At 37.0% G+C, this 72,089-nt stretch overlaps 1 protein-coding gene across 1 annotated transcript; it reads right to left on the minus strand.

The window, feature by feature from the left end:
• Window positions 1-290: 290 nt before the first annotated feature.
• SFK1 (src-family protein tyrosine kinase) lies at window positions 291-59,233 on the minus strand (the record flags this gene model as incomplete). Its single annotated transcript, NM_214618.1, is given in 19 exon segments — window positions 291-1,244; window positions 1,731-1,759; window positions 12,015-12,038; window positions 15,059-15,069; window positions 28,616-28,629; window positions 33,218-33,257; window positions 33,670-34,461; window positions 34,659-34,751; window positions 34,783-35,064; window positions 36,309-36,440; window positions 37,581-37,734; window positions 38,275-38,388; window positions 39,122-39,267; window positions 39,844-39,999; window positions 41,823-41,975; window positions 43,514-43,617; window positions 56,289-56,387; window positions 57,127-57,220; window positions 59,021-59,233. Coding segments are annotated over 11 exon segments (1,536 nt in total).
• Between the last annotated feature and the right edge of the window lie 12,856 nt (window positions 59,234-72,089).

The following is a 72,089-nucleotide window of genomic DNA, read 5'->3' on the forward strand; positions in this document are numbered from 1 at the left end:
GAAGCTTAAATAAATGAAGTCGAACAAATAGACATGCATGAGAATCTGAGTCAAAATTTCTACCTGATATAATACAAAAATATACAAAATAAATGTATGCCTATAATCATTTGTTCCTGCTCATCAATCTAACTTTTATTCAAAAGAAAATTGACTGTAAGTGCTCCTTCCTTGCAATAAACTCAGCTAATCATAAAGTTTAAGCACTGCGTAGACTTGAAAATGTCAAAGCACCTCGTTCATACATGATGGGACAAACCATCTCAAAAGTAAAAAGCAGTAGCAAGATGAAACATTTGACATGAAAATGAGAGGGAAAGTGATGCTGAAAAATCACCTGCAGGCAACAGATCCCTAAGCAAAGTTATATATCTGTGCGGTATAAAATACAGAAATATAAAAGGCACTGTTCTCATGTCATTCTATGTCGCTGCAGCCCTTTTTTTAAACGGTTTAAAATATCATGTATGAACGAGGCTTTATAAAACAAGTGACAACTCAAACTCAAAGTGCACAGGAGGAGCAAGTACACCCAATCTCTTTTTTTGTTTTTACAGAACAACCTCCACATCCTAATAATCTTGTCAGAGATCTGCCCAACCTAGCAATACATATTACAGGCATATTACTCTATAACATCCAAACGAGTAAATGCAAATGTACCAAAAGTCATTGAAAATCGAGGTAAATTCTGTGATTCGTTTTCTCTCATCCAAAAGACATGAAAGAGCTGTAGATATTTTCAACATGAACATTTCATCGCAAACATATACGTTTTTACTCTTCATCAACTACCAATATGCCTGATATTCAAAATAAGCTACACTTAAAAAGCATGTAGCTACATGTACAGAGCCCTTAAAATGTTCATTACAAAGTCCTAAAAAATTACTCACATGATTGTGTTTAAAAAGTACCATAATACAGTGACTGTTTATCGTCTTTAGACTATAGTACTATCTGAAAAGATGAGGAAACAAAGAGAGGGAATGTATATAAATCATCGGTTATGAAATTATTCAGATCAGACGAGTATAAAAATAACTTTCTTCCATCAAACGAAGTATAAAAGGAGTACCGTTGATTACATGTTGTCTATTAGGAGCAAGAAGGACGCTAACTCATTTGATTTTAAAAACAGTTAATGCCCTTTTGGTTCCAAACAGACGGTTAAAACTCTAATGGCCCACACATACAGGTGAGCTGCTGATGACAAGTTTTCAATGTTACTACATACATGATAACCAGGGGTCAGTGACAGAAAGGTGTAACTCCATTTTGGCCATTTTAAGAAAAAGTGGCTTATGTATCACTGAGCACTTGGGCCGTAAGGAGTTAAGTCTATGAGGCTGTTCACACCGGCAGAGATAGCGCGCGCTAGACCGCGCTATCTCTGCGGTGTGGAAGGTACAACGTCGTTTCGGTCCGCCCAACAGCGAGCCACGGCGAGCCAAAACGGCATGCCACAGGAGCACCTCTTGGGGTGGTCCACGAGAGAGAGCGCGGTCTAGCGCGCGCTAGAAAAAAGGGGGTGCTACGATAGACCGCGTTATCTCATTGCGGTGTGAACAGCCTCTATGTCTCACTAGCCATTGACTTCAATGGGGCGTTGAGTGGAGTTAAGTCTTTGTGTTTCTTGGAAAGCCCACATTTTTCTGAACATTTTGAATTCAAATACTAATTTTGGCAAAATATTGAGTTATGTCTTTGTGTCACTGAACCCTTGATAAGAAGGATGGGTTACTGTAAAGCCTTATACATATGAATCGGATTCAATCATTGAACATAACTTAGCAATGATTGGAAACACTACCACAGGGAAGCAAGTTAAATATCTCAATGCTTGCATAATCTATAGATGGAATACATCAATAACTCGTACCTTAACTAGCACCCTTGACCTATTGCCAAACATAGATTGCTTAGACTTTTCTATAGCTGTATGGCACGACCGGTTCTTGTGTTTTAAATCGTTGTGATTGATTCAAATTGAACATAACTTGATACCAATCATAATCTGCACTACAGAGATATGAATTTGTTATAATTTGCGATTGATTAGACTTTTCTATAGCTGTATGGCACAACTGGTTCTTGTGTTTTCACAAGGATATAAGTGAGATGAACTTCATTTCTTATCTCTTGGCATATTGGTCTATTTGTAGCATATCAATCTCAGTCTTGTCAGAGAGAGACTACAATCATTTTACTGTAACATTAAGCGCCCCTTCTTACATCAGCTATTAGCAGTTAAGACGTCTTTCTCTCCAAACCAGTTTATCTTTTAGAATGGATATGAGAGACAATAGGATCATGTCAAGATTGAGGTCTTGATCCTTAGGAGACAATGTCCGTTTAAAAGACACTCTTTGGAAACATCATCCATTAATTAAGAAGGAATGTTGTCTTTCAGTTAACAGGATGTTGATTCAAAGGAAAAGGGACTACAGGTACATCACAGAGGGTCAGGTTTCCTACACTTTCTGGAAGTCATCCAGAAAGTGAAACTGTACGTGTATTCATGATTCTTTCCACAGATTGTCAAATTAAGAGACAAACTATTGGAGCATTTTCTCCAACAGAAATCTTTCACGACACTGTCCATTCAAGAGACAATTTTCAAGACACTGTCCATTCAAGAGACAATCTTTCAAGACACTGTCCATTCATGAGACAATCTTTCAAGACACTGTCCATTAATTCAAGAGACAATCTCTGCCAGCTAATCGGCCTCCTTGTAGTTGGGTTTGGTCGAGACGAAGTAGTCGTGAAGGTACTTGAAGGTGGGCCTCTGCTGGGGATCTTTGTGCCAGCATTTCAACATGATCATATAGAGAGAGTCTGTACAGTGATCCATCTTAGGCATACGATATCCGTTAGCTACCTTTTTCGTTACCTCCCGAGTCCTCATTTCTGCAAAAGAAAAAAATCAACAAGTAATCAAATATATGCTATAGACTTCTCTGATATTCACATGCTTTTTACTGTTTCTGTCAGTATAGGGTATAACTTTTTGCATAGCTCTCTACATAGAAGTCTTCAGTTTTGCTGCTTGTAAATGTTTAATACAGCATGAATATGTTGATTAATTGAATGAGGTTATAAGTATAGCTTTCAGTAACATTATCATCGTCATTATTATCATCTCAAAGTCAATATTATCTCCATTTGTAAAATGACACCACTGCAAAACGTTAACTTTTGCAAATTATTAACGACAGCGATTTTTGCCGCTGAAATTTCCTGTTATGATACATCGATTTGCAGCATGAAATTTTCAAAAATCTGGATGACACTGGAAAAATCAAGTTTCTTAAGCAAGAAAATTTTGATTTGACAAAATATCAATTCTATTACACGTAAGTAATATTGACTGCCTTCAGGGCAATACAATATATTGCCTGAACCGAAGGTGAGGGCGATATATGACAAGTCGTATTGCCCTGAATTAGGCAGTCAATATTACTATAATCAACCACATCAGACATCTAGAGTAAACAAGAAATTTCAGTATCTATACTATTAAATTCTGTAAACTACAGTAGCCTAGCTACACTGCACACTGATTCCTAGCATAAAAAGTTGCAAAAACATTGTCAAACCAGCGCTGTACATCCAGCTGTGCTTGACAAAATTGTTGATACACTGCAAACAGTGTGCCTTGGGTGTAATTATTACGTCACACTAGAGTGTGGCAAAGTGCGCAGGTTCTCATACGCGTAGTAGATGCGCGATGAAATTTACAAAGGCTTTACATTATTGCCTACTAGTTTAACACGCATTTTGCCATTGACTTTTCAGATTGGGCAATAATATTTGTTCATTAGTTTACTGTATAATATTATTGACTGGCAAATTACCGGTACACACAAAATCTCATTGACTTTTCAGATCGGGCAATAATATTTGTTCATTGGTTTACTGTACAATATTATTGACCGGCAAATTACACACACAATTCCATTGACTTTTCTGAGCGGTTGTTTCCGCCTGTACTATTGTTGGCTTATCCATTAAACCTTGAGGGCAAAACAAATTAAAAATTGCCCTGATCGGATGTCTGATACGGTTAATAATAACCTATGTGATGACTCACTTTTATATGGGTAACCACCAAAGGTAACCATCTCTGTCATCAGGATTCCAAACGACCAGACGTCTGATTTGATGGTGAACCTTCCGTGAAGGACAGCCTCCGGAGCAGTCCACTTCAATGGTAACTTGGCACCTAGGAAGAAATCAGGTGGGACAATAAAGATGACATTTTCAACACATATTGTAGATCGTCTGTGTCTGGTTTTAATCGTCGAATAGTTCTTCCAAGAGGTGTCGCTATACCTCTTGTATGTAAAGTAAAAACTGCTTTACATGTAGCTGTACAGAAAAGACCACTAGTCTATACAGGCCATGTGCTCCAGGAGAATCAAGTCTGACAGACATGAGCACTACACAAGAACCCACTATTATTAGTAGTGGTATGTTTCCCTTAAGAAGTATTTCATATGGAAACTGGTACATCGATCAGTAACTAGATGGAACTTCAACTGCGTGCAGTCGAAAATGATGCCTCTGTCATAGAGCAATATTTTACAAGCGAAAACAGAAGCAATTTTACAAATTCCAGCTCGATTGTAATCCATTGACAGGTTCTCAGAATATTGTGATTACAAGCTATTTCTCATATACATGTATGACCCTTTGTTCTTTGACCTCATGACCCCAACATCTACTCAGTTCATTGGCTCTGCAAGAAACATACATATCTTAAGTTTGATGGTAATCCGCGCATCCATCGGTTTTAAAGTTAAAGACCAGTTATGGTCATGCGATTGCATTGTGAAAGAAACGTTGTGGAATCGATCATAAAAGGTTGATCATCTAGCATCTAGCATCTGCAAGGTTCTGGAATCATCAAAATGATAAGAAATTTGATCCATTCTTCGTAAAATTACAAGCACTATACACAGAAAGATGTATATGGGACTACCCTATATCTCTCACAGACCATGAGAGAAACAAATTTACCAAATATATGAATTAGTAGGCGGTTTCCCGGCAAATTTTTTATCATCATGTATTAGTCAAAACATAATTCTTTCACATGATTGGTAATGAGAGCTTCCATTTCATTTTTTGAAATTGGGGCGTTTCCAATACTGGTCTTTACCTTTAATGATAATGTGATCACAAGCTATTTTTGCATACATAATGAGCACTGGGACCTTTGACCTTTGACCTCATGACCCCAAAATCTATTTGGTTCATTGCCTCAACAAGATACATACATGTCCTGAGTTTCATGGTAATCTGTCTATCTGTCCTAATGTGATCACAAGCTATTTTTGCATACATAATGAGCACTGTGACCTTTGACCTTTGACCTCGTGACCCCCAAATCTAATCAATTCATTGGCTCTGCAAGATACACACATGACCTAAGTAGGGCAGGAATCCATCAATTAATTCTTGAGATAACGTGATCACGAGCTATTTTTGCATACATAATGAGCCATGTGACCTTTGACCTTTGACCTCGTGACCCCAAAATCTAATCAATCCATTGGCTCTGCAAGATACACACATGACCTGAGTAGGGCAGGAATCCATCAATCAATTCTTGAGATAACGTGATCACGAGCTATTTTTGCATACATAATGAGCCATGTGACCTTTGACCTTTGACCTCGTGACCCTAAAATCTACTCAATTCATTGGCTCCGCAAGTTACATACATGACCAAAGTTTGGCAGGAATCCATCAGCCGGTTCTTGAGATAACGCGATCACGAGAACGGGACGTACGGACGGACAACCCGAAAACATAATGCCTCCGGATACTTCGTAATGGAGGCATAAAAAGTACAATAAGACCACCTACTTATGATGTGTCTGAAGATGAAGACTCTCTGTCATTATCAGTATTTTCCCTCTTTAATACAATACAAGGGGTTACTGAGTTTCGCGCTATGACACTCTCTTCAGTCTTCCTTTCCCTCTTATGCCTTCAACCTTCAGATCCTACACTTTTTCACATAACTATTTATTTAGGGTTTCAGATGTTATCATAATCCCTCTTGTTACTTACCTTCCTCCCCGACGTATACATCTTTTTCCATCAGCTGAGCCCGACCAAAGTCAGCGATCTTGACCACGTTACCCTTGCCAACCAACACATTCCTAGCAGCCAGGTCACGATGAACAACGTTCTTCGATCCTAGATAGTCCATACCGCTTGCAATCTACGAATGAGGAAAGACAAGAGAGTAATATCTTTCTACACCAACTAAATAGTTGCAAGTTTCAGGTTCTTTGGCAAAGGTATAGAAACTTTTACGACAGGTTTTAGGCCATTTATATCAATTCTAATTAAACAATTTTCAATTATAAATTTAAATGCTATTTATTATCACTTACTTATCCATCCTTCAGCCTTTATATGGTGTATAATGTTTTCAGCTTAAGAAATTGCTTTCTTCTTGAAATTCATATTAAGGTTCATAAATTGATATTATGGACTGTCTGAATACAAAATGTTGTATTTGGAGCATTTATTTGTAAATTTAATGGCACTGTACGGACTTTAACGAGATAACCATTTCCTAATTTGTTAAGAAAAGACACCAGCTCCAGTAGCTTTCTGGTAGGTCATTGAATTGCGCTAGTGTCATTAGAAGTTAGTGGTACAGGGTATTGTGAATTAACTTGAGATACAATTCATTTGGGAACTGTTGACAGTATGTCTTTAAGAAGATCTGCTATAGATTCTTGTAACTCACATGTGCACCCATATCAATGAGTGTTGTCATCTTGGTGTTCTTGCATTTGTCACTCTTGAGATAGGTTCGTAAGTCTCCATTTGACATCAACTCGGTCACAATGTAGATGGGCTCCTGCAAAACAAAATGCAATAGTACACATTATGACAAAGTTAGTAATGAATAATTTCTAGACGAGCTGAAGTGCAAAGCAAAATGATACGCGAGATGTGATTAGGCAGTTGAAGTTCATGGGTCACATTACATGTAAAGAAGGCCTAGAGAATCTTACTTTGACAGGGAAAATTGTGGGAAGAAGGAGTAGGGGAGAAGGGGGATAGTTTGGGTGGACAGTCTGCAGAAATTGTTGGAAGAGAAAGGAGTGAAGGAACTGGGAGTGGTGCTAAAAGAGAAGGACTACAAGAAATGCCTATAATCATCTCTGATGGATTATTGTCCAAAAGGAAGAGGATTGTGGTCATCTGGGATAGGAAATAATAACCTAGGACAGGGGGGGGGGGGTAATTCTCTTGGAGAGGAGGTGGTAATTTTGGAAGTGGTTGGCAACCTTCTATAAGGGGGTAATTATGGTCATCTATGAGAGCCGTATGGTTATGTAAAGTAGTAATAATTTTTTAATGGATTGTTGTCTCAAATGTCTTTTGGAAATCACTTACTTTGTCTGAGCACACTGCATAGAGCTGTACAATGCCTTCATGTCTGAGTTTCTTCATGACATTGGCCTCAGCCAGGAAGGCTGCAGGTGACATGGTCCTTTCCTTCAGAGTCTTGACAGCGACAGGTGTGTTACCATTCCATACTCCTAAGTTGCAAGAGAGGGACAAAAAGGGCCAAAGGGTTCAAACAATTGGTAACAGGATGATGATTGTTAATGGACTAAGGTTAGGGTTATGAATATATGATGCAGTGATGAAGATTTAAAAATCTGGGAACTGTCACTGGAGCAAATGTTTAGGAAACCAAATGTAGCAGGAATAAATGTTTAATTATCAATTCTTGCAGGAATAAATGTTTAACAACCAAAATACATACAGTACCTAAGCTAGATATGAGCTCAGCTTTCGATACAGTAGATTACTCTATCCTGACTTGAAGGCTGAAATCATATCGTATCATCTGAACGATCTCAGTGTGTTAAAATTGGTAATTCTACCTCTGGTAAAACTACTATGAAGTATGGTGTACCCCAGGGTTCGGTAGGAGGACCACTGCTCTTTTCTCTTTATATGCAACCAATCAGCAAGATATTTCACAAACATTGTATTAGCCACCATTGATTAATACGCAGATGACATCCAAATTTATCTTTCTTTTAAACCTACAATGTCTTCACTGTCGTCAGCTGTTTCAAAACTTGAAACATGTCTAGAAGAACTAAAATCCTGGCTAATATCTAATGGCCTTAAGCTGAATGATGATAAATCTGAGTTTTTATTATTAGGTTCAAAGCACATGTTATGAAAGGTTGACTATCAATCATGTCATCTCCATATTGGTAGCACATGTATCACTCCATCAAAAACAGCTCGTAATTTGGGTGTAATATTTGATCAAGAAATGTCCTTTTGTAGTCATACACATGTTCAACAGAGTGTAAGGTATGAATTACGCAATCTAGGTTTCATAAGAAAGTGTTTTTCTGAACCTGGGGCTGAGATCTTGATTCATGGTTTATTTGCTTTTTGTTTAGATTTTGCAAATTTGTTGTTCTGTAATCTTCCAAAAATGATGTCACAAAACTTCAACGACTTAAAAATTCACCAATTCTGTGTTTTGATTTGATTTGGTTTTGATTATATTTTATTTTCTTCTGCATTCATGTAAACATACAATTTTCGATAACAATAATAATGTAAAGTACAATAAGTATTTTTCTGACAAAGAATCATAAATAAGCAAATATATTTATATATCATTACGAAAAGCTCTCGTTAAAACTTTACCACACCACTATAACACAGGAACTAATGTAAATCAGGTGGGGTATCACGACCCCACTTTCATTTCTCTCATTAAAACTTTGACAGAACCACTATACCCCATCACTATGACACAGGCACCAATGTAAATCAGGTGGGGTATCAGGACCCCACTTTTGTTTCTCTCGTTAAAACTTGGAGAGATCGAGCCTTGCAGCTCTGCGTGAGAGATGACAGCTGTACTCTTCATCATCAAACAAACTCTTACTGGGGCTCTGCCTGAAAGGAAATAAGAAGTAGGAAATATATATTTTACTTACCCCGTAAATCTCTGTGTATAAGGCGCACTTTTTTGCCGCCGGATAAAATTGAAAGTCGGGGTGCGCCTTATACACGGGTACAGAATTTTTTTTTTCCCCCGATTTATGGCGCTATGCCTGGCAATGTCTCCCAGCTCAGTAATCAGTGTGTTGACTCACCACTCGCAAACTACAACAACACTAAAATTTGTCTGTCATCTTGGTTTGAAAGTAATCTTTCTAATAGATCTCAATATGAATAATAATTCCTAAATCTTTTTTATTTAACAAATGGTGTACCACAAGGTTCTATCCTAGGACCTAGGTACTCTATTGTTTTTAATTTAAATTAATGATCTTACAGTCTTCTAAAAACGACATTGTTACTATTATTTGTGACAAGTTTACGAGCACAAATCAGCGCCTTTAACTGCACCTCGATGTTAAATGAAGGTCCTTCCCCGCGTGGGTTTTCGGCAACAAAACACAAAAAAAAATATTTAATTTATTTATTTATATATATTTTTAATTTTTAATTTTTTTTTTTCCTTATAAACAGGTGCGCCTTGTACACGGAAATTTACGGTAAGTTGTTTTAAGATATTTTCATGTCAAAAAGTCACTTATAATTTAGATGAAGACCATAATGAAAGTTCGAACAAAGCAAAATGTCCCAGAATTTTGGGTTTACTCTATGAAAATTTGAGGAATTACGGGTAGGGTAAGAATGAGTAGCTTTATTCATAGTGTAAAAGTTTTGAAATGAAAGAGGGAGCATATCATTTAAATACTTAAACATGATCAGTAAACTTTGTAGCGAATTTATGTCGAATACTGTTAGGGTTTTCAGTTTGTAAAATATTGGACTTGTGTGAGACAAATATGGTGAACCAGTACATACGAAGGGCTTTCTTTTGCAATATGTTATATACGGTAATATCAATGAATTATAAAGCATAACAAGTGTATAACATGGGATTAATTTCTTCAGTTTATATAATAAACCAATATTCCTAGAAATAGAAGTATATACCGGTAGTGATATGACGTATATGTTCATTCCAGTTTAGATTTTCATCGATAATGACACCCAGTAGATATATTTAAAATTCTGTTACAAGTACATCATTCAGTTTACTCTCTTGTTTCCCCTACCTACCTGAGCAACTCTGTTTCCAAATAAAATCCCACACGTTTTCGATCGTCATCAGACACGCTATTGCAATCTGGCTTTCTCACTCATGGGTCCAACACTCTGGAATGATCTCCCTCTGCAAATATGTCAACTGTCGTCAACAGAAACATTCAAATCACAACTGAAAACTTATTTGTGTTTTTCCTTAAATTGTCTAGGAGAATTTCAAAATTTGTTTTTTGTTTTTTCTTTCTTATGTTTGTTACAGGTATTTTTCTCTAAGCACCATGAGCACTGAAAGGCGGACCTGTGCGCTATACAAGTAGCCACTATTTTGCATACGTTTTAGGCCATTTTAAGCATTTCATAAAAAATCACGCACACACGCATGCGCGGGCGTTTTCGCGCGTAACACCATTATTACACAACATAGAATCGCCATTTTTTTTCTTTCATGATATTTCCCATATTTTTTTGAACAATATGATACCATGTTTATCTCTTTATGACCATTGAGAACAAGATGAGCGTCCGTGCGCGCGAGCTCTTGTAATACATAGCATATATGGGCAAAAACATGCCAATACGAAATCTATTATAGCTCTTTGGGATGGAACTGGACCCCCAATTTTGTTTCATATTTTGATAGAGAATGAGTCGGAAATAAGACTTAATGTCTCATTTGGCTATTAAAAATATTCTGACATCATCATAATGGCTTTCGATCTAAAAATACGAATTTGCATATTATGAAGTCAGCATATTTATGGAAAATTGATTGTATCTCTGTAAATATTGATCGATTTTCTTCAAAATGTTGATATGTTGTAGCTAAGATAATTCTCTTCAAGCTCATATGTCACCATTTTTCATTTTGATGATGTCATCATAGTGAAAATTTCTATTAAAGGCCTCATGTCAGAAATTTCATAATTTGTGTGTTATGCCTATAGAAGGTGAATTTCGTTCATGTCATGAATCTACATGATATTGTTTTTTAAGAATTTGTAAGCAGTATCTCGCTTATTTTTGCTCTATTTTGTCTCAAATTTTAGTTGACCAGCCCACCTATACTTGTTTCAAACAAGTATTACATGTCTAGTTATTATTATTATAACCAATTGTTGCAGGAATAAATGTTAACAACCAAAATACATACCTACTAAGCTATAACCAATTGTCGCAGGAATAAATCTTTTACAACTAAAATACATACCTACTAAGCTTTTCAATTCAATTCAATTCAATTCATTTATTTTTCCTCTTTCAATCGTTCATATTTACAATGATGGTACATTTTTAACATATTCACATATTTATATACTTATAGATCAATTTGCACAATAAAATACATTAAAAAAATAAACACGAAATTGAAAGGGAAGGAGGGCCGACTAAAAGCAGAGCTTGTAGGGTGTAAGCCCCCCCCCCCCCCCCCTGTAAAAGTAATATTATGAATTATTATTTTATGAGAAAAAAACTAAAACAATAACAGATTCAGTAATACAAAAATCACTTTTAAACGCTAAACATTGATATATACATACATGTTTATAAAAAGAAACAATCAAAGTTGCATAAAGTCACACTACAAATTATATTTGATTGGGGAATGCAATAGCCTAGTAACTATTCAGAAGAAAGCTTTTAAGTCTCCTTTTGAAAATTTGAATCAAATTACACTGTATAATATCATTTGAAAGAGAATTCCACGGTTTGGAACTGTAAAAACAAATGTCTTTTGTGCAAAAGATGTTCTATTTAATGGTAGATGAAAAGAGCTCACCTGGCGAGTGAGGTAACTATGAATCGAATCATCACTTACGAACAAATCTTTAAAAGGCAAAGGTAATTGTTTAGCTGAAAAATATACAAGTCTTTAATTTTCAAAATGTTATTATTCAGAAAAAGATTATTCTTTTGTGCCCGGAAATCTCCATTATTAATAATACAAATCGCTCTTTTTTGTAATATAAAGAGTCTATTAATTTGGGAAGTTGCTGCACTGCCCCAGGCAATAAGTCCGTAATTCAAGTACCGGTAAGGAAGAATAAGCGTAGAATACAAGGATAACGTAATATAATGGGGTAGGTCTTAATTTGCCAAGGATACCAGTGTTGCGAGCAATGATTTTGCAGATATTGTCAGTGTGCGCTTTTCAAGATAGTTTTTCATCAATGACTAGCCCCCAAATTTAGTTGATCGGGCACTTCGAATGACAGTACTATCAATAATTATACAATTAGGCAAAGTTGCAACCTTATTACTAAATAGCATGTAACTAGTTTTGTCTAAGTTAAGTGACAGTTTGTTTGCTTTTATCCAATTTGCCACACTTTTAAGTTTGTTATTTAATATTTGCGTCAATTGCTCTGGATCGCGATGTGACAAAAAAATATTTGAGTCGTTAGCAAAAAGTATAAATTGAAGCAGACAAGATGACTTCTCATCTAATGTTGTTTATATAAATAATAAAAAAGTGGGCCAAGAATACTGCCTTGCGGAACTCCGCAAAGGACAGGTTTACTTTCAGAGAAACAAACTGGGAGCGCCCTTTAAGATAATTCCACGTCAACGGTTTACCCCTAATTCCGTAGTGAGAAACTTTGTAAAGAAGGACATCATGATCAATGGTATCAAATGCTTTAGAAAAATCTATGAACAAACCAACCGTATTAGAAGACTGATCAATAGCTTTGGCAACTGTTTGAACTAAAGAAAGTATTGCATGGATAGTGCTACTCTTTTCTCGGAAGCCAAATTGAGTATCAGAGAGGATGTTGTGCTTTTTAAAGAAACTCATGGTCCGTATGTGGAACAACTGTTCAAGGATTTTAGACCAGATTATAGCAATAAGCTATAACCAATTGTTGCGAGAATATATCTTTAATAACCAAAATACATACTTAAGCTATAACCAACTAGATGGAACTTCGACTGCGCAGTCGAAAATGATGCCTCCGCCATAGAGCGATTTCACAAACCAAAACAGAAGCAATTTTTCAAATTCAGGTATAATTGTAATCCATAACAGGTTTTCAGAATATCGTGATTACAAGCTATTTTTTATATACATGTATGACCCTTTTATCTTTGACCTCATGACCCTAACATATCTAATCAGTTTTATTGGCTTTGCAAGATACATACGTGTCTTGAGTTTGATGGTAATTCGTCCATCGGTTCTAATAATAATGCGATCACAAGCTATTTTTGCATATATGGACCCATGACCTTTGACCTCATGACCCCTCCCCCCCCCCCCCAAAAAAAAAACTAATCAGTTCATTGGCTCAGCAAGATACATACATGTCCTGCGTTTGATGGCAATCTGTCCATCGGTTTTATGTGATCACCAGCTATTTATGCATAGATGATGAGCCCTTTGACCTTAGACCTCGTGACCCCAAAATCTAATCAATTCATTTGCTCTGCAAGATACATACATGGCCTAAGTTTGGCAGGAATCCATGAATCGGTTTCTGGATAACGTGATCACCAGCTATTTTTGCATACATAATGAGCATTGTGACCTTTGACCTCGTGACCCCAAAATCTAATCAATTCATCGGCTCTGCAAGATACATACATGACCTAAGTTTGGCAGGAATCGATCACGAGAACGGGACATCCCTACATACGTATATGTACGGACGGACAGACAACCCGAAAACATAATGCCTCCGGCTACTTCGTACTGAGGCATAATTGTAACAAAATAACCTGAATACCTACCTTGCCAGACCTCACCAAACTTTCCTTCTCCAAGTCGTCTGTTCATCTGACCAAGAGACTTCCGAGGGGTCTCCCATTTGTCCTTACCGAGACCGATGGTGTTGGGATTCTCCTTCGGACAAGCTTCAGTCAATTTGCAGCATAGACCATCACTGTTCACTGAGAGACAAAAAATGAAACAGAGAGAGAGCAGAGCTAGAGAAAATTAAAGTAACGTACTGCAAACCAGACATTTTCAACCTTTCACAAATTCTGCTAGTAGTAAAGAATTCACAAATGTTTCATGCCCCAAAATCCATGAGCCTGAAGTACATGTACATCGAGCCTTTCACAAAAGTTAAAATTTCTCTGACTGGACTAATTACTTTGCAGGCTGGTCCAGACTTTCCAATAATTCATTACACCCCCAATGAACCCCATCCAAACAGATGAGATCATCAACTCCACCAGTTTGATAGTAGATGTAGCATTAACCTGTGTAGTGTTTTTGAAGCTTCGAGTGAATAAGCCCAATTCTAATTCACTACAGGATCCCTTCAATTGCTTGCAAATATTGCTTGCAAATTAACATCTGGGCGATCCAACTTCACAGGTTTTCGCAACCTTCATGGAAAGCCCCGCATATAACCTTTGTAAACATAGTTAAAATTTACTGTTACTTTGTATATTTTGATTTTTATATTAATTGCGAAATAAAATTGAATTGAATTGAATTGAATATTAGTTTTTTCTAGAAATTTTCAAAAAACCTCAAAGCCTAAGGTGAAACTACTGGTACATATTGATCAATACATCTAGGCCTACATGTATGATAGCACAGGGATATCAACTAGAGAGAGTTAACTCTATAGCTTCTGCATTCTCTTCCCCCAATAGGTTTTAATACAGGGATCACCCGGTTCCTGTAGGGAATGGGTAGACCATAGTATAGGACCTTGCTTTACTTACTCTGGTAGTGACGAACCAGCTCTGAGACCGTTGGGAAGACACTTCCTTGAAAGATGAAGAAGCTGTTGCCTCCATCCATCTTCCATATTCTGTAATGCTTGACATGATCTCCCTTCTGAGGGTTGTTATCTCTCACAGACAGCTCGAAGGTACCTGAAACAATCGGTGTTTCAATTTATTTCTTATTTTATTCATAATAGAAACAGACAAAAACTTGGCAAAAGCCTGAAGACTAAAGTTCAGATACCACAAAGATTTTCAGCTAGTATATTACTAACATACTGATGTATGTACTTAATTTAAACAATTCTTCAAATGGTCCATTTAGGAAATAAATGGGTGAGTTTACATTTGCCACCGATCACGTATAAACTGGAAACTCTGTGCAATTTGCGCCCAACTCTCCATTTTATTCTATACCACCAAAAATTTAATAAATGTCAGAATTTTCTGAATATTGGATTACACATGCACCCTGCCCTAAATATACATGTACATTTACTATTTTACACATATTTGTACACATCCCCTCTTAAATACACCCTCAAAAATATGTTGTTCTTCATTAAAAACCATGACAATGAAATTTACAAAATATACAAGAATAAGCAAGTGGGAGGGTTGCTCATTGAAAGACTGTGACATCCATGTACATGTATGTCACAGTCTTTCAAATTTGCGTTTGATTGATTACAACTTTTAAAAAATCCATTGGTTTCTTACTTTTAATTTGTTTTTCATAAAACTTCACCAAGCTCAATTATAGTTTAAAGTTTTCAGGTTTACACCATGCAAAACTTAATTCTTCCAACAATCTGTTTTTACTTCTTTTTCTCTTTTTTTTATTTTTATATTAAAACCAATTTTTATATCAAGTACTTAATGACTTAACTTTTGATGATTGATTTTTGTTTTCTTACCAGGGTCTCTATCCCTTACAATGAATTGGCCTTTATTTATACCAATGGCCATCAACTTCTTCTCGGCGTCCTGCCTGGAACACATTCCAAAATCCCAACTGAAAAGAAACAAAAACGTAGAGGGAAAAATTTGATAAAACGATCCTTCATTGAATTTTGATGGTATGAAATTATTCTATAATTCTTAGGCAGTTATTTGACATATATACGAGGTTGACTTGTGCGAGGTTACTTCATCAAATCTATGTTCTTTGGCAAAGTGGGTTCATGAAAATACATGTCTTTATATTTCTACCTGACATGTTGTAGTATACTAGTCTATGAACCACAGATGCATAAAGTATATATTTGCCTTTTATACCAGAAGTCTGAAGACATGTTGATGCAAAGGGGATATTACGTTTGAAAGTTTGTGTGAAAAAATTGGGAATTTTCAATATGTTTCCAATTCATAGATGTTAGTGTTTTTATTTTTTTTATTTTTATTTTGTTTATTGATTTATTATTATTAATATTTAATACTTCAGTTCAGATTTTCATTCTATACTGGTAAGTACTGAGGGGAGGGGGGGGGGGGGGGGGGGGGGGAGAGTGACTGGTAACATTTGTTTCAAAGTGTCAAACCAGCAAATGAGTTAATATGTAATGCAAATACTTTGTGTTTCTCAAAATTTGTCGAGTCTAAGTGCAAAAATCCTTCATCATTTGATGCATTTTCAAGTTATTATACTATCAACTTATGTACCGTTCTGCTGGAAGTAATATGGAACTGGCCTCTTCTTCCTCATTTGCAATCCCTTGAATTTAGAATAAAAAAAGAAAACAGGTTTTTATTAGGACAGGCATGCATATACAAAATACATATATGTATATGTCAATATTTCGCAACCAGAGTTACAAAAACTCAACTTTCTCAAAGTTTAGTAAATGACCCCCACCCATTTCCATTTACAATGTAGGTTATGAGATTGTTATAATTATGGCCTAAATCTCAATGGTCAATAAATAAAGTATCTCTCATGTCATTAACATTTCAATGGAACTTCATTTGCAAGAGATACAAGCAACAAAAAACAAAAAAAATCATTTTGCAGTGCTCTGAAGAGCAAATTATAGAAATACTAACATACCAGTAAAAAATACCAAGAACAGTTTAAAGGTAATGGGGTCATGAATTTAGTTCAAATGAACATATTAGAAGCATATGCGGTCTTACAATATTCAGTGATCGTTGTCGTGGTTGAAATCGAGTCTAAAGTTATGAATTATAAATAATAAACTCTTTATGTTGTATAGCTCCCTCTCAAGGTCAAGATATTAATTAGGCCCTGAAGCAATTGTTTTTGACTAAAATCAACCGATTGGCTATATTCCCATTTTGGAAATTATATATCACAACTACATATTCTGAGATTTTTATGGTCGCAGCTACAATTGTATGGCCGTGAGCGCTATTTGAAATTCATCAAAATTTACCAGGAGCACTGGTAAATTTTTAATGCAGAAGTGTGTTCTTGCGGGGGTTATTTTTTTTAATGCTTATAATTAATACATCCCCAGGAGCATCCAAATATATCAAAATTGTTAAGACTCACTATCCAGCTAATTTTCAAATTTCCCAAAACTTTGTATTATACCAACCTAATTCGTTGGACAGAATTTTTTTTGTTCATTACTCAGCTATAGTAGATTTTTGGGGGGCGACCGCCCCCACCCCCCCCCCCCCCCCTGGCTCTGCGCCTGCCAAGAAGAAGCTATAGACCATCACATGCGATCCTGTTTGAATTGTTTGAGGGAGAGAAGGTGTGAGATAAGTTGTAATACTGTCATTAGTCTTTGTATTGTTTATTATATCCCTCATGTATAGTTGTTGCATTAGGATTGTATACAACAAGAAAATGAATAGTTTTACTATAAAAGACGTTTCCTGCCGCCTACATCGGAATAGTACATTTTTTATTGCTGACGTCACGCATAGTACCTTTTTTCCCTAGGGAAAAAAGGTACTATGCGTGACGTCAGCGAGCATACAGGATTTCAATGCCTCAGCTCACAGCGCTCAAGCATGTGCACATGCAATTTGCGCTGTGCGCGCGATAATTGCACTACACTATACGCAGCGCCAGCTAAGCTCTGTTTTTGAGGCGTGCAATTTTCTTTGATTTCTTTTAGATCTGAATGTAAGATGTGAAAGTGAGTATAAGGTTCATGTTATTACAGAAGTGTAGGAATAATACAGATGGAAGGGATATAAAACAAATATAAAATGATTCATTCTCGGAACAAGCTAAAACTATTCGCACTCAGGAACATCATTAGTACTTTAGTGCTAGTTGAAGTTCCTTCGATGCGAATAGTTTCAGCTAGATCCTCGAGTGTCATTGTATGTTTGTTTTGTATCACTTGATCGAAGAATATATGTTGAATTGAAAGATATAGGTGTGGTATCATCTCCAGCCTTAGGCTTATATTGCCAAATTACCTCTGTGTGCATCTCAATGCAGTATATATTGCTGTTGTACCTTGTAAGGTTTTGATTTTACTGATCTAAATGGTTATACTTGTTTATTCTACATTTAGCTTTCCACTCTGTCATGCTTCAAGACACTCCTGACCTACATTCATCATCTGATGTCAAAAGCAGGGCTCCCACTTAGCTGAAGTGGAGCCTCAAGTTGTGGCGAGCTGGCGCGATCATATGGCAAGCAGTTTTATCATTAAAACATATTTTTTGATATCAAGAATTCAATTCTTGATATCACAAAATTGAATTCCTGATATCACGAAATCAAATTCTTGATATCAAGAATTACCATTGCTTTACAACATAAAATTATTTCTTGATAACAGGAATTTATTTATTGATACCAATTAATAAAATGGCCATAAGATCGCGCCAGCTTGCCACAACTTGAAGTTATTTATTAAAAAACTGACATTTTATTCCATCTTCGCAGAAAAATGTCCTATAAACATGCATTTGGCAAAACAATAACAACCAATCAAGAAGTAAGAGGGTATGGACAACTATTAATGGTGTTTGTCAAATATTTATGGGATATTTACTGCTAAAGGGATCAACTTACGGCGACTCGGAAGCCCCGGTCTGAACATGGCTTTGTACTATAGTGCTATATGTCATATGTTAATGTAATACTGACATGACGTTGCAAAATATCGACAGTAAAAAAAAATGGTGGAGTGCTCATTCACTCACTCACTCACTCAACATACGATCAACTGAGTCACTGTTCTTGCATGCGACAACAGTTTCAAATCGACCCATCGTAGCCATATCATACAAAATTAGTAAGTTTTTTAAAGATGTACAAATACTCACAGAATTCCCACCTTGTGAACTATTAATTATTATAAACTTGATTTTATTGTCGTGATAATCCGTCAACACAACCGGGGTATATAGCCTCTAGGATCATAGGATGAATGAAAAAGAAGCATGCACGCTTGTACAGATAAGTCCGCTTCAACCACTGCATGATACGTTTAAAGAATTGGTATCAGTCTTTATTCTGCTGTATTAGTCTTAGTACAAAAGCAAACTTTAGAATAACAAATCAAAATCAAGAGATATCTATTACATATAACCTTTAAAGTTGAATTACTTGAAATGAAGAACAAAGAATACTTTAAAAATATATAAATATTATATTTTAGAACCAGTTAAATTTTGATAGCTTTAACTTTTCAGATTATTCTTTTTCGTTAAAATTTTGTTTAACATTAGATGAGACTAATGGCCCCAGCCTTCCTTAGTGAACTACCAATGAACATGACGGTAGTCCTAATGTCGTGTTGGGACCGGTTTTTGAGCTATTGGCGGTAGGAGAGGTACATGTAAATGGGCAGGTCCAAGCTATTGTCCCCTCTGGGGTCAAATTTCATCTTTATATATATTTAACAAACTATACCTCCTTTTAAAGCTGAAACTATGAATTTTATCAATCTGATAAAAAATATAAAAAATAATCAAAATACGAAGAGTGCCAAGGTCACGAACTTCAATTTTTTTATTTTTTATTAATTAGCGTGACGTACGGGACATTACATTTTTATTTATGTATCTCATTTGAATTATTTGTTTAAAATTAAATATCTCAGGACATGTAGACCATCATGCTAGAAAATAAGAAAAAAATATAAAAACTTTCAAAATTATTTAATTATGCAAATGAGGTAGGTTCCAAAGTGTGATGTCCCGTACGTCACAATTTGATCATAATTTGTTTAATTTTAATTATGAAAATAATTTTTTTTTTAAAGATATTCTAGGAAGTTCTAATTTAGATGAATACCTAACAAAAAATAGGTTTAACAAAAATTACAAAAATTCTGTGTTGATTACATAATCAAATTAAGAAATGTGACGTACGGGACAAGTGTGTGACGTACGTTACAACCCCATACAAAACCAATGCAAGGTGTGAAAAAGGAAATAACCAAAAGGAGAAAACATACTGTGTAAGGAAACTTGTTGTAAACAGGGATATATGAACATTCTAACTGGGTCCCTTCTAGGAATTTACTTGTCTGTACTGAATTTGATGTAATTAGTCTTCAAGCCAGACCCCTGGTATTATCAACTTTGGTATTTTTGCCAGTTGATGTCCCCAACATTGGCAGGATGCTACATATGTAAATCATAATAGTGTACTAGTTCCTGGGATGAGTCTAATGAAATTATATGGTAGTAGATGCACCAGAAGCTGGCTTTTACAACTTATAGATGCTGCAGGTAAGAATAGCACATGTATGGTATCAAGCTCTCGATCCATGTGAGGTTTTTTTGATATTCTATGTCATATATGATGGTAAAGGATTACAGCATACACTGTACATGTTATGGAGCCAGCTCGGGAATTCTGATCTCCTAAAAACTACATGTAACTTTTAAGGAAGGATAGCCTTTTTGAGTACCTTGTATTTCACACTCTCACCCACTTCAGATTTTTATCACTTTTACACCCATGCATTTTTGTTGATTTCGCTTTAAACTTTTGAATTGTGGAAAAGGTCACACAAATCTTTAGGGTTTTAATTTCTTATATCTGGTGGTGTTAATAAGAGGTCTTTAATCAATACGAAATACATTCAAGATTTATATTTTTGTATCCATCTTTCACAAACATGTAGGCTACATTAATGTACATCAAAATTCTTGAATATATGACAGCAACATACATGTTCTAATCTGGGATAAAAAGATTTTAAAAAGACAATATGTTCAGCATTATCTTTGAATTCCTTCCAAATCCTATGATATTACTATCAAGTAATTCAAACAAGCTATGAAGAAAAGACTTCATATTTGTAATGTATCTTTGTTCACAAACTAGCTTAGAGCATAAGAAATGTTCTTTGACAAAATATGATGTGCGAGTGTGCCCCTGTGTTTCAAACAAGTTTAAATAAAAGTTTTCAAGTTCAAGTTCATCTTCTTCATTAATTATTATTTAAAAACATTTTGCAATGTTGAATGGAATGGATAAAAGAAATGAGAAAAGAAGCATGACTGCACATGAATAGATGGGTAAATGGAATAAAAATGGTAATATAGTGCGTATGAATGTAATTCAATTTGTTTTCTTTGTTAAAGTAATATTTGTATTGATTTACCTCATAAATTATCACAGAGGATATTAAGTGATGGTCAGAGGATCTAATTGGGTTCTGAAACACTCTAATTGTCACTGATTTAAGTTTAAATTGTTCACATTTAACAAATTTTGACGAAAATTCTTCATTTCAGTGCATTTTCCCATAGGGAAAAGTTGTCCCGTACGTCACGTGTCCCGTACGTCACATACACACATTTATGTTTTGGTATATTACATAACAACGAAAGGTCAGAAAAATATGGTAATAGTTGTGATTAATGCTTGATTCCATAATGAATTAAGATATTATTACCATAAATCTCATAACTTCATAAATTCAGAGAACTTTTATGATGAACTTATTTTTGAAAAAGTCAGAAATTCTCTGGTCCCGTACATCACGCAGCACATTAATTACATTAAAAATTAATTTATGAATTGGTGAGAACTAAAACTTGTCACAAATGAACTAGCCCATAATAGCCACAGACTCATACCAGAAGATAGCCCTATAAATAATGTCATCCATTGTTATTTCTTGTTTAAAGTCTCTGAATGTCCCGTACGTCGCAAAGCAAATAGCTTGGACCTGCCCAAATACAATGAAGCAGCATGCAAGAGACAATTACGGAGTAAAATGAGAATATTTATTATCTCCAAACTTTGCATGGAGAGACATAATTATGAACTTCCACATAATTATGTGAAACACTAGATAAAGAGAGAGAGGGAGCCAGTTAGAAAGAGGGTCTTGATCTAATAGTGATATCATTCATTGTATAACTATCCCAAAACGTATAAGAAAAGGACTGGGCCGAGGCTACTGCCTTGGGGGGGGGGGGGGGGGGGCTCCACATATCACATTAGAGAATTTAGAGTATAGTAGTAATAGGATCGATATGAACCCAATGTAATCTACCTTCAAGGTAACTGCAAATGCCTGGAATATCTTGGCAAGAAGTATGGCTGGCAATTTGTTATTGAGTTTGTCATAATCCTCACTCTAACGGGCACCACGTTATAACAGTTGGATTTTATTTTCTTCTTCAGTTGCAGTACAGGCCACCATCAGGTGGTGCAGTGCTGATGCGTGTACAATCAGGGGCGGCCGAGCGACTTCCAAAGTGGGGGGGGGCACCAACAAAAAAGGGCACTTTCTGGAAAGAAAAGGGCACCTACAGTGGGAAATCTCAAAGCGAAAATATACAATTTTTTAGACATTGGTATATACCCCTACATTGTGATTACATTATCAGGGATGATTTCAATATTTGTTTCTCTTCATACATCATACAAGATATCGCTTAAGCATCATACTTTACAGTTGGGTGTGATGTCTGAATATGCATTTACGAGCGAGCGAGAAATATTTTAAAGATCTGTGAGGTCGCAGTGCGAAAAATTACATCTTATAAAGAGGAACAAAGCCAATCGTGATGGGGTTATAAGCACATTCTCATAACGGAAGACTGGAAAGACCTTTGATAAGTAACATAATTATATCATCTTTAAATGTGAGCGAGCGCAGCGAGCGAACTTTGGGGGAAATTGCTCTTAGGAAATGGGAACATGTCGAAGAAAAAGGGGCACGTGTCAAAAATAAAAAGGGCACTCGTCAGAGGTGAAAAAGGGGAAGGGGCACATTTACTAAGTAATATGGGCACTTGTCAAAGTAAAAGGGGCACCTTTCCTATGTAAAAGGGGCACTTCTTACAAAATAAAAGGGGCACTTTTCCTATGTAAAAAGGGGCACTTTTGGGGTATCTGAAAAAGTGGGGGGGGGGGGGGCACTGTGCCATCCATGGTCACTCTATTCATCCAAGATATCGAAATAGGTTCATGAATTGCTGGTGGTATATTATCGTAACAATGCAACCTTTTCAATAAAAATGCCAGCCTTCTTAGCTAAGTACATGCACTGCACTAAGACAGTGTATCAAATATACAGTGCATCCCAGAAAAAACGAAACCGAGAATTAATCACACTTACATGTAATCACAATTATAATTGATAACTGACACATATTTGTAAGGCTTAGATCCTCCTCTTTTAACGCACGAGTGGTTAAAATGACTTTGAAGAGAGGAAACCAAAAAGTCATTTAGCGTACGGTATCTGAATTTCAAAGAGAAAATCACATTTCTAGAAAGTTGTGTTTCTGCTCTTTCATATGACACCTCAGTCAGGAAAAATGAGCTAGGAACGACAAAGTTCTGTTCGTTTAAAGTAGGCCTAGTGCTAGACAGAAATATGGGTCATTTCTTTAACAAAACTGACATTTGTTGACTTGTATAGAGGCGGTCAGAGGAACCAGATGCAATCTCAGCGAAACAACCGTCGATATCAGAGACTGAAGCTTTCGGTCTAGCCTAGTGCTAGACCAAAAGCTTCAGTCTCTACATGTATATTGTCGGATGTTCCACTGAGACTAGTCTGGCTTCACTAGACCTCCGATTATATGGGGAATGTCAACAAATGTCAGTTTTATTAAAGAAATGACCCATATCAGACGGTTATTTCTGTCTAGCCTAGTGCTTGCATTTCCATGGCATAATTTTATCAAACGAATTCGTTTTCACTGGCTAACAAACGGAATTAACAAAATTCTCTTTACCTTTACCTTTACCCGAGATTCTGGAAGAATGCTGTGTTCTCAGCAGTCGGGCTTCCAGTTCAATTTCATTTTCTTCCTTCTCGTAGTTGGGTGTCTTCTTGTTAAGTTTGTCTGGCTCAGTTCTGCGTCGGTATTCTACTCATATATGGATTATGGGGAGCAGAAACGCTTGTCCTTCCATACTCGATCCAGTCTGGCTTTAAAGGCATTCACCGTGGTAGCAGTGACTACCTCTTCAGGAAGTGTGTTCCAGTCATTGATGTGACGTTGGCTGAATGCATCTTGGCTGAATGCATCTTGGCTGAATGCATCTTGCCTAATCTTCGTTGAGCATCTCTGTTTTACTATCTTTAGACTGTGGCCTCTTGTGTTGCTAGTCGAGTGCTCAAAGAAGGTATCAACTGGGATGCGTTCAAGTCCATGGATGATTTTGAAAACCTGAATCATGTCGCCTCGCCGTCTGCGATATTCGAGGGAGGTTAAGGTTAAGCGCCCGAAGTCTCTCTATGTAAGGACGGTTGCAGATGTCATAAATCATGTTGGTAGCTCTCTTCTGCACCCTCTCTATGGTCTTGAAATCCTTCTAATTGATGATTTTGGTGCGAATAACAAACTCTTCCAACTTCATCCGTGAAGAGTCAAGGCAAAAGAGGGTGAAACTCATCACTCTCCCAACCAATACTAATACTCGCACGTGCGTAGAAATGGAAGTTTTCACCCTACGTCGTGTTTACATGAGGCTGCCAGTAGTATCTTCGTACGCTACAACGTGTGAGCGAATGGGGAAATTCCCTTTCTCTCCCTCCGGAGAAAATTGGGAGAAATCTGAATCCGCCCTCCTGATTGGTCTAACCCCTACCGAGCCACGGCCTGGTAGCGATATACCAGGGCATACGCAGGGGTTAATCCAAGAATGAAAATATAGACTTTTTGTTGTTATTTTTTGTCTTTGTTTTTAATTTGGTTGTTTTTGTATTTTTTTCTTTTTCTCACCCAGTATCTGTTGGCTTTCTTGATCAATCAAAGTGGATATGCCGTCTATTACCTACTCTTCACTCTCGCTTCTATGGGTCTGTATGACTGATAATAATAATAATAATATAATACAAATAGATCTAATAATAATAATATTAATTGTGATGGTGGCTTCTTTTATAGCACTCATGTTCCATTTATTTTGCCGGTCAGAGAAGTTTAAGACTCAATATATGCTTCTATAAATGTTAACAATTTTGCTTATACTTCGTTTATTTAGCAGACCTGTCTTTGGTAGCTGCCCCAATAGTAACAAACTCATTAATGTTCATTATCACAACACTGACATGAAAGATGGAGAGAGAATAGGTTGAACACAGGCGGGGATCAAGGGCGGCCGAGCGGGCCTTGCCCCCCCCCCCCCCCCGCGAAAAAAAGAGAAGAAGGAAAGAAGGGAAAGGGAAAGGGAAAGAGGAGAGAAAGGGAAAGTAAGAAGAGGAAGGGGAAAAGGAGATAGGGTGGATTACAAATAATGCTGAAATGACATAATTTCCGAGATTTTTCCTCACTTTGAGTAAATTATACTTTTTTATGCGTTTGATGGAAAATAACAAATTCCTGAATTTACAGCCAGGCAAGAAATATGGTTCTTGAGATTCCTACATGTCAGGGCCTGATGAACGGCAGGGATCGGAAGCCTCGAGCTCCCCCCCCCCCCCCCCCCCCCCCCCCCCCCCCCACTTTAAAAAAATATATTAAAGAGAGAAAAAAGAAAGAAAAAAAAGAAAGAGAGCCAGAAAGAAAAATTAAGAATAGTTAACTGCCAGTGTCAACAAAATGTGATTAAATGAATAAATGCCTAAAACCGTGATTAAATGCTTAAAACCCCTAAGCTTCTGGGGCTCTGCCCCATGGATTCCACCTAGGCCCCTAAGGCGGGCCCCTGAATGCTTATCTTACGGTAATTTAATGCCTTAAACCTCTGATTTTGTGGTGTCCTGCCAGTGTCACAAAATAATAAGGTATACAAAAAAAAATGCTCATCTGACCTTCATTATACGCCTAAAACCCCTGAGCTTTCGGGGGCTCCACCGCCTCGACCCCAACAGGAGCCCTAAGGCGGGCCCCTGAATGCTTATCTGACCGTAATTTATTGCTTTAAACCCCTGAGCTTCCGGGGTCGGACAAGGTATCAAAATGTGTTTATCTGACCGCAGGCGCGTAGCTAGAGGGCGGTGGGGGCGGTGCGCCCAAAATCACCGCCCCCCCCCCAAAAAAAAAAGAGAGGAAAGAAAAGAAGAGGACGTAGGAAGAAAAAGGAGCAGACAAAGAATATGTTTGAAATTCAGACAAGGATTAAGAGTAGAGAACGGAACAACGCATCGTCTTCTTTCTCTAATGATTTAATAAAACGTCAAAGCTTTAACGCTCCGCGCAGGAAAGGGAAGGGGGAGGGGGGGGGGGCTGATTTCAGAAAAGGATAAGGAGTCGAGAACGGTACAGCGAATCGTCTTCTTTCTCTAATAATTTCATGAAACGTCAAAGCCGTAATTCCACGCTTCGCGCAGGAGGGGGCTGGGAAAATGAATTCAGACGAGGATTATTTTCGAGAACGGTACAACGAATCGTCTTCTTTCTCTAATAATTTAATGAAAGGTCAAAGCTTCCGCGCTTCACGTAAGAGAGGGGAGGGGAAGGCACTGAATTCAGGCAAGGATTAAAAGTCGAGAACTGTACAACGAATCGCCTCATAGTCTTTCTCTAACGCTTTAATGAAACTTAAAAGCTTCCACGCTTCGCGCGGGAGGGGGGGGGGGAACCTGAATTCAGACGAGGATTAAGAGTCGAGAACTAGTGTACAACGAATCGTCTTCTTTCTCTAATGATTTAATGAAATGTAAAAGCTTCCGCGCTTCGCGCGGGAGGGGGAAAAACTAAATTAAGACGAGAATCATTTTCGAGAACTGTACAACGAATCGTCTTCTTTCTCTAATGATTTGATAACACGTAAAGGCTTCCGAGCTTCGCGCGGGAGGGGGGTGGGTGGAAACTAAATTCAGACGAGGATTATTTTCGAGAACGGTACAACGAATCGTCTTCTTTCTTTAATAATTTAATGAAACGTCAAAGCTTCAGCGTTCGCGAAGGAGGGAGGGGAAAACTCGCCCCTCCCTGCACCCACCCCCCCCCCCGCATTACGTCACTGCTGGTCACCATTACGTTCCAATATTTGGCTCGCATAATTTCACATTTGGGCGCACCCCCCCCCCCCTAAGAAATCCTGGATCCACGCCTGGTTGAACAGGTATGTCTTCTTAAAGCCTATCTGCACTAGTTTGGCCAGGGGATTAGACCTAATTCCTTCGGGGGTCCCTGGCAGATGATTGTCTCATCAAATCAGCTCTCAATTAACATAAGAAAAAGGGATCAGGGGGATCAACGGGTACCGCTTAGGAGGTGTTTGGTATATAGAGGGCGCAAGTAGCTATAAGTAGAGTTCTGGGAAGGGTTAAAAAAAAGATATGTTCTGAGCTTTCTCATTATTTTATGTCAGTGTGGGAGGCTATCACAAAAGAAGTTGCCATTTGAAAATTATTACTCTTAAAATACCTTTATATTTAAATAAAGATACGATGAGAATGAGCTAAAAGTTAGGACAAAACTTTCAAGCTACATGTTTGTGTAGTCCCATATTCACTTTTTCACTGTATTTGAATGCTGTATACAAAAATCGTTTTGATATTGGATGTAAAAAATGTAAATGAGAATTTGTGTGTTTGTTGTAAAAATTGGGGCAAGTATATATGAAGAAAACAAAATTCACTCTTCATTGTGCAGTGCATACCGACAAGTTACGTTCAGTAAAGCCCAAGTGAATTCCTTTTTAATTAGATTATTAGTATAGAATAAGTAAGGAAAGAGAGAGAAAGGCAGAGACAGAGACAGAGAAAGAGAAAGAGAAGGGGATGGGAGAGAGACTGGGGAAATTGACCATCTAAAATGATAGAAAGAGATGACAAAAGTTTAACATATGTCTAGTAAATGGTTGTCTTTGAACATCTTTGAAGTTGGGTCCAGGAGGAAGAGGAGAGAAGAAGAAAAAATCATACATACGATTCCAGAAACCTTTCAAGTTCCAAGAATAACAGCAAAGAAAGGACAACCATGACAAAACTTAGCTGAAAACATGCGGAAAAGGAATTCCCTCACTGAGTGATTGGGCACTTATATTTCCATCATGACCCAAACTTTTAGAATATGTAACAAGAGCTGAACAAAATAAACTTTAAACACTGGTATCTGTTTTAAGTTTTTATTGCAGAGGGAAACAAAATGTTTCTGTTTCAATTATAGTACAAAGCATTACATCTTGAAAAGAATTCCATATAAAAGTACTTGTAAAATAGTGATAGAATATAGTTTACAAATATCTACTAGTAACAGTATGAGGATAATGTACTGGGTAATATTTATACAGTGTTTCGTTAAAAAGCTTCTGGCTACATCTACAATGGAATGAAGATATTGATTCTTTCTGTGAAAGGCATTTTATCCATATATATATATATATGTAATGACATGTTTTAATAACATACACAGTCTAGCTACAGTGAGTTAGATAGTCCCATACAGTGTTTTTCATGTTCTTTGTATTATATACATGTGTTTGTTTCTTTACACACATAAATCCATCTACATGTACATGTACACGGTCGCATCACACTGTGCAGCATTCCAATGCAATATGAAACGGACTGGAGAAAAATATTTAGGGTAAGCCTTGATGAACCATTATTGTAACTACAGCAAAAAAATAAAAAAATTTAAGAGAGTGTGTCAAACATAGGCTTTCTTGAACTTACTTTTGAATAAAATTTTGATATGTCTGGAGAAATCGTAACATGCTTTCTTAAAAGTACTGGAAAATGGACTTTTGAAAAGTACTGGAAATATTGTTTTAATCATCTTGGGTATTGATGTCGTTTGCCGACTCTATTTTTTCTCTTGAACACGCCTTAAACAAACCCTTAAATAATATAACTAATATGCCTAAAGTTCTACACAGTCTTGAATTCTGTGACACTGTATGACCTGAAAGATTGAATTAACCCATTAATTACCGGAGCCGGATAGTCCATGAAAAGCTTATGGGAATGGGAGAATTCAGCAGGAAAAGGATTAACAAGATTACAAACATGATTGATCTACAAGAAATATTAGTTTAGATAATGTCATAATCATGTTTCTGGATTATACATCTATTCTCTCTGCATTCTAAAAAATAAACCATCATTTCTTTCCCTCAACAACTGCCAAGCTCATATTATTTTAAGTTTTATACATACATAAAAATATCTGAAGTACATTTTCATTTATTTACAAGCATCATTGTAGAATGTGAATCATTTATACTCTTCATCTCGTACCTGATACAAAAAAAAGATTTTTATTCTAAAATGGAAAGAATAACAATGTTTTGGTCTAATTACCGAGGAATTGTAATTGGTACATGTCCTTGGTACTAAATGCTGCTAGAGACAAAAGACAACAAGTTTTATTTCGAGAATATTGGAAATTGACCTGGTATATCACACAATACAGTACAAAAACAGTAAAGTATTAAATCTGAGATGGAGTATGTGTTGAGCTTAATTTATGAAGCAATTTGATGGATTTCTGTTTCATTGAGGAGAATTAAAAACGGGAGTCTTCTGCCTCAACCTTTAGCTGTAAACTTTGATGTCTTGAAATATGTACCAATCAACATATGTTTCAAAGATGAAATATACAAGTAGAGTTCTAAAAAGAATTGTATTACATGCATCAGCAAAAATAACCAATCATAATTGCGATCCTAATTCAATGTATTTTAACTGAATACCAGGGATATTGAATAATTAAAACCAAAGTGGCACTACGCACACTAATAATTCTAAAGGCTTGTAAAGATATGAAGTGGTAAACCATTACAATGGCATTAAACAAAAAAAAATACATGTCAAGGAATGGCAAATGCTTACAACAAAGTTACTTTGTGTATTCAGTTAGCTTTGTACCATAAGATACAGAGATGCGAAGGGTCGTATATTACATTAACATTTTTTTGTTTTAATGCCTTGATTTACCAGTTCATATTTACCCTTAAGGGTTACTTTATTATGAAAATGGGGGGGGGGGGGGGGGATTCAGAAAATCTTCTGACGAACATGCACATACATACAGAAAGGTTCAAAAGTTTGAAAACAAGGGCAATATTTTACATCTCACAATTTGGCAAGAGAAGATTTTTCAAGAGGGGATAGAGGATTCTGGAACGAGGCCTACACGATGTCTACAAAAAAATTCCTACACATCAGTATCAAGTGTTTGTACAATATTTTCTGGTACTGGTACACATTGAAGTGTCTAGACTAGATTAATACAAAAGAACTGTATTATTTTTCTAAAAACAATTGCCCCGTTCAAAGTATGTTTATAAGTTATGGAATCTATATAAAATCACTTGGAAGCAATTATTGAAGAAAAAGATCCTGATTATTATTCATAATTGTTATTCTCCATAGCTGTTGGTTTTATTTACACAAATATGATTAGATAATATTCAATTGTAATCAGTGATATTTTATAAAGTGTGTTATATTTACATTACATATGTCTGGCTAAAAGATGACTAAAACCTCACGTATCACTATTAATTAGTACATACACTTGGATACATGTTTTTGGTTAAAAAAATTACTAAGAGAACAGCACATTCCATATGAAATTCACCTGCATTGAAAACACCTTTTCACCTTACATGTAAGAACTATCTAAAAGTCTGATTTCTTGAATATCCATGAAATAGATGAAGCAAATAATTTATAGAATTATTGGAAAACATGAAATTTAGAACAGAAACAAAATAAAGATGGAATTTAAAAAAAATATATAGTAGAAAATCTAAAATAAAATAAAAATGTTAAACAGAATTTCACAACCGAACTGTGTCACAATGTTTTAAATCAGATTGAGTTATATTCAAAGACTCTCAATGACATCACAAGGTCAAATCTACTAATCATTGTGACATCACAAGGTCAAATCTAATCATTGTGACATCACAAGGTCAAACCTAATCATTGTGACATCACTTGACTTCTATGTCAAACATATCTAGCAGATGTACTTGCAATGTGAGTACCGTGTAATACAATGTATGTGCATAGGTATATCTACACCATCGTTGATTATCAAAAAATGCACCATTGATGTCTAATATTCCACATAAAATAAAACGCACTGTACAAAGATCTTTATAGAAAGCTCTAGGTACTTAGAAATCAATGAAAATAGACAAATAGTAGCAAAGATTTAATATATACAGTACATGTAGGTACATAGAACAAAGGTCAAAGATCAAAGGTCTCTTCCCTTTGGAACTACTATTCCTAAATACAAGAGGATTCGAAATGGCACATTTGGGTGTTTATAACAACATCATACTAGTTTCATTCAACCTATCTATCAAGACATATCTGCAACTGGCCAGAACTCTGCCAATGAACCCCAGCGACGGTTTAAATCTCAATATAAGCCATGTTAAACACTGCAACAAACTAGACCTCAGTATAATTTTCTCTGTAAATTTTGATTTTACAGTTGATTTACTGTTAGAATGAGATATAATTTGGTTAAAAATAGAGAGGAAACAAAAATCTATAAAATTTGGAAACAATGAACGGTTGCAACCTGAATTCTCAACTACAAAAATGAAATGATATAAAACTATATCACCTAAAGTAAATAAACCACTTCATAAGGCATAAAAATATGGTTTATAGAGCATTATTCTCTCTATAAATGGTATCCCTGTTTTCGGAACATGTTTTATACGAACTGCTACATGTACATGTATAATTATTCACTGACAGACATTCATAAAGGAGATTCAAATGAAAACCATGGGTTACCGCCCACTATGGAATACGCATGTATAAGTTGTACTTACTGAGAGTGTATTGAACACATGTACTATGCTTATAGAGTTATAAAACACAGGAAGCTTAAATAAATGAAGTCGAACAAATAGACATGCATGAGAATCTGAGTCAAAATTTCTACCTGATATAATACAAAAATATACAAAATAAATGTATGCCTATAATCATTTGTTCCTGCTCGTAATCTAACTTTTAATCAACAGAAAATTGACTATAAGTACTCCTTCCTCGCGTTAAACTCAGTTAATCATGAAGTTTTAGCGCTGCGTAGTCTTGAAAATGTCAGAGCACCTCATTCATACATGATAGGACAAACCATCTCAAAAGTAAAAAGCTGTAGCAAGATAAAACGATTTGACATGAAAATGAGAGGGAAAGTGACGCTGAAAAATTACCTGCAGACAACAGACTCCTAAGCATAGTTATATATCTGTTTGGTATAAAATACAGAAATTTAAAAGGCACTGTTCTCACGTCATTCTATGTTGCTGCAGCCCTTTAATTTTTGTTTACACAGTTTGAAATATCATGTATGAACGAGGCTTTAAACAAGTGACAGCTCAAACTCAAAGCGCACAGGAGGAGCAAGTAGACCCAATCTCTTTTTTGTTGTTTTACAGAACAACCTCCACATCCTAATAATCTTGCCAGAGGTCTGCCCAACCTAGCGATAAGTATTACAGGCAACTCTATAACATCCACACAAGTAAATGCAAATGTACCAAAAGTCATTGAAAATCGAGGTAAATTCTGTGATTCGTTTTCTCTCATCCAAAAGACATGAAAGAGCTGTAGATATTTTCAACATGAACATTTCATCGCAAACATATACGTTTTTACTCTTCATCAATTACCAATATGCCTGATATTCAAAATAAGCTACACTTGAAAAGCATGTAGCTACATGTACAGATCCCTTGAAATGTTCATTACAAAGTCCTAAAAAATTACTCACATGATTGTGTTTAAAAAGTACCATAATACAGTGACTGTTTATCGTCTTTAGACTATAGTACTATCTGAAAAGATGAGGAAACAAAGAGAGGGAATGTATATAAATCATCGGTTATGACATTATTCAGATCAGTCGAGTATAAAAATAACTTTCTTCCATCAAACGAAGTATAAAAGGAGTACCTATGATTACATGTTGTCTATTCGGAGCAAGAAGGACGCCAACTCGTTTGATTTTAAACACAGTTAACGTCCTTTTGGCTCTATACAGACAGTTAAAAACTCTAATGGCTCACACATACAGGTGACCTGCTGATGTCAAGGGAGGATGGGTTACTCTAAAGCCTTATACATATGAATTGAATTCAATCATTGAACATTAAACTTAGGGTGCGTTCAAGCAACACTTCGTCAGTCGTAAAAATAAACGTGTTTAAAAACGCAAACATGAAACGCTGAAAAAGATGCTTTTTATATCGTGATTCTGCAGAATCACGGTTGCTAAAAAATCGCTTGAACGAACGGAGATCTCAATCATGATTCTATAACGTCATTATCGTTGCCTGCTTCCGGTTTGGCCTACAGTCGACCGTAAACAACTTCAGAAAGCCCGCAGTGAAGTTGACCTATACTTCCTGTGTCAAACTGCACAGTGTGATGAGCAGCAGCTGGGCTTGAAAAGTGCGAGAATCAGCGTTGATGAAAAATCGCTAGAATTCTCCTGCAGTAAACTTGTTTTTTAATGGTGTTTTGATTGTGGTTCTAGCTTTTTTTTAAAAATCGCTTGAACGCACCCTTAGCGATGATTGGAAACACTAACACAGGGAAGCAAGTTAAAGATCTCAATGCTTGCATAATTTATAGATGGAATACATCAATAACCTTAAACACAACTCCTACCTTATACTAGCACCCTTGATCTATTGCCAAACATAGATTGCTTAGACTTTTCTATAGCTGTATGGCACAACTGGTTCTTTGTTTTAAATCGTTGTGATTGATTCAAATTGATCGTAACTTGATACCAATCACAATCTACACTACAGAGATATGAGTTTGTAATTTTCGATTGATTGGAGAACTTGCAATCGATGCAGAGTAGTTGCAGCTTTTGATATTAAGACAGGGCCCTAAATGACAAGAAAAACTGTTCAAAGAGCAAAACACAGTGTTATATCTCGGGGCTGACTCAATTTGGCAAGGTGCAGAAAGATGTTTCATAAAATCATTTAATTTTGTGGTTAAGCCTAATATATTCTTGCTTTTTTTACATTATTTTTGCTATAGACATATCGATTTTTCATTATCATTTACAAAGATATAAGTGAGATGAACTTCATTTTTTTTTAGTCTCTTGGCATATTGATCTATTTGTAGCATATCAATCTCAGTCTTGTCAGAGAGAGACTACAACCATTTTACTTTAGCATTATAAAGCGACCCATCTTATACCAACTATTAGCAGTTAAGACGTCTTTCTCTCCAAACCAGTTTATCTTTTAGAATGGATGTGGTGAGAGACGATAGGATCATGTCGAGAATGAGGTCCTGACTCTTAGGAGACAATGTCCTTTTAAAAGACAATCTTCGGGAGACACTATCCATTAGTTAAGAAGGAATGTTGTCTTTCAGTGAACAAGATGTTGATTCAAAGGAAAAGGGGCTACAGGTACTGTACATCACAGAGGGTCAGGTTTCCTATACTTTCTGAAGAGCATCCAGAAAGCGAAACTGTATGTGTATTCATGATTCTTTCCACAGATTGTCAAATTAAGAGACAAACCATTGGAGCAATTACACAACTCAACAGAACAATTTCTCTGTATTAAACGATGGAGCTGTAATAGAAATCTTTCACGACACTGTCCATTCAAGAGATGATCTTTCAAAACATTGTCCATTCAAGAGACAATCTTTCAAGACACTGTCCATTCAAGAGACAATCTTTCAAGACACTGTCCATTCATTCAAGAGACAATCTTTGCCAGCTAATCGGCCTCCTTGTAGTTGGGTTCGGTCGAGACGAAGTAGTCATCCAGGCAGAAGTGAAGGAACTCGAACGTGGGCCTCTGCTGGGGATCTTTGTGCCAGCATTTCAACATGATCTCGTAGAGAGAGTCCGGACAGTGATGCATCTTAGGCATACGATACCCAAGGTCCACCTGATCTAGCACCTCCCGATTCGTCATACCTGTAACAGAAACAAAGAATCAACAACTAATCAAAAACAGGCTCTAGATTTCTCTGCACATTTCATTTCATTTTATTTCTTTATTACAGACCTGCCAACCTCCGGAGTTCAAAAACTGTATTCTTTAATCCCCAAAGTTGTAATTTACAGACAAAAGTTGTATTCTTTTTAAAAAACACGGACTGTTACGAGGATCAATGCCTCTTAATACAGTTCCTACATACAGGAAGAATTTTTGTATGGACCATTGGTTGAATATACATGATTTTGTCACGACTGGTGTGTTCGATAAACCAATGAACATCCCCAAATTGCTGATGTAAGATGCTTGTAGGATACTTACCAGTTTTTTTTTTTTTTTTTTTTTAATTGTTTTTTATTGAGAAAAATCGTACTGTCGTATTTGCTTCTAAAAATCGTACTGGTTGGCAGGTCTGTTATTATGTCCATAGAGGATAGTTGTTCATATTTACATTCTTGCTTTACAGTAATTTCATAAGAACAACATATAATTGACAATCATAAGTACTTAATTAAATACATGTGAATTGTAAACATATGCTTCATGTTTGTCTGAATTTTGTTCAACCTCGTTTCTGATTTAGTCTCAAGGCCCTGTTTACAAGAGTTTACTGTGTCATTCTGTATACGTACCAGTCATTGTTTGCATGATTTTGTACGCTTCAGTTTTGCTGCTTGTAAATGTTTAATGAAGCATGTATATATTGATGAATTGAATGATCATTATAAAGGAGGTGATAAGTATTGCTACCAGTAACATTATCATCATTGCTCTCCTTATTCTGTAAGTCAATATTATCTCCATTTGTGAAAATGAAACTACTGCAAAACCATAACTTTTGCAAATTGTTAACGACAGCGATTTTTGCCGCAAAAATTTCCTGTTGTGATGCATCAATTTGCAGGATGGAATTTTCACAAATCTAGATGACGATGGAAAAATCATGAAAGTTTCTTAAAGATATAGACAGGTAGTGGTAAAATTGCGGTTCAAGGGTTTTGGGTGCAAAATATCCATTCAATATTGTTTAAATATTGCCATCAGAGGTTTAGATAGCAATACTTCTAACCAAAATTCTCACAAAAGCAGAAACATATGCCCAAATGTTGAAGTGCATTCGCGATATCTATCCAGGCCGGATCGATATGATGATTAACTAAATATATCAATTAGTAGGCAGTTTCCCAGCTTCTATCACAGACTAATCTATTTGATGACTCACCGGGATATGGGATACGACCGAAGGTAACTATCTCTGTCATCAGGATTCCAAATGACCAGACGTCTGATTTGATGGTGAACCTTCCGTGAAGGGCAGCCTCAGGAGCAGTCCACTTGATTGGGAACTTGGCACCTAGGAAAGAAATCAAGTCAGAAAGAAAATATAATAAACCTGCTTTAGCAACCACCTGTAAAGACCACTTGTCTATACAGGCTACTGACTCCAGGGGGTGTTTCACAAAGATCCTAAGTTGAACTTATCTCTAAGTTGGACTCGACAATTATGAAAAGCCGTTTTCATCTTTGAAAATATTTTGTAAAAGTTATTTTAAAAGGCATAAAATGTTGATTCAAATCATTCATATTTTCTATCATCAAGGAGATTTCATGCTCTTGATGTGGAATTTATGAAAAGTCTGAAATACTTCAATTTTTGCTTTTTCATAAATTTTATTTTAAGGCTACAAATGGCTCTCCATAATGTTATAAATCCAAGTTCGACTTAGGACCTATGTGAAACACCCCCTGGAGAATAAAGTCTGACAGACATGACCACTATAAAAAAACCCACTACTATTAGCAAATAGTATTGTTTCCCTTGAAAAGTATTTCATTGGAATTTGTATGTCAGTAAAAAGTACAATAAGACCGCCTGCCTATGATGAGCCCGAAAATGAAGACACTCTGACGTCATCTTCATCATCATCTATCAAAGTCAGTGTTTTCCCTCTTATGAGGGTTACTGAATGCTCCCCAGGGAGTGGAAAATGTACACACATTGTGTTCGGGTAAGCCCGAGTCCGATGACCGGGGAAATAATATATCTTTAAAGCACTTAGGCGCATCGTTGGATCGATGTATTGAGCGCTATATAAAAACAGAATATTATTATTATTACTGACTTTCGAGCCATGACACTCCCTCTACATCTTTTTGTCTCAAGCAACCTCCGCATTTAAACCAACTTTACTGCCGTCTTTCTTCACCATATCTTTCCATGAAATCTTTGGTTTCCCTTTCCCTCTTAATATGCCATCCACTTCCAGATCCCAAGCACTTTTCACAGGTTCATCCCACTGCACCACTTATTGCTACTTGCGCCCTCTACATGTATATAGCAGACAATGCCTAATTGGTACCCGTTAGTCCCCCATGATCCTCTTTTTCTTATGTTAATTGGGAGCGGATTTGATGAGATAACCACCTGTCAGTGACCTTGGAGGGAGGTCTAATCCCCCTGGCTGAACTAGGACAGCCGGCCTTTAGTACCTACCTACTCTCGCCATGTATTCGTCTTCTTCGATGAGACGAGCCAGACCAAAGTCAGCGACCTTGACAACATTACCCTCACCAACCAAAACATTCCTGGCAGCAAGGTCACGATGAACAAAGTTCATGGATTCTAGATAGGCCATACCACTTGCAATCTATGAACGATATCCCAAGAAATAAGAATTTTAGAGTTAAACATTATTTTACACAATTTACTCTTTCACGTTCAGTTCATTCATTTTGATGTTATTTGAAATGAATGTTTTTATATATTGTAATTTACATTTGTAAAACATTGCCCAATTCAGCCCTTTAAGCCGTGATGCATTGTTATACTTTTATTCTCAATAAAACCATTATCGATCAATTGAACAGTTCAGATATCAATTTTTATTACACAATTTTCAATTATGAATGTAAATGCTATTTATTATCACTTACTTACACATCCTCCAGCATTTAAGTGGTTGTCAGATTTAACAGCCCAAAGGTTATATGGTATCTAATGTTTTCAGCTGAAGAAATTGCTCTCTTCTTGAAATTCATAACAGGTTCATGAATATACGTATTATGGACTGTCTGTATCACTCAAAATGTTGTACAGTCAAACCTGTCTATAGCAACCGCCGAAGGGAAACAAGGGAAATGTTACCCAGTCCCTTTAAGAAGCTCTGCTATAGGTTCTTGTGACTCACCTGTGCACCCATATCAACGTGTGTCGTCAGCTTGGTGTCTTTGCCCGTGCCATCCTTGAGATAGTCCAGTAAGCTTCCATTTGACATCAACTCTGTCACAATGTAGATTGGCTCCTGCAAAACAAAATGCAATAGCACACATTATATAAAATAATAATAATAATAATAACTAGTTCTTATATAGACCTTTTCAGGACCGCAGGCCCTCTCAAAGCACTTTACAGATATATATTATTACCCCGGTCATTGGATTCAGGCTTACCCGCACACAAGGTATGCACATTCTCCACTACCTGGAAAGCATTCCAGCCAGGCGTCAATTTTACAAGTGCTCACTTGCTAATCTAAGCACATTAGCTTTCGCATCCTACCGGGTACCCATTGAACACCTGGGTGGAGAGTGGCAAATGTAAATCACTGTCTTGCCAAAGGACATTAGTGCCGCGACGGGACTTGAACCACGGACCTTGTGATCCACAGTGCGGTGACATAACCCCTCGACCACGACACCTCTACAGTGAGAACTTGGCAACATGTACATGCAGGATAAATTGATGTTTTCAAGGGCGTCTATCCAAAAGGACCACAAGAAATGCCTATAATCATCTCTGATGGACTATTGTCCAAAAGGAAGAGGAGTGTGGTCATCTAGGAAAAGAAATAATAATCTGGGACAGGGGGGTAATTTATTCTCTTGAAGAGGAGGCGGTCATTTTGGAAGTGGGTGGCAATCTTCTATAAGGGGGGGGGGGGTAGTCGTGGTCATCTACGAGAGCTGAATGGTTATGTAAAGTAGTAATAATTTCTAATGGATTCTTGTCTCAATTGTTTTTTGGAAATCACTTACTCTGTCTGAGCACACTGCATAGAGCTGTACAAGGCGTTCATGTCTGACTTTCTTCATGACGTTGGCCTCAGCCAGGAAGGCTGCAGGTGACATGGTCCCTTCCTTCAGAGTCTTGACAGCGACAGGTGTGTTACCATTCCATACTCCTAAGGTGCAGAAGAGGGACAAAAAGGGCCACAGGGTTATTAACAGTTGGTACCAGGATGACGATTGTAAATGGACAAAGGTTAGCCTTATGAATGTACGGTGCACGGATAAAAATCTGGGAACGACCGTCACTGCGGCAAATGTTTAATAACCAAAATAATACCTACGCCAGAGATGCCTACCTCTTGACACAAAAAACAGACTGAAAATCCTAAAATATCAGATTTTGGAGATAAAAATCAGATTTTCACGAAAACTCGACACTACAACTGGCCTGTTGGCCCTGGCTAGTAAAATTTCAGAAAAATGTTTTACTTGTAAGAAAGGCCAAGTAAAATGTTTACTCTTTTAATAAAATTTAATGAGAAGATTATAAAGCAAATTTTTTGGGGGGTTGCAGAGGCTTACTTTTTTTTTCTTTTTTTTTAAAGATGAAAAATCGTATTATTAATATTGTATTATCGTATTTCACTCTTATCATCGTACTAAATACGATTTAATCGTAATGGTTGGCATCTCTGCTAAGCTATAAACAAATGTTGCAGGAATAAATGTTGAATAACCTGAATACCTACCTTGCCAGACCTCACCAAACTGTCCATGTCCGAGTCGTCTGGTCATCCTGAGGGACTCCCGAGGGATCTCCCACCGGTCTTTACCGAGACCGATGGTGTTAGGGTTCTCCTTAGGGCAAGCTCTGCTCAAGATGCAGCATAGGCCATCGATGTTACCTGAGAGACAACAAGAGAAATAGAGAGAGATGGGGAGAGAGAGAGAGAGAGAGAGAGAGGGATAGAGAGAGCAGAGAGAGAGAGAGAAAGAGGGAGAGCAGAGAAAGAGAGAGAGCACAGAGAGAAAGAGCAGAGAGAGAGAGAGCAGAGAAAGATAGAGAGAGAGAGAGAGAGCAGAGAGGGAGAGATAGAGAGAGAGCAGAGAGAGAATTAAAGTAACTGTAAACCAGAAATTTTCATATTCAAACTTTCACAAATTCTGCTAGTAGTACGGAATTCACAAACGTTTCATGCCCCAAAATCCATTAGCATGTAGAACAGGTACATTGAATCTTTCACAAAAGGCAACATTTCTCTGACTGGACTAATAACTATGCAGGCTGGTCCAGACTTTCCAATTAGTCATTACACCCCCAATCAACGCCATCAACGCCATCCACACAGATCATCAACTCCACCAGTTTAATGGTACATGTAGCATTAACCTGTGTACTGTGTTTCGGAAGCTTCAGGTGAATTACCCCATTTCTATATCACTGCAAGATAACCCTTTAATTGCCTGCAAATAGTACCGTAAATCTCAGTGTATGAGACGCATCTTATACACGGTCATTTTACAGTATAGTATTAATGACTGCTTTGAGAGAAATAGTTGTTTTATTACGCTCAAGGGAAGGTTAGAATTGTGCTATTCCCCGAGGCTTGCCGAGGGGAATAGCCCAATTGTAACCTTCCCGAGAGCGTATGAAAACAACTATTTCTCGAATATTAAAGCAGTCATTAATACTTTTATATGCCGAAAAAAAATAGACTAAAAAATAAAAAATAAAAAATAATTTGCATTTTTGTCGAAGACGGGATTCGAACCCTTGCGTAACATCAAGAGGTGTATTGAAAACCAACGCTTAGACCACTCGGCTATCGTGCGGCGATAACATGCTTGACAGTTTTCTCCGATATATACATTAAAATGGATTGAAAACGGCTCCGCGTGAGGGATGCTTCGCAAAAGCTCCATGAAACGGACCCTTCTTTTACTTTTGCAATGCATATTGGCACGAACTTAGATCAAGATCTATCGGCAGATGTTGTTTTTTTGTTTTTGAGAGTTAATTTTCGTCTTCATGTCAACAATGCAAGATAAAATTGTCGGTAAGATCGATCGAGATTCAATTGTATTGAAATTGCCGACCAATTTTTCGCACACGTATGGTATCCTCCATCGCTCAAACCATTTTTTAACATGTAAACCTATGGGGTAACCATGGAGACTGACCTATTTTTTTAATAACCATGGTTATTAAAAATATTGAAATGTTTTATGCATGGTTACCGGGAATTTTACAGGAACAGTTGAAGTTTATGAATGCAATTCGACCAATCAGATGGCTGGATTTCTTAAGTGAGGTATATAATAGTTTTTACTGGAATTTTCAAAATAACCTCAAAGCCTATTAACAGCACAGGGCTATCAACTAGAGAGAGAGTGTTAACTCTTTAGCTACTGCATTTTCTCCTTCCCATAGGTTTGAATCCGGCCCCCCCCCCAACTCCGTGAACAGAGGGATACCATGCATGTTACTAAAATGTCCGCTAAAGGGGTACTTTCCACGCACCGGCAAGTCCGGCTCGTAGTACACAAAATCTGGCCCGTATTACACACCAGACTTAGGGGGGTGTTTTCTAAAGGAGGGAACATACATATGCGTACCCTAAATAACACTGAGTGGGGGGGCCGGGGTTTGAATACAGGGATCACCCGGTTCCTGTAGGGAATACGGAGTAGACCATGGTATAAGGAAGGACCTCGCAGCTATACTTACTCTGGTAGTGACGAACAAGCTCTGAGAGCGTCGGAAAGACACTTCGTTGAGTGATGAAGAAGCCGTTGCCTCCGTCCATCTTCCGTATCCTGTAATGTTTGACATGATCTCCCTTCTGAGGGTCGTTATCTCTCACAGACAGCGAGAAGGTTCCTGCAAACAATCATTGTTTCAATTTCAATCTTTTTTTAAATTCATTCATAATAGAAAAGACAAGAACATGGCAAAAGTCTGAAGATTACAGCTATCACATGGTCTGCTCGCTATTTATAAGGACTGCTATTCATAAAGGATCACTATTCATTTAGTCACGCGTTATGGATAGCGGTCCTTATGAATGGCGGTCCTTATTAATAGCGAGTTAAATTGTCTATGGTTTGCTCGCTATTTATAAGGACCACTATTTGTAAAAGACCGCTATTCATTTAGTCACACGTTATGGATAGGGGTCCTTATGAATGGCGGTCCTTATGAATAGCGAGGTAAATTATCTATGGTTTGCTCGCTATTTATAAGGGCCGCTATTCATAAAGGATCGCTATTCATTTTGTCACGCGTTATGAATAGTGGTCCTTATGAATGGCGGTCCTTATGAATAGCTTGACCCGTTACCACAACGCTTTTCAACAAATGTATATCAACGTACTAATTTTAACAATGCTTCAAATGATCCATTCAGGAAATAAACGTGTAAGTGTTATATTTGCCACAGATCACGTATAAACTGGCAACTATGCATGTGCACCTTGTGAGAAAATATCCATGTTAATCTGTACCACCCAATATGTAATAAATAACCACACTTCCTGATAAATGGATTACAAATTATGTACCCTGCCCTAATTATACTTGTACATTTTCTATTTGACACATATTTTTTACACACCCCCTCTAAAATAAACCCCCAAAATATGTTGTTCTTCATTCACAACCATGACAATGAAATTTTACAAAATATACAATAGTGTAAGCAAATGGAAGGAATGTTCATTGAAAGACTGTGACATACATGTGTACATGTAGGTATGTCAAAGGGCGTGTTCATGCTTAACTTTTTCTGGCCAGAATCAGGCATCTGTTACGCGTTTAGTTTAAAACACGGTTGCGTCCATGCTCACTTTTGTAGAATCACCGAAAAAACGGCGATCACGATCGCCGATCCTAAACTCACAAAAAGATGCGTTTACAATTTGTAAACGCGTTTAAATGGGGTCAATGCACTGACCTCTAGTGGTCTACGTAGCATGCACAGTGCAGGTTGCGAATCCAGCTGCAAGGCCAATTAAGGCCACACAGGGAGAATTGCCTGGAGGGGCCAGAGAAGTGAGCATAAACACTACACTGTGGAACTGCGATTACGATGAGCGTTTACGATGTGCGTTTCAGATCGCTCATTCTACCTTCAAAAATCAAGCATAAACGCAGCCTAAGTCTTTTAAATTTGCATTTGATTGATTCCAATTTTTTTTAATCCATTGTTTTTTTTATTTTTTACTTGTTTTTCATATAACATCACCAGTTTGAATTGTAGTTAATGTTCGGGTTTACACCATACAAAACTTTCTAATTCGTCCTACAATCTGTTTTGCTCACTTTTTTTCTCCTTTTTCATTAAAACCAAAGTTAACCAACTTAATATCAAGCATTCTAGTTGACTTTACTTTAAATGATTGATTTTGTTTTCTTCTTACCAGGGTTAGCTTCTCCATCCCTCACAATGAATTGTCCTTTATTTATACCAATGGCTATCAACTTCTTCTCGGCATCCTTACGGGCACACTTTCCAAAATACCAACTGAAAAGAAACAAAAACAATTGAATTATTGTTCACTAATTACGTAGAGAGAAAAAATTTGATAAACAAAGATGATCCTTCAATGAATTTTGAACTTTGAAGGCATAAAATTATTCTATCAATTACTTCTATAACGACTCTGCATATCAAATCTAAATAATCTGCCAGCCACCACAATATCCTAACTTGGGAATTTATAGAATTTCTTGTGAAACATGATATACATATAAAGATATAAACTGAAAATCATTCTTGTTGAAACATGCACAAGAAATGACATGCGTTTTGAACATACAAATTGTGAAAGTTGTAGATCTTGGCAGCGTTTCACAGAAAGAACTACATCTTATCAGGTAACTTCTTGATCTTATAGGGCTTCAATATTACACCATATCACAGACACTGATAACACGTAGACCCATGCATCTCAGATTTAACATTGTTAAACGATGCCTTTAAGCTCAAAGGTCATTAGTCTTTTTATCCCAATATTACACATGTGAAAATATCCTGCTCATACAATGAACACGGCAATCAGATAGGGTTCTTGTGCTTTCAAAATAAAACATGCAACTAGAAACTGAAACTAAAGCACACACTATCATAATTTATCAAACCGTACAGTGTACATGTACATGTGAGTAATATCATGATCAATCATATACGGTAAACTGTGACAATATATTGTTTATGAATTTTAAGGAAAGCAACACTTATAAATGTTGATATTAAAAAGAGGGCAACAACGGCCTCACTGGTAATAAATTACTATCTTTAATACACTACACATGAGCTGTGTGTTGAAACTATCTTTTGTTATTTGATACTTAAAGAGAAGGTTGAGTTCTGGAAAGATCGAGGTGACAAGTAATTTGTGAACGTTAGCATTGTACTATGCAAGTGTGAAAGAACATCAGATAGAAAATGTTCCCTGAAAAGCATGGCTCTTCAAAATGCCTTAATATTCTAAATATGGCTTTTAAAATCATAAAAATCGGGACGGATTTTTTTTTTACGCCACATGTTCGTGTAGTCTCATGTACATCTCTCTGGGTACAGTGCTTGTAACTTCACCCCGACTGGGCCAAATTTCTTATCATTTTGATGATTCTAGGACCTTGCAGTTTCTTTCATGGTGCAATTGCATGACCAGAACTCAACTTTATCTTTAAAGGTAAAGACCAGTTATGGTCATGCGATTGCATTGTGAAAGAAACGTTGTGGAATCGATCAGAAAAGGTTGATCATCTAGCATCTGCAAGGTTCTGGAATCATCAAAATGATAAGAAATTTGGCCCATTCTTCGTAAAGTTACAAGCACTATACACAGAAAGATGTATATGGGACTACCCTATATCTCTCACAGACCATGAGAGAAACAAATTTACCAAATATATGAATTAGTAGGCGGTTTCCCGGCAAATTTTGTATCATCATGTATTAGTCAAAACATATTCTTTCACATGATTGGTAATGAGAGCTTCCATTTCATTTTTTGAAATTGGGGCGTTTCCAATACTAGTCTTTACCTTTAAATGCTACTAAAACGATATTGAAACAGTAACTGTCAATCTGTCTGAATAGAAGACTTGGTCATGTGCCAAAGGCATGTACATGTACTGGCTAATTTATTCAATCTTTTAAGCATGTAATTTGTTGCCATCAGAAGTTCAGAACTAAATATAAATTTAATGTACAAATGTAGATTGTCTCTTTCTCAGAGACCATGTTTGTGAAGAAGAGAAGAGAAACTCTTAGAAAGGACTGTTTCAATTCAATTCAATTCAATTAATATTTATTTCATTTCCAACAGAAAAATAAACAAAGGTATTACATAACGTATGAACAAATGTATGTGAATATTCATCTTTGCTTGGTAACGATACAAATACACTTCACACATAATCAAATTATTACACGAAATTCTTAATTTCTGAGGAAATGGGCTTGAGAAGAATAAAAGAAGGAAAGGTCGACTGAAAGAAGAGATGGGTAAACTGAATCAATATAAAATCTATTTATCCCATGGAGATGAACTTCACAAAGAGGGGTGTCATTTCTATTTTGAGGGGGGAAAATGGAGCCATTCAAAATACAGTTGAGTTCTGGTCATGTGATTGCATTGTGAAAGATAAGGTGTGGAATGGATCAGAAAAGGTTGATCATCTAGCATATAAGTATTGGTGTGTACTGCAAAGTTCTGGAGTCACCAAAATCATAATAAATTTGGCCCAGTCTTGGTAAGTTACAAGCACTGTACACAGAAAGATGTATATGGGACTACGGGATATCTATCCAGTCCGGATAGATATAATAATTTACCAAATACATCAATCAATAGGCGGTTTCCTGGCAAGATTTGTATCATCACGTATTAGTCAAAACATATATCTTTTACATAATTGGTAATAAGAGCTTCCATTTCAATTTTTGAGAGAGGGGGTGTTTCCAAAACTGGTCTACCGTAAATCTCCGTGTATAAGGTGCACCTCTATTTTTTTTTTTGGGGGGGGGGGGGAAAGAAAAAAAAAAAAAAAATTGTTTTTCGTTTTGTTGTTGTTGTTGTTTTGTTGCTGAAAACCCACGCGGGGAAGGACCTTCATTTTACATCGAGGTGCAGTTGAAGTTGTGAACTTGTCACAATAAATAGTAACAATGTAAATTAAAAACAGGTCCAGACTCTAAGGCTTCATGATACCAAGTGTTCCACACCAGCCTCATCACATCACCTAGCAGAAGCACTGTGTTCTATGCCAAACATCAATAGTCATGCATGATATGAATAGAAAAAAAAATTGAGGAATTATTATTATAAACTACATATTGAGATCTATTAGAAAGATTACTTTCAAACCAAGATGACAGACAAATTTGAGTGTTGTTGTAGTTTCCAAATGGTGAGTCAACACACTGATTACTGAGCTGGGAGACATTGCCAGGCATAGCACCAGGCCATAAATCGAAACTAAAACAAAAAAAAACTTTCAAATTTTTTTGGCGGCAAAAAAGTGTGCCTTATACATGGAGATTTACAGTATACCTTTAACCTGAACAAATTTTACTCAATACTCAAAGTTTCATCAAAGTTTCATCAAAGTTCATGGGTACCATTATCCCGCTTAAAGCATGGAACAGCGAATTTCATTATGCATGTGGAACTGAGTGAAAAGAAGCAAATCACATTTCATTTCCACAAAGTCACCTTTTTTCTTCAATAAAGCATTCTATTTCCTGAACTTTGGAACTAACTTTTGTTACAAGCTGATCAACCTTACTGGGGAAAGAAAGATATGAATTCAATGATCACACCTTAACAAAAGAGCTTTACTGTAGCATGTAGATGTGCGTCTACATTTGTATTTCTTGTCATGCATGGTCATCTATTATCATTACTTCTACATTTGTAGTTTCACAAATAAAAACCCAGTACTTTGTTAGGACTAGTAGAGCAACATACCATTGAGACTAAGACCCCGTTCTCATTCACTTCGTTGGAGCGGTCTAACTAAGACCCGTTCCTCAGGAGCAGTTCTTAGGTGAGTGAGAACGGTCAAAGTGGTCCAGGAAGTGGACTTCTGGACCGCTCCAAAAGACCACCTCAGGGGGTAGTCTTGAGGAACGGGTCTTATTAAGAGCGGTTTGGACCGCTCTAACGTGCAATGTGAACGGAAGCGTACTTTGAACGGAATTGAGCTAGTGACGTTCCGTGCAAAACATGTAGTACGGTACATACGGTTTGTATTCCGCGCGCGAAAAAATTGACCTGCTGACCTGAGCTGCCATAGCAACAAGACCACTTTGACTCGTGGAGCGGTTTGAGCCATGAAAAACTGCTCGGAGTGTGAACGCTCGCAAACCGTTCCTCAAGACCCATTCCTCTGGAGCGGTCTAACTAAGACCACTTTCACAGTGAGTGAGAACGGGGTCAAATATTAGAACACGACTGTACTTGCTTTTGTAAGTCATCATTTTCAATCTTCCACAATGGAACTTTTATTGGTAGATAAAAGTGTGTACATGCATGTTGGAATACTTGACACTTAAAGATAAAGTTGAGTTCTGGCCATTCGATTGCATCGTGGTAACGGTGCGAATTCAATCAGAAAAGGTTGATCATCTAGCATATAAGTATTGGTGTGTACTGCAAGGTTCTGGAATCATCAAATTGATAAGAAATTTGGCCCAGTTTTGGTAAAGTTACAAGCACTGTACACAGAAATATGTGGGACTACATGAACATGTGGCATAAAAATCTGTCCCACTTTGTATGCTGTTACATTGCATATTTAGAATATTAAGACATTTGAAGAGCCATACTTTTCAGGGAACATTTGTTATCTGATGTTCTCCCAAACTTGCATAATAACAATGATAATGCTCAGGAATTATTTTTCACCTCTTCCCAGAACTCAACCTTCTCTTTAAAGGTACATGTACACATGTTCATGCAGGAAGGTCCACAGGAGGTTTAAACTTGTACCTACAACAGCTTTGAAAATCAGCTACCGGTTTAGTTGTGATTTTAAATCAAGGTTTGAAAGTCAGCACCAGGTGATTATCAATACTCTACCAAAATAATTTATAAAATATAAGTCATACAATTTGGTTTGAAATGCTTCAAAATATGGATCATATTGCATCAGGGTGCATCTAAAAGCCTAAGAGCCCTTAAAAGCAAGCCCTAGAGTCTGGCTACATTGGACTGAACACGCTTTGCATGTACATCGATCAGTTCATACTCCAAACATGTTTGAAGTTTTAGTTTGTGGACCACCTTGCATGTTGGTGTGTATAATTTCTGTACAGGCAATGCTTGTTCACATACGCTGGGTAAATTCCGCATCATACATGTACAGGCTGTATGTGAACGAGCCCAAGAAAGCCTTAAATTTTAAGATGGCACCACATGTAACCGCACCCTTAAATGAACCGTTGTAATGTAAACATCATGAGAAAAAAAACTGGAAATAACCTGTTAATAGCCTTTGTAGAACACTTTCTAATCAACTCTTACATGTACAACCATGGAAATTTCATCCACTGGAAAAAATGCAGATTGGGTGCAATATCAAACACAGCACATAAAATACTAATAACATGTGGCCTGTCGTAATATCAGGTACTATACATGTACATTACCATTAGCCTAAGCAAGCTTGATCTTGAAATATTAAACCGATTGATCTGCCCTTCACAAGGACAGTAGGTGCAGTAGAGTTTAAAGTTCCTTTCTTCATTTCATGTAGCCCGACTAGCATAGCTCCCTCACTTGAGGAATAATAAGCTACAGGACATGTTATACATGTAGTTCAAGAACTTTTTCACTGACAAATTGACAAAAATGTAGCCTGCTAGGGGCCAAATAGAGGGCAATCTTACAGAGAAGCTCTTTTCTCTGAATAATAACTTTAGCTATCATATTGACAGAGTTCTATCCCAACCCCACTAAATTGTATTTGCCTCTTGACATACATGTACACTGTTTAAAGAAAGGTTATTCTTGACAACCTGAAAGCTTGCCTGAGGCTTGCCAGACATATCACCAAGAAATGTATGCCAACTGGATTCCAAGTAGTACATGTATTGTAGTTCTATCATTAATAACAGGTTAATGGAATACCTTGTCACTAGGTCGCAAAGAAAGAACATCCATAAATTTGAATATGTTTAAAAGTAAACCTGTCGACTTGACTGAGCCAACCCCCCCCCCCCCCTTCCCCCTCCTGATCAGAATAACGGGGGCTATTTTGAAAACTCGGGCTGATGAAGACAGGCCCAGACAGGGAGCAGCACATAAGGAAGAGTGATCAGGTGATTATAAGCACAGTGTATATTAACTACAGGAGAGTCCAAACAAGGAAATTAAAGTGTGCGTGGGAGGAACGGTACTCTCATATCCCTATTTACACCAGTCAAGAATAATTTGTAGGATTTCTTGTGTTTTTTTTGTAGGATTTTCGAAGAATCCAAGAGGTTAACAACTCATGAATCACTCTCATATTTTTTTCATAATTTTAATTGTATTTATGTAATTATTCATTTATTTATTTATTTATTTATTTTTATTTATTTATTTTTTTATTTTTTTATTTTTTTTGGGGGGGAGGATCTTTTTTTATATACCTCATACATAGATTGTCATTCACTGATTGGTCAAAACTATATCACATGACAAGGAGCATTTTGATCTATCATTTCGTCAGAGGGTTTGATAGCTACTATCAACCCCTGTGACAGGACTCCTAACCCCTCCGCGACTTTTGCACACACAGCGTACAAAATATCAAATGCTATTTTGTTGGCTCCATTTACTAAGTGTATAATTTGTCATAATGAATACAATGTAACTTGAATTTTAAAATAAAACATTACTGAATGAATGAATTAAAGTGAGAATAAGAATGCCCATGACCAAAATCAAGGTAAAGTTTGATGTCATACCACAACAATATAGCCCAAAGATAGATTCCAAGTACCCCTACACATGATTTGCAAGAGAAAAAGGAAATACAATTAATTCCCCAAGAAAGAATCATAGTGTGAAAGATCTGAAGTGTACTTGTTGAGAGGGAACTACACTTAGACATTTGTCAGACGTTAATAACGAATAGATGGCAAATCACTTCCACTTTCACCCTTCAGATATTCTAGGTTTCCCTCTTTGTGTCAATTTGCCTCTTTTTTTTTTGTCATTCTACTTTCGCTGTTTTCCCTGGTCTTATCGATCTCTTTATTTCTCATCCTCAAGCTATTTCTCTCTCTCTCTCTCTTACTTTCTCCATCTCTCTGACTTTTTCTCTCTTATCTTTCTCTCTCTCTCTCTCTTGTTACATTCCCCTCTTCATCTCTCTAAGAACAGAGCTATTAAGCACATCATCCTCTCTCTACATGTAGTTATCATTCTCTCTACATCTCTCTTAGAACAGAGCTATTCAACCTTTCTCTCCCTCTCTCTCTCTCTCTTAACCTACATGTACGTTGTATTCCATCTCTCCATCCCTTTGTCTTTCTTGCGAAAGTACCTCTGCTCAAAGCAAACTCTCCAGCTTTCAAGATTCACTGCATCTCCTATTTCAATCAGTACAAGTCTTATCTCTTTAAGTGATGACTTCCGTTTTCTCAATATTGCCCCCCCCCCCTAAAAAAAAACCTATCTCACTCTCACTCTCTCTCTCCGTCTCATCTCATCTCATATCACAGTGTTCTTGTGGGCATCCTAAAGTGATATAACATGCTTGCATTGTTGAAACCATATGACCTATGCTTTTAACCCGCAATATACTTCTCCCATGTTCTAACCACAAAAAATATATGCAATATTACCTGTTTATGCTTCTTTAGGTTTAACCTATTGTCATATTTTACATTTTTTCAACTCTTCACCTCACTATTATCCATTTACCACAATGATACTTCCAGTTTGCCTTCTTCATTAAACACTCATCACCCCCATCATCAAGATGCATTTTCATTCTTAATCTAAATCCTTCTCTCTCTCCTTCATCCTCTATCCCATCTGTTTCAAACAGTGACAATATTTTTTTTCTCTAATCTTCTCCCCCCCCCTCCCCCTCTTCCCTTATCCTGCTACTGTTCCTCCTCAATCTCCTCCTTCATCTTCTTCTTCTCTTTCTCCTCCTCTATCTTCTTCTATCCTTTCTTCCGCTTCTCTTTCTTCTCCTCGTTCTCCTCCCATTTCCCCTTTTCGCTCATTTATAAATGTACTTGTTAATCATGTCCATGTCCTCTTCTTTCTCCTCCTCTATCTATTTCTACTCTTTCTTCATCTTCTTCTCTTTCTTCTCCTTCTCCTCCTTCTCCTCTATCTTCTTCAACTCTATCTTCTTCTACTCTTTCTTCTTCTTCTCTTTCTCCTCCTCTATCTGCTACTCTTTTCTCTTCTCTTTCTCCTCTTCTTCTACCCTTTATTCTTCTTCTCTATCTCCTTCTCTTTCTTCTTCACTTTCTCCTCCTCTATCTTCTTCTACCCTTTATACTTCTTCTCTTTCTTCTCCTCGTTCTCCTCCCATTTCCCCTCTTTGCTCATTTCTAAATGTACTTGTTAATCATGTCCGTGTACATCTCATTTCAGTATGTTTGTGACAGTGATGTATTTATCATGTTTGTTCATCAGACAGCCGGGTATCAAAGCCCAATTACTACCAGTGTGTATTATCACCTGTCATTTCCTCAATACAGTTAAAGGTATAGATCAGTATTGGAAACGCCCCAATTTCAAAAAAAGAAATGGAAGCTCTTATTACCAATCATGTGAAAGAATATGTTTTGACTAATATGTGATGATACAAATTTTGCCGGGAAATCGCCTACTAATTGATATATTTGGTAAATTATTATATCTATCCCGACTGGATAGATATAACGTGGTCCCATACATCTTTCTGACTGTGTACAGTGGTTATAACTTTACCAAGACTGGGTCAAATTTCTTATCATTTTGATGATTCCAGAACCTTGCAGTACACACCAATACTTACATTGTATATATGCTAGATGATCAACCTTTACTGATTGATTCCACAACGTTTCTTTCACAATGCTATCGCATGACCAGAACTGGTCTATACCTTTAATGCCTCCTTCTTAATTAAGAACCATCTCCGCACATCAGTAAGGAAGCTGGTATTTGCAGAGATCTGCAGGGATGGCTTCACTTCACACTCTTTGTCAGTTTAATCCTTTTTCTAATTTTGAATAGCAGTTTCATTTTTTTGTTCAATATGCCCTGTTTACAGATTTTAATATGTGCACACGATTGACGAAGTTTAGATGATATTGCCCAGATCAATGTACATGTAGTCAACACACAAAGGTCATTTGTATTAAATACTGAAAATTGAGGAAATGTACAGTATTACAAAGAAAGAAGAAAAATAAGAAGGAGAAGAAGAAAAAGAAGAATTGGATTTATACTGTGCCATTTCCAGAGGATACAAGGTGCTGTCCCTAAAGTCTAAGAACAAATTAAGAATTGTACTTTATTGTAGAGGTATGTTTTCAGGTATTTTTTTAAGAAGTTTTAAAGAACTGTATTCTTCATCTGTGTGGAGGATGTATTATGTTTTGAAGGAATAAAAATAGATTAGCAACATTTCGCTTTTTACCTTTAATATTCAGGTGTACTGCACGGTCCAATAACAATAGGGACTTTTAGATTTGCACAACGACAACGTGGATTGCTACGATCGACGTCCTTTTAATGCACTGCCTTGAATGGACGTCACACGTATCAGTCCACGCAAATCTAAAAGTCCCTAATATCATGCCAAATGGGGCATTATTGTAAAGGGGAATAGACCGACTTTTCAATGATACCACTATCAAGAGAGATAGGCATATCAAAGCTAAAAATTGAATTGCGAACCTTCTTTGAGGAGTTCATATCAGGGGGGGGGGGGGGGGGGGCGTTTCACAAAACTTGTCATCAGTGACAAATGACAGTTTTTGTTATAAGCTTCTGAAATCCTTGCCTCTGATTGGTTATCAGCAGATTTGTCACTGATTATTGTCAATCATCAATGGAAAAAGGCTTTGTGAAACGGGTCGCAGGTCTAATAAGATAAGAGGTATGATACAATCTCACTTTCACTCCGGATGTATCAATAATTGATTAATGTGTGTATCTCGATCAATACTTCCTGTTATTTGTCTATAATAAAAGACATTTCAATGAACAAAAGAAAGTAATGTCCATGTATCTTTGGGAAATGGATAGAGGGGGAAGAAATCATGAATTTTGTGTAAAGGAATTTTCTAAAGAGCCCTATATAGGAGCTCATCTCGGGCTTCAACAATGTTCATTAGGCCAAGTAGGACCTTCTTTCATTAACTCATTATCTATGGGTGCGTTCAAGCTATTTTTTGGAAGCTAGAATCATAAACATGAATCACAAATCAAAACGATGTTGAAAAACATGGTTACTGCGTAGAGCGTTTAGGCGATTTTCATCAATGCTGATTCTTGCTCATTTCAAGCCCAGCGACTGCTCATCACACTGTGCAGTTTGACACAGGGACTATAGGTCAACTTCGCCGCATGCTTTCTGAATTCGTTTAAGGTCGACTGTCAGCCAAACCGGAAGCAGGCCACAATTATGACGTTATAGAATCATGATTGAGATCTCCGTTCATTCAAGCGATTTTTAGCGACCGTGATTCTCCAATACAAAACGCATCTTTTTCAGCGTTTCATGTTTGCGTTTTTAAACACATTTATTTTTACAACCGACAAAAAATTGCCTAAAATTGCCTGAAATCGCTTGAATGCAACTGTGTTTTAAACTAAACGTCTTTCAAAACTACATGTATGTTTCTAGGGTGAAAAAGTGTCGCTTGAACGCACCCTTTAAAGATGAAGTTGAGTTCTGGTCATGCGATTGCATTGTGAAAGAAACGGTGCGGAACCGACCAGAAAAGGTTGATCATCTAGCATATAAGAATTTGTGTGTATTGCAAGGTTCTGGAATCATCAAAAGGATAAGAAATTTGGTCAAGTCTTGGTAAAGTTACAAACACTTGCACAGAAAGATGTATATGGGACTACACGAACACGTGGCGTAAAAAGCCGGCCCCCGATTTTTACGATGTTACATGCATATTTAGAATATGAAGGCATTTGAAGAGCCATGCTTTTCAGGGAACATGTCTTAACTGATGTTCTTCCACACTTGCATAATAAGAATGAGTAATGCTCACAAATTATTTTTCACCTCTTCCCAGAACTCAACCTTCTCTTTAACTGCCTTGGTTATGGCAAATGTGCTAATAGCCAATCAATTGCTGTTATTTCAGCAGCTTATAGCAATTACTGTAACTTTTTATTGATAATAAACATTACCAAACAGTGCCAAGAACCTACCATTTAAATGTTTACATTACCAATGCACACGTACCTGAATGCAATACCGCATCAGGAAATAAACCATATTTACATTCGTACAATGTACATAAGGATTGTGAATGACGGTTTGAATATAATTCCTCTCCAACATTCATGTTACACACTAGTCGAGCTTTCAACGTATTTTTTGTTTTTTGTGTGGTTGATTGTTGTTCCTGGTCAAAACCCTATGCACATGCCCTGCATAGATGGTGTGAATTCCATCGATTCCCCCCCCCCCCCCCCACATGCACATGTACTGTACAATATAGAATCACTATTCTACACCAATGTTCATGTTCTATACTTGACACACATAAATTGCATGTTACAGTTGTTGCCAATTAATGGAAATTTTTTTGGGTGATTGAAATTAATGTGCATGTATTCGATTAACCTTTATTATTAATACAAAATTTCAGGTCATATCCCTCTTGTGAATACTAAATTACACAATAATTCCGCTACTGTATACATACTGTACATTATGCAATACGCATACTATACATTACGCAATACGCATACTATACATTATGCAATACGCATACTTCAAATCATGTTCCTTTTTACTCGTACATGTACTTAATAATTCAGTCTGCAACATAACTTGGACAATGCATTTTAAGGAATGCTTAACAAAACAGCAGTTAGTAGATCAAATAAAGGATTGTCAAAGGTTGTTGATACAGTCCAATGACACAATGGTGACTACTAAAAATGACTAGAATGTCAGATTATTAAAAAACTAACCAATTCCTCTTTTTACCTTTGAGCAATTATGTAATGAATGGTGTCTAAGGGTACATGTCTACTGCATATTGAAATATGCAATGTATATTCAATTCAATTCATATTTACTTCATTTCCAACAGAAAGGTAAACAAATATTAAATGTTAATCTGAATAGAAACAGCTGACTAATAAATGGCAACCCTTGTAACATTTTACTGCTAAATTCCATAAATACCTAGATGTAGACAGAAGCGTTGTACATAAACAGCAGTAGTGGGTACAAGGGAAATCCCCTTTTTTGTTTCTGTGACTTTATCGGCATTGAAGTGTACATGTTTATATCTCTAACAAAGCAGGAAACAGATTTAGTTTGTTATTTCATGAGAAAAGGGATGTCATTTAAACAAGCAGGTGTATTGTTGGGAAAGGCAGATTTTGATGGAACATCCTTCCTTAATTCAACATTTTCTTTTTAAAAAAAGGTCTCAATGATGTTCTTAGAAGGATTATTGAAAGGTTTCAATGATAGCTTGATATTTTGTGATGATTATATTTGGATAAAATTTAAATGTGGATTTATGCAGTTCTAAGCCACCGTATCCTCCCACCCTTCCCCCGAGTCTAATTTGTTTAATTTTCAATCTTTGAAACTCTTCATGCATGTATAACAGTATGTGGCAGGGGAACACTACACAACTATTTATATTTATCACAAAAGAAAGAGAAATGATCAAAGGAGATGTTAGAAAAATAGGAATAAGAGAGATAAAAAGGAGACAGAAGAGGATGAAGAAAAGGAGGAAAAGAAGAAGAAATTAAAAAGAGCAAGAACTATTCACGTCATGGGGAAGAATAAGGGGGAAGAATAAGGGGGAAGAATAAGGAGGAAGAATAAGGGGGAAAAATGAAAACCGGTAAATAAAAGAACAAAAAACATGAATAAGATCAACAAAAACAATACAAATAAAAATTTCACCAAAATATATATAGATATAATAAAAAAGGCCTCAAATATTATAAATTTATAGTTGTTACTTACTCTTCTCTTTTCATACTGTCCACCGGTGCTACATAGTTACTAGGAATGTAGCCTTCCTTTCCAGTCTTTTGTGATCGAGCCAACCACCAATCGCCCTCACTAAACAAAATAAAAACAACAAATTAACGATAAAATCAGGTTTTTGTTGCCTTTACCCCCCCCCCCCCATGATTTATTGCATGCGTTATCATAAAATATGTCTAAAGCTTCTACAGTGTACACACCTTTTAAACAAATAATCTGGTCTTACCAATTATATTTAACACAACATACAGACAAATGGTTTCAGAAAGAATTATATACAATATAAGTGTGCTCTTGAATCAATAAACTAAAAGCAATTGCATACATTTAGATTCCCACAACAAATGTTTACAAAAATATGAGATAAAGTGGCTATTATAGGTTTGGAGAAAAGGGTAGCCTTGCAACATTTTTTCACCTGGCGAGATGTCTTGAAGCCTGTCTGTACTAGTTTGGCCAGGGGGGATTAGACATCCCTGTAAGGTTACTGACAAGTGGTTATGGTTATCTCACCAAATCAGCTCTCAATTAACATAAGAAAAAGGGGATCATGGGGGACCAACATGCACCGATTAGGCATTGCTTTCTATATAGAGGGAGCAAGTACTGAGCTACAAGTAGTACAGTGGGGCTTTAAAGAACAGGCTGTATTTAACAGTGCCACTGTATGACGAGTCACATGTTTAGATAGTAATCTTAACTTGTTTAAAATCCATTACAAGATTCATTATAATGACATGATTTTCATTCTAAAACTTCCTCCAATCTGTATTTTATTTGGTACATTCTCTGCTCTTTATCGAGGTTTACTTACGTCTTGGTGACATCCAAGATATCTCCTTTCTTGAAATCAAGATCGTCTTCTGATCTGGCATCATAATCATATAAGGCTGTGTACGGATGAGCAACTACATGGACAGAGAATAGATAGGGAATACATGTACATGTAGGTGTAACATCATCATAAAAGGCAGTATGAATTTGCAACTAAAGGTGTACATTGACATAGTATAAAGACAGATGTAAGGCAAACATCGCAAATTTCAAAATTAAAATTAACAAATGAGTGAAGCCTGCATCGTGTGGTAAAGTGCTCCTCCCGTTTCATACATGTAGACTATGGTACAGTGTTAAACAATATGTCCATTATCAAAATGGAGGCCACGTGTAAAGGAGATTCACACCACCTTTGCTTTAATCTTAAGAACCCACCTTCGCTATTTGTATAAGAGTAGGGGGAATCCCCGCTGAAGTGATCCACCTGCACACCCTCAGTCAGTTTAATATCGGGAGAGGCCCGAGGGTTATAAAGATTCAGTTCGCTCTTTGCCTCCCAGGCACAGGTGATGCCAAATAACACTCACATTCTTGTGTAGATATTTTTAGTAATAAAAAGTATGAGGGCACTACGTCTATTCAACTTAAAGGTGAAATGGTGGGGGGTATAAGACCAATAAGGAGGGAGGGGGTATAAGACCAATAAGGAAGGAGGGGGTACATGACCAATAAGGAGGGAGGGGGTATAAGACCAATAAGGAGGGAGGGGGTATAAGACCAAAAGGAAGGAGGGGGTATAAGACCAATAAGGAGGGTGTGGGTATAAGGAGGGGGGGGGGAGGGGGAATAAGACCAATAAGGAGGGTGGGGGTATAAGACCAATATGGAGGGGGGTATAAGACCAATAAGGAGGGAGGGGAGGAGGGAGGGGGTATAAGACCAATAAGGAGGGAGGGGGTATAAGACCAACGAGAGGGAGGGGGTATAAGACCAATAAGAAGGGAGGGGATATAAGACCAATAAGGAGGGAGGGGGGGGGGTATAAGACCAATAAGGAGGGAGGGGGGTATAAGACCAATAAGGAGGGAGGGGGTATAAGAACAATAAGGAGGGAGGGGGTATAAGACCAATAAGGAGGGAGGGGGTATAAGACCAATAAGGAGGGAGGGGGGTATAAGACCAATAAGGAGGGAGGGGGGTATAAGACCAATAAAGAGGGTGGTATAAGACCAGTAAAGAGGGAGGGTGGTATAAGACCAATAAAGAGGATGGTGGTATAAGACCAGTAAAGACGGAGGGTGGTATAAGACCAATAAAGAGGGTGGTATAAGACCAATAAAGAGGGAGGGTGGTATAAGACCAATAAAGAGGAGGGTGTATAAGACCAATAAGGAGGGAGGGGGAGGGAGGGGAAGGGAGGTCTAAAATTCCCTTATTTAGCTTTGTTTACCATTGGGATCATTTACATGTACATGTAACCACTGACCTACAAAACAAAATGTAGGTTCATGATGTAACCCTCTCCAGGGAGTGTTTCACAAAGACTAAGATCGACTTGAAGTTGGACTGAAGTACAAAAATGTATGACAGGCAGTTCATGCCACTGGTTGCTATCACCATTGGTCTTTCAATTATGATCTTTAGATAATATTTTTTCCTTCAGTAATAAACTATCAAAAAAGGTAAATACTGTAGATTTGTGACCACGTTTTGTACGTTCCTTGAGAAACCAATTGAGAACTAGTGGCATGAATGCCATAGTTAAGTCCAACTTAAAGTCGATCTTAGTCTTTGTGAAACACTCTCCAGGAGTGCAATAGACTGAGGGAGTACAAGGAGGTAGAAAAAGGGTAAACATGTAACTCCCACATGAGGGGGCGGGGCGGGGCGTGGCAGGGCGTGGCGGGAGGGGGGGGGGGTATTAAACTTACCTGCTTTTGGTTTGTTTGCCGGTGGTATGATCATACCCGGTGGGGCTCGATCAAACTGTGAAGTGCGAGATGTGTTGTGATCTGGGAACGATTGCTGATTGTGAGAGGGGGAAGTGGTCTGCCCCTGGCCCGGCCGGTAATTGTCCCCTTTGGATTTACTAGTACTATTAACACATCCCATGACTCTGCTCTAGGTGCTACAACATTCCAAGCCTGAGGAGGAAAGATGAAAAGAAGTGAAACTATTTAGGCCACGACATTGCAAAACACATTTAGATCCGCCCGTAGAGTATAAAACATGCTCGCTTACATTAGATTGTATCACCTGACAAAGTGTTGCAGCGGCGCACAAAACGTCATGATCTTTAGAAGCCTTGCCAACCATACATTGCGAGACAAATGGATACCACTAGTGATATTATTTTTGATACATTTAATATGTTGGTTCATTAAAAAGGAAATGTACAGTGTAATGTATCATAAAAGTAAGGCATTGAAAGAAATAGAAAAGATGCAAAGGGCAGAAGGGCACAGTTGGATAAAGTTAAAAGTTCTGGATCTAAATGTGTACTGTAAATATTAAAGGAATGAAACCACCACAGACACTGTGTTCACTGTTAACCCTTGAAGGCATCGTTTAACAATGTTCAATCTGAGATGCACGGCCCTACGTATTATCAGTGTCTGTGATTTGGTGTAATATTGAAGCCCTAAAAAAATTGCGCTTCAAAATGATCAATAAGTGCCTCAAAAAAGTAAAAATCTTTGAGTGACCGGTTTTACCATACTCGTTTCCCCCAATAGACTGTAGTGTTATGAAAACCGTTTGGTATTCGGTTTCCAAAATTTGTAATTCCAATCATAAATATCTTGATAAGCAGACAGGCGATCGGCTTGTAAAAGTCATGGGGTTCCTGACTGACCTAAAAGTTAATAATTATCATTGCGGCATGAGCTAAATCCAGGATTTTGTTTCAGAATCTGAGAAAAAGTTACCGGATCCCTTTAAAAGAGTTTAATGTGAACCATAACAATAATTTGTTTTTAAAATCTGAAACACCGGGATCCTCATTAAGTCCTCCAGGAAGACACTTCGTATTATAAGGAGTGCATTTTCTGACATATTTTTCATAATCGGAAGTGAAAATGTACACTGTACACCGAGTTATTACATGACAAGATAGATTAATGTATGATGGAGCCTGCAGGCTCCGCACACGATGTTGACACAGATCTCAACTAATGAAGGATCTGAAACGGCAAGGACACTCCCGTATCATCAATAACGATGATAGTGTGACTGGTGTCAGGGTGCGTTCATACGATTCTTTGAAGCTAGAATCACAAACGTGAATCACAAATCAAAACGCCGTTAAAAAACACGGTTACTGCGGGAGAGCATTCAAGCGAATCATCACGCTGATTCTCGCTCATTTCAAGCCCAGCCACTGTTCATCACACTGTGCAGTTTGACTCAGGAAGTATAGGTCAACTTCACCGCGTGCTCGACTGTCGGCCAAATCGGAAGCAGGCCATGATAATGACGTTATCGAATCATGATTGAAATCTCTGTTCGTTCAAGCGATTTTTAGCGACCGAGATTCTGCAGAATCACGATCCAAAACACATCTTTTTCAGCGTTTTTAAACACTGTTATTTTTACGACCTACAAAAAATTGCTTGAATGCAACCGTGTTTTAAATTAAACGTCTTTGAAAACCGTGTTTCTAGGGTGAAAAAGTGTCGCTTGAACGCACCCTCAGTCTACCGAACTTGAAGTGGAAAAGGTAATGGACATCGGTGTTGCTCGCTGAGTTTGCTAATGAACCTTCAGCAGAGATTTTCTTGGATCCGATGTATACCTTTTCTACACGACTTCAGGGGGGGCATTTCACAAAACTTGTCATCAGTGACAAATGACAGTTTTTGTTATAAGCTACTAAAATCCTTGCTTCTGATTGGTTATCAGCAGATTCATCATTGATTTTTGTCATTTGTCTTTGAAAAAATGCTTTGTGAAACAGGCCCCAGGAGGCTTGGATCCATATTATTGTCATCATCATCATTCATATGGAACTGTCACCTTACCCATAATTTTTTTTTCTCCAATAAACAGGAAATGTACATAATTCAAGTATTAAAGCCTGTAGGTATAAATGAACATGCATTGTGCATGGATATAGCGTATCAAGGGGGGGGGGGGGGGGGTTGGTGTTCACACCCCCCCCCCTCCCTTGGCAAACAGGGCATGTTAAAGACGCCCTTTATCTGTGTTCTATCTACGGCCTCCCCCCCCCCTCCCTGGCAACAACAAAAAAGTAAACATTTTTTTTCTTTTGGTAATTTGTGACTATAATGTGTTAAATATGAGATTTCCTATGGGCAGTTTTTATGTAATCACTTATATGTTGCAGCCGTAGTTCTTTGGGATTTTCCCACAGCATTTTTTCGTGATTCCCCAACGTAAATCACTCAACAATCCTGTATTATTTTCACTTTGTCTATGAATGCATACATGAAAAGCTGGCATTGATATTAACCAAGGCCCTTTGATTCTATTTCCTTCCTTCCTTGTACAGACTGACGTACATGTATAACGGCTTGACAATAGCATGTCTGGGAATTCAACGGGTTTACCTACGTTACGTTACATCCGCGCAAAGGAAAAGTGAAATCCCCAACTTTCATCCAAAGATGTTTCGCCCTAATGACCCTATCCAATGTCACATGCATGGTGTGTAAATCACTTTCATCTGCACTCTGCAGTATACACAAGTCACAATTAAATCATTTAGACCCTCACCAAGTTTTGTAATTTACACTTGCCTCCAAACACGCCAAAAAATGCCAAACAGGAGCCTGACCGCGATATTTCAGTGATGTAAACAGGGCAACTACGCTTTACCGGCAAAAATGCCAAGCCCGAAACATTCCAAACCGAAGTGTGATTTTGTTTGTGTATTTTGCAAGTATGAATGCTCGCAGCTGAAACATCGCGATGTTTGTCACGTGACTTTAGGAGTGAGGCTAGCTTTCGTCCTTGAGGCCTTATTTGGATAAAGTAAACAACTTGCTTATGCTGAACCTCTATGAAAGAGTCCCAGCTACCTGTAAAATCTTGCTTTAGAAACCACATCGGGAAGACCGCACATTCGCATTACCAACCAAAACATGCCAAAACATCACGGAGCTTTTTAGTCGGCGATGTTTCAGCACAAGTGTAAACGGGAGCGCAAAACATCGCAATTTTTTTTAATGAGGTACCGGTATTTGACAGTAGAAATGTGCCTTATGTGAAAACTTGATTTGTCCCTACCGGTATTTATGTTTCTTGAGAATGTGACAAGTTAAAGCTGACATCCAAAAGTATTCAACCAAAATGTTTATTCAACCAGATTGGTTTCATTCTTGAGTTCCAAAAAAACAAAACAAAAGTCAGATTTACATACAAATAATTTAGTTGGTGTATACATGTACATATACGTACTACAAACTGCACTACATGTATGTAGTGTACTGCCCATTAAGATTTTTGGTCCATGAAAGTGCACATACAATACATGTACATGCCCTCTAGATTTACTAAAACATATCTGAATCATGTTTGAAATGTAAGGGTTATTGTACGCATTACATGAGAAATTACATACAGTAATTGGGACATCGCTTGTTTATAAAATTGTAAGTTTTGGAATGTATTTAAGGGTGAGATTTAAATACATTATTTTCATTCAACAACAACAAAATAAAAAAAATTAAACATCATGTTTTGATTCTTGATCTCATTCTGTATCTATATATTTTCTTTGAAGAATATTATTTTGACAACTTCATCTCTCATCCCCCCCCCCTTTCTCTAACTTGTTTTCTGTTCTGTTTAATAAATTCATATATCCTTCTATTTCAAATATTATTCATAAATTAGTGTCCAGAAGGAACTTCAGACATACATGACCTGCATGTACACTTATGGACGTTTAGACAGGTGATTACATATTATGCATCATGCAACCTTGCCTTATACAGTACAAACAAATGTAACTCACGAAAACAAATGTAAACAGTCTAAATCATTCTTACAGTATACTGCTTTCTAACTGGCTTTGAACTATCGGAGTCACACCGATGAAAATACCGATTGAATTTTCCTTATGTAAACTAAGGTGAAACCGCAGTTTTCCCCATGTCGTTTTCTAACTGCCGGTGAAATTCACTCGCTGTGGCGAGCCCTTGCCGGAAGTGAAGAATTATTGCGTAATTGTTAAGCCCGCGCTCCATCTAGCTAGCATGCAGCATGTTCAACCATAAGTCAACAAACACAGCTGGTTACGATAAAGCGCGCGTATACTGCGACCTTTGACCATTTTAATCGCTGTTTTAATCGCCTTTTTCTCCCGAACGTTTTCTAACTGGCAGTTTCATCGGTGTCACACCGATAGAATGAGAATTTCTCCTGCTCTTGAGCAGGAGAATTTGATCGCCCATTTCTCTTCTTTTCATCGGCTATTTAATCGCCTTTTTCTCCTCTGTTGCTTTCTAACTGCCAGTGTCATCGGATGCGTCCGGATGCATCCGATGAAGATCAGTGCAGTTAGAAAAGGGTATTAGAGAAAAAGATTTTGAGAAAAATAATTTCCACTATTTCTTGCTATTCAATCAGAATGTCCATACATTTACATGTACGTACAGTACATTAATTAACCTAATGTTTTTAAATTACAGATCGATCAATCGATCTTATTTACTGGGTGTAAGCCACAAATATGTTCAAACTATTGAAATTTCTCCCAGGAAGCATTACATTTACATGTATACAAAAAGTTATTGTCCTATGGCGGACTAATGAACATTAATACTGTAAGTCAGAATGAATCAGGAGAGCTTGGGTATTTGTTTCTAATTCATCCTGACTGTACCAAGTACCATGGACCAGTGATGGCCTGGTGGTAGAGTCGTTGCCCGGCAAGCAGTAGATGGCAGGTTCAAATCCCGCTGGTTCCAAGATTTTTTCTGACTTGTGTTTCAATAACAGATCGATCAATCAATTTTATTTACTGGGTGTAAGCCACAAATATGTTCAAACTATTGATATTTCTCCCAGGAAGCATTACATTTATACAAAAAATAATTTAATTACCGTAATTAACGTTGTATAAACTGCCCTTGTGTACAAACCGCACCCCTCTTTTTTGCCCTAAAAAAAAAAAAAAAAAAAAAAAAATTGGGGAGTGTACCGCGTATAAACCGCACCACCGACTTTGAATTTTTTTCAGCGGCAAAAAGGTGCGGTTTATACACCGATAATTACGGTAACCTGTTTTATGGTACTGTACAAGTACATACTGTACGTGTCACATAATACTTCTTTTCTCTTTTCAATCACGTTCTTGCAAAGAGGAACAATGGCCACAAAAATCTGAGCTCCATTCTTCAGAGTTGAATGTAATGTAACAGGTATTCAAAGGTTAAGTGGAAGAGTGGGAAAAAAAATAGAAAATGATGGTATGACTCAAACTTCCTGGTTCATACTAGAGCATTGATCAGCTTTTATTATACTCAATAAAACATTCAAGTGACCTGCATGTACAGTACATGTATGTTTTTAGTTAGTAAACCAATAATACACATTTTGTACATGCAATTGTAAGATTGTGGTCCCCTTCCCCTCTTTTTTTGGTCTAGCTTGTCAGAAAATTGTCATTTTGTGTCCCCCTCTTTATTTTTAAAACAATTGATACTCCCCTGTTCAACTTTACAATTGTACAATGTATAGAACAAGTTTGCTGTCTACTTGCTTTGGGTTATATCTATCATGTGTCACTCTCAGTTTCATACCTACATGTAACACAGGAAACATGAATTCATTTATTACAAAATTAAAGGTCATGGAAACAGAGTTCAAGTTCAAGAGTTCACAGTCTTTGGTTGACAATATTTGGTCATATCGTATTTTTCAAAACACAAAAAAGGAATGATATCAGGCAGTGACAGTCTACAGAACTGATTCAACAGCAATTCATTACAATAAATTTCTTTAAAGCCTATCTGCACAAGTTTGGCCAGAATGGATTAGACCTCCCTGCATGGTCACTGACAGGTGGTTATCTCATCAAATCAGCTCCAAATTAACATTAGAAAAGGGGGTAAGAAGGGGAACATGGTTGACCAATGGTTACCGCTTAGGCATTGTTTGCTATATAGAGGGCGCAATTAGTTATAAGTAGTGCAGTGGGGCTTTAAAACTAGCACTTCAAATAGAGCATGGGCATGAAAACCATGCTGGCATGTAGTTCAGTACAGATAAGGGCAATCCTTGATGACTCGATTTTGTTTACTAGACCCATGGACCTATTACGAATGGACAGTCATTGTTTTCTTAACGAATTCATTGTGATTGTCTCCGTCAATGTCGTCTCAATAACATTCTGTACATGTTTCTTCACTTTGATCTCATGATGGTTACCGCCAACAAGCCGGGACAGAATCAAGATAGTGATTTTAAACATGTTAATATACATGCGCAGAAGATAATAAATCGCTTAAATCAAGGGAAATCGATGTGCAGTTCTGGTTAATAATTGGAAATTGTTGTTCCGTGTACTGCGTTCTATTTTTGAAAAACATGTTGATATTACCAGGTAGGTTTTGTTTGGATTGTTTGTGATTTAAAATCCCGTTTTCCCCAATTTCCTCATAATATTCCAGAATTACAACGCACAGGGCTTATAAAGATCATGGCCTTATAAATATTTCATAAGGTCATTGGTGCGTGCAAAAGTGTGCAAATCAGTAATAATAAATTTCATATCACTAAAATAGTCTGCTTTTCAACTTTGCTGCTCCCTATTGGGGAGGTTTTTTATTGGTTTTACATACTCTTACAGAGCACACCATCCAAACAAAACCCATGAGAGGGAAACTGCTCCTTTGTCAATGCCCAAAAATGCTTACGCAGTCGTTATTGTTAAAACAGCTGAATGTTCTCATTAAGATGCACATAATCAGAAGGCGGTGACTATCATTGAATCAAAGAAAGAATCACGTTGAATGTCCATCCGTAATAGGTCCATGCTAGACCAAAGTATTTCTAACAACTACCGGTATTCTCTTTTGAAACTCAGGTACAATGTTGTACATGAATGAGCAAAATGTACATAATATGTAGAGTACTGGTTTTCCTAGAAATAGACATGTACAGTGTACTTCGTTTTTTTGCTTGGATGTTACATTCTGTGTTATCAATTAAGTTCTTTCAAAATAAAAGGACAAAGGAATAATAATGTTTTGTTCCTTGTAGGAAGAATAACTGTCCTTGTTAAAGCTTGAAGACCCCCATAGTTATTCTAGGTGGTTCAACATTATAAAGACTTTTGACAATAAATCCCTTTATTTGTCCATCTATTCATTTGAAACATATACTGGTACAGTCAAGTAAAAGAGTGATGTGTCTTGTATGATATACATGTACATTGTACATGTAAGTCTACAATGATCTGTTAAAGGGCAAGTCCACTCCAAATATAATTTACTTTCGATAGAAGCAGAAAAATCAGACAAACCATTCAAAAAAAGTTTGAGCAAAATTGGATAACTACTGTACATGTAGTAAGAAAGTTATGAATTTGTGATGACATAAACAATTTTGAAAATCACAAGACAAATTGGCAACTAACCCATGAGTCTGTGACTTTATTGCCTCACTGCCCACTAATTGTTTTCTTTACATTGATAATACAAATCCTATTTCCCGCCTACAGGTAAGAATCTTATTTCCTCACACTAGCATCCAATTATATTGATAGTAATAGGTTTTTTTTAATATACACTATAAATATACATGTATAGGGGTTTTTCAGGTAAATCGTGAAAAATTTTAATTTGATAAACTACATGTATATCAATGATTATGAATATATACAATATTCAGAAAATAGTATCAACTCTTCAAAGCTCATAAAAGATTTCATGAAATGCCATGCATGCAATATGATACAAATTAATTAACCTTGTTTGTTTACCTGGGCATAGGCATGGGGAAATCAAGTTTTGGGGGATAAAAAGGGAAATTAATGGATAATAATAATAATATATAAAGCAATAGTGAGGCAATGACGTCACAAACTGATAACCAAATTGGTAATTTGTGTAGGGATTTCCATTGTTCCATAATTTTTCATACTTTTTCAAAAATTCACAACTTCCTTATTAGTTATCTGATTTTACTCAATTTTGTGTGTGCTCTATTTCTCTTGTTTTCTGCATCTATTAAAAGCAAATTATTTCAGGAGTATACTTAGCCTTTAAAGGTAAAGACCAGTTATGGTCATGCGATTGCATTGTGAAAGAAACGTTGTGGAATCGATCAGAAAAGGTTGATCATCTAGCATCTAGCATCTGCAAGGTTCTGGAATCATCAAAATGATAAGAAATTTGGCCCATTCTTTGTAAAGTTACAAGCACTATACACAGAAAGATGTATATGGGACTACCCTATATCTCTCACAGACCATGAGAGAAACAAATTTACCAAATACATGAATCAGTAGGCGGTTTCCCGGCAAATTTTTTATCATCGTGTATTATTCAAAACATATTCTTTCACATGATTGGTAATGAGAGCTTCCATTTCATTTTTTGAAACTGGGGCGTTTCCAATACTGGTCTTTACCTTTAAAGCCTGCCAGAGAACATGCACCACGGGTTTGGTCATTGTTTGAGAAAGAAGGGTTAAGAAGCTTGTATTGCCTGTAGGGCTGTTAATTGCCTGGCTTTCGTGCCTTTCCCCATGTCCTGATAGATACATGAAATGTGTAGTGAGCCAACCAACCAAACATAATTTTTTTTTTTTTAAGTATTGACAAAAAAAACTATTTTGACACGGTTTATTTTTTACTATTCCACCATAGATGCCAACAAGCAAGCCTGCTGACAGCAGCAGTACACAGACAGAACTTCAACAAAAGTGGCAAGAACCACAAGACAAACTAATTGCTTTTCTATCATCAAGTATGCGAAACTGTTCCCTCTTGAAAAACAATCAAGACAACTTTCACTTTTACAAGGACAGTCTCTCGGACGATTATGAGAGCATCAATTTTATAAAGTACTGTACATGTATATGGCAACTCATGTACAAGGCATTTTATATAAAAACCTGAATACATTGTATAAGTAGACCCCTACATAGTAGGCCTAAACAAATAAAATGGTACATTGGACATATACTACACCCTGTACATGTCCAGTATGTCTAAATGTAGATCATTTAGATGAACATACTCCATAAACAGTTCTTTGACAATGTCCATGAAATGCAGTCTTCATAATTTGGAGGCTACATTATGATCTACTTTATCTGTAGACATGTAGAATGTAAGCCAAAATGAAATGCCAAACATTAGTACTACCAGTACATTTTACTGTAAGTGTTTACTTGTACTATACTGTACATTTGTCATTTAATTTTTCAAATCTGTTCAATATTTCAATTTCATTTTAAAGGCATCGTTTAACAATGTTCAATCTGAGATGCACAGCCCTACGTGCTACCAGTGTCTGTGATATGGTGTAATATTGAAGCCCTAAAAAAAAAAAAAATCATGTTTCATAATGATCAAGAAGTGTCTCAAACAAGCAAAAATCTCTGAGTGACCGGTTTTACCATACTCGTTTTCCCTAATAGACTGTAGTGTAATATGGAAACCATTTGGCAAACACAAATTTGGTTTCGATCCTTTATGTTCAGTATCTACAGTATGCACTGTATACAGCCACTCACAAAAAGGCGAGTCCAGATTCAGTTAACAAAAACATAAAAATAAGACCTGTACCAGCGGTCCAGCATCACTTTGCAATCAAGTACTCCATTCAGACTTCTTGATCTGCTTTGTGAGGATGAGAGTTGAGAGCTATTAAAGACTGAGAATACAAAACTGGAAATGGATTCTTCATAATTAGCATTACTTGATCAATGCAGACACTTTTGCAGAAATACATACATTTGTACATCTTCTCCTAAATGCACTCTACATGTATATGTTTACTACATTGTACATGGGATGGTGAGAATGTAATCAGAATGTGTTGTAAATAAACCATGGCCTCATGATGAAACCACTGGCTTTCTACATCTTTGTACATTTTACTATTTAAACAGTACATTTATTGCATACTGGACATGTACTGTACTAGTACAGTATCGGTATGTACATTTTTACAATTGTACTATTTTACATGTTATACATGTACATGTATAAGCCCAGCTACAGATGGTGTAAAAGTCATTTGCAGGTGAAGTTTCCTGCCTTAGATCAAACTGATGAAATCACCATGGGAACAGAAGATAATAGGACACTGACTTCCGAAAGAAGCCGAGGTCTCATGTAATGTAGGGCCAAAAATAAAAAGACTCTTGAAGTTTATGTGCTATACAGGTTCATGTATACATATACAAAATGAATTGGATTATTTATAATGCATGCCTACATTATATAATCCAAGATGGCGGCCGCATGTTTTGCCTCTTTTTTGGACCAATATTATTAATTTCAAAGTCGTGAAAAGGCACTGAATATCAACAAACATGGTCTACAACAACTCAAAATGACAAAATATTCCCAGCTATGCATTTTTTTAAAGGCATTTGATAGCCAAAAACTTGAACATTTTTGGCATTAAATTTTTTTTTTAAATCTGCTGATTTCTATTTTTATTGATCGGCAATCGGAAATTATTATCCGATCTCACCTGATCGGCTCAAGATCGGCCCCTGATCCGATGATCTGTTACAGGCCTAACTTTTAAATAGCGCTTAATACATCTAAGACGTCTCTAAGCGCTTTACAGATATATTACTACCCCGGTCATTGGATTCTTGCCCGCACAATTTCCACTCCCTAGGGAGCATTCCAGCCAGGCATTACTTGGCGCTCAAAAAATGTTTAACCAACAATGTCGCATCCTACCGGGTACCCATTTTAACACCTGGGTGGAGAGTAGCAAATATAGGTTAATATCTTGCTAAAGTACATGTATATTTATAGTGCCGTGTCGGTATTCAAACCCTCGCCCTTCGCATCTCCAGTCAAGCGCCTTAAACCGCTCGACCACGACACTGCCACGTTCTTCTTCTTTTTCCTCTTGATTTCTTCCAGGCTTGGAGAACTGCAGAGTTGTATCCTTCACAGAGTGTGAACGTCGCAAGTTTAGCAACTGGGTTTTTTTGTTACCAACTTGTTTTGTAACTACAAATTAACAACTTCAATTCAAAATAATGAAGTTTCAACATGCATACTGTGCATGGTGTGTGACTGTGTACATGAACATACAGTATTGCTCGAAATAAAGTAGACACCGTACCGCCGTGTACCGCGCGGGAGCAAATTACCACGGTAATTTATTGAGTACCGCCACCCAACTGGTTACCGCGGTACTCCCACCTACCATAATGTCCCGCGGTAATGTACCACATTTGGGAGTCCGCAGTCTCGTAGAACACGAGATTCTTGTATGTTTAGTCTATCCTCAAAACATAAATAAAAATGTGTGTGTTAATGTGAGTGAGAGATGTATGGGGATTTCAATTTTTTGATCTGTAATGAATGGAAATTGCCGATTGACTGACTTGATTCTACAAGTTCGCACGTACTGCACATGATGGTTGTTAGCCAACTAGGCATCGTTTGTAATTAGACTAGCTGAAAAAAATGTTCATTGATAATGGGAATAAACGAGTTTGGGTAGGATTTCACCATACCATCATTATTTCAGAACAATTGTTGAATATTTGAATAACGAAGAGCCTTTATTTCAAGAGGTAAAAGCAGCCACAAATACATTGAACATTATAATGGTCTGATAAACTTAAACTACCCCAGCGTGTAACCTAGTAACCAAACACAATGAAACAAAGGGATGAATGTAGGTCAATTCATTCATCGATACGCGAGGCACGCAAGTTTGATAACTACATAGGACATGAGTTATAAAGTATTCCCACATCGCTTTGCTCATTCTGGTTTGAAAATACAAACGACTTAACTAAGCATAATCACGTATCTGCAATTTGTTTAGCTACAGATTGATCAATGATTGCATACTTACCTGATTCTATGACGTGTCCCACTTTTAAAATATCCATGTTTAACTATAAATCCGAAAATCAGATGAAAGTTATCCCAGGGACATCCATGGTTATCCGAAAGATTAGTTCCCTTACACACGTTGTTGGAACCACCGATGGTATAAAAGCTAAGTCTAGTTTCGGACACAATAATTCCATTTTTAAAACCACTACAACAACGATTCGTACAATCTCGTTCTATCTCTAAATGGTGATTTTCAGATGAAAAGTTAACTCTTCTCATTGGCTAAATAATAATTTGCAACTTTATTTTTTAAAAGCAAATAATTATTTGCTCGTTTTCAGTTGTCATTTATGGTATGGCGTCTGAATTGGCAGACTATGCAAGCCCTTTCAGTTTCAGCTGGCTGGGGCGTGTCATATTTCTTAGATAAGAACTGTCAAAACATGTCTGGGAAATGTAATCACGTGCAGGAGGGAGAGAGAGATAGAGAGAGAGAGGGGGAGAGGGCAGAGAGGGAAGTAGAAAGACGGGGTTAGGTAGAGGTGTGGAGGACAGTGACCTCATGTCATTTACTTGTTAATCAATCAATGTTTGACGGGACTTGTAAACATCCATGAAGGGTGATGTCTTCAGATGACGAATCAAAGAATAAAGGATAAAAGGAAGGGAAATACATGTAGATATTAAAGATTAAATGATATCAGAGATAGGAAATATATGGAACGAAGAGGCGACTGTAAAGGAATAAAGTATACAAGGAAATAGATGGGAAGAATCAGAAACTGGATAAGAATAAAGGATTCGTGGGAGAGGAAATCTACATGGGAGGAAGAGGAGACTTGATATAAATAAAAGGGTTATAGGACGAACACCCCCGGCCAAGGCAATTATCCCCTCCCCCTCGGAAAATTACCCCCTTTGATTTTCAGCCCCCCCCCCCCCCGAAAAAAATGCAAATTATCATCAGGGTGGACTTCCCCTTC

This window comes from Strongylocentrotus purpuratus, unplaced genomic scaffold (genome assembly GCF_000002235.5).
Source record: "Strongylocentrotus purpuratus isolate Spur 01 unplaced genomic scaffold, Spur_5.0 spur5_scaffold_13, whole genome shotgun sequence".
Lineage (NCBI taxonomy): Eukaryota > Metazoa > Echinodermata > Echinoidea > Camarodonta > Strongylocentrotidae > Strongylocentrotus > Strongylocentrotus purpuratus.